Below are 72,089 nucleotides of genomic sequence, written 5' to 3' on the forward strand. Positions count from 1 at the left end.
CCACATGATGACGCCAATTCGGAACCCCAACACACCACCCGAGGTAAGATACAACACAGCCCATATTGCAACCCGGGGCATAGTGGAGCGCACATTCGGTGTGCTCAAGACACGCTTTCGCTCCATTGACCGCTCTGGTGTGCAGCTGTTATATGCTCTCCCAGTAGTGTGCAGGATCATAGTGGCAGCATGTGTCCTGCACAACGTTGCAAAACGCCAGGGCCTGCCGGTGGACATGGTGGTGCCCTCACATCCCCAACCACATGCACGACCACTGCGCATGCGAGGGGAAAGGGCACGTGGTGAGGCAGCCCGTACGCAGATGGTGGCTAATTACTTCACATAAAATCACACCCCTGTGGAGTGCACACAGCCCTGGCACATACGAGCTGACAATCAATGATGATGACATAAGGGACACTCAACTGTCGCAACCATACCATCCTGAGATTGGTCACCTGGAACTGTTACATTGTGTGCATCCCTACCTACCCAAATACCACCAATGCTGTGTCATCAAAAGACATACATCTATGCTGCTAAATTCATTACCTCCTTGCTAAATACAACATGAGAACAGCGCCATGTCACCCAACCCCTCCCCAGCTCTACCACCAAACACACCATGGCATGTCATGCAATGTGAAAGCAAACAAAGCAATGCACAAGACCTGACACAAGTGTCACAAAGTACACTGTCCCTAATGAAAACTGCCCACACACAATATGCTTCCAGAAATGTATAACTAACAGCACACATTACCAAATACTTACCACCAACACACCATGGAAAAATGCAAAAACATGACAGTACTAAGTTCAAGTAGTGGTAGTCTTACAATCTGAATACCCCAGCACATCGACCCCTTACAACTGTAGAGTGTTGCTGCCACGCAAATGTCTCAGTGTACTGCATACAACATGAACTGCATCTGCAAAGTAGACGGCCTTGTGAAGACATGAGGAAGGAACCTGCAGATTAGGAGGAAGACATGGATGCACAAGCACATATCAATACACCATGCAGTGTACAATACAACAACAATATCAACTAGGGATGTCTACACAGTATTGACTACAGACTGCCCAGACAGCTCATGAGAGCCCAACGTCACTGGGTAATTCACTGTCACTTGGTCACACCCTTTGCAAGCCCATGGAAACGGGAAGCAGGAGGGGTGTGTGTCTCACAAACCCAAGCATCTAACCCAAACTCAGGACAAGCCTGCATGTGCCCAGCCAGAATACAGTGGATGCCCACGGGAGCCACACAAGACAACACACTGTAAAAAAAAAAAGAAAAATCAAAAAATGTCCATGTGGGGGCCAGGGGGTGTGGGGGAGGCCACCCAGGAGGTTCGAGGACAGGGTGCACACCAACACCCACCTGTGTGGATGTTGTGGGAAAAAAAAACCTCCTTGGGCTCATGGCCTGCACGGCTATGCCATTGTGGGAGAACTGCTATCGCTCTGCTCATCCTCTGCTGCTGCATCAGGAGGCAGTGGCACTATGGGAGGCAGCCCACATAAAGCCCTGGTATGGTCCTCCATGGCAGCAAGCATGCAGGTCAGGAAGGTCTTATTCTGGAGGATTAAAGTGCGGAGATCCCCATGCAGCACATCACGGGTTGCCTGCATTTCTGCACGCATGTCCTCGCGTGATGCCCGGATCTCCTCACGTGTTGCATGCAGCTCAGCTGAGAGCGAACGTGTGAGCTGCTCCAGCTGCTGTTCTGCCCTAACATTTCAGGAAGCCTCAAGTTCAAGCAGACTCTGCCTGAATTTATGGAGTTCCACCCTCAGGGCTTCCCTGTGGCCCTGTGACTCTATTGATATGGATTTGCGCAGAGTCTCCAGTGCCGCCCGTCGGTCCCTGTTGGACGCCAACATGTCTTCCCTGTTTGATTGGCAAATGGAGTCTGTTGCCTGCTGTTGTTGCTCCATCTGCCTTTTAGGGGGGATAATGGAAGTGGCCACCCTCTACATTGCCTGAGCCATCATTTCTACTGATGCTGCCTGTTGGGTTGCCATACCGTACATGGAGTTTTCCCATACATTATTGCCTGTTGGCGCACGGCCACCGCGTCGACAGGCACCACACCTGTTTAGGGCAAGGCGATCTGAACCTTGCTGTGCTGGCACTGCCTGAGGCTGCAGGACTGCATTCCCCCTCTGACCTGCTGGCCCAGAAACAGGATCAGATGCTGTGGAGTGTGACCCTGCATCTGTAACCGCCAAAGGCGGACCTACAAGCACTGACATCCCCATAGAGGGTTCTACCCCTGGTCCAGGTGGGTTGGACAGAACAGAATCCCTGCCAGAAACACTTACCTGCGACTGCACATAAGTCTCATCATCCGATTCAGCACCTGAATAGAGGTCTGGGGAGGTGCACCCAGAGACACCCCTGGACAGTATGGTCTGCAGTAACATTGGATTTTCACCCACCACCACACCACGTCCCCCACTGGTGCCCAGTCGTGCCTGAGATTCCTCCTGGGTCTGCACCATCTCCTCAACCTCAACAGCACCAAGTGCATCATCACCTGCAAAAACATGAAAGACAACAAATGGAAACAGGTATGAGCACCATATCACACACATAGGCCGTGACAAGCCAGAGATCCATTACATGATTTACACATGTCCCACATGACTATAACCCTGCCATGCATGCACTGTCAAAGAGTTGGAAGTGGAGTCAAAAAGGAAGACACTGGGGAGAGCAAGATGGAAAAGCAACACATTTGCAGCATGATGGGTAGCACTGGCATCACACATCACGCTGTGAGTGGCATGTCCAATACACATACATGACACATGCCACCACACAGATGTCATGTAGCATAGTCACGGTAAATTACAAAACTACAGCAATATGTCAGTGAATGAGTACTGTCACACATCCATGTCACATAGACATGATGCGAATATTGATGCTGAATAGTGTTGCAAAATATGCATGTGCCACACACTGAAACACATCCACTGTCCAATAACACAGTCATTGTGGGCTGATCAATGATTGGTCACTTTAACATTACAGGAAACATCTGTCATCTTCCACATGCAAACAGGCCCTAACAAAAAATGTCTGCAGCCCAATACTCCATCGGCCTGAATGGTGTAATCATTAACATAACCAGGTAAAAATAGTGGCCCAGTGTGGGCTGTAAACAATGACCGAAGCATATCACATATGTTGCAATAGGGCAGAATAATGCGTAGCAAAAATGGGAGAGTGGAAACAATCAGCCTGAATGAACACTTACAAAATCTGAGCAATGTAGTTGCAAGATGACAGTTCAAGGTAAAGTGCACTAATGTGGGCCTAATTGGCAACTGTGGGCAGAAGGGATACAGTCATACCCAAATCCAAGTCACGTGAATGTATGGGAGGAAGCAAATGGGTGACCCATAACACTCAGGAGTACACACCCTCACCTGGCACTCAATCAGAACCCGTCACCCAAACAACATACACATGGATTACACACACACGCATGGGCACTCACCGGACAATGCGTCGTAATCAGGTACATCTCCCACACCTTGGATCTGTTCCTCTGTGACGAAGGTCCCAGCAACAGACTCATGTTCAGTGAGTTTGTTGTCCTCTGGTGGAGACTCACCGCCAGTCACCAGAGTAGCGGCATGATTTGAGGCCAGCATGTTCTTTGCTCTGCGTTTCAGGTCATTCCACCACTTCTAGCAATCATCAGCTGTGCGCCTCACAAATCCAAGGGCACTTATGCGGTCCGCGATGGTCTGCCAGTGTGCCCTACGTTGACCAGGTGTGGTCTTGGACCCTGCAGTCACCAACATTTCGCGGCTATGTGCCGACACATAGCTCACAAGTGCATCAAGTTTGGGGTCATTAAAGCTGTGTAGCCGTGTCTGGGGTCTCAGCCTGTAGTGCCAGAGCACCCTTATTCCTCTTCTTCAAAGGTGGAGCAGAGCCTGAGTGGCTTGCGGCGCTCTGGTCAGTAGGGGCAGAAGCGCAGGTGGACTGGGTACTGGGAGTGTGCGAAGGCACAATGACCATAGGTCTTGGTGCAGGCATTGGCTTAATTGTGATGTTGGCAGGGGCAACGTCAGTTTGATGGACTAGGACCGACACTGTCCTGGCTGGGAGACTCAGAGCTGGGGTGGATGGAGCTGCAGCTGCCCCTGCAGCCTCCCCACCCTGCCTACTTGGGGCAGAAGATGAGATCGCTGCCCCAGATCCACGTGGCCTGGTGATACCAACTTGCACCGACACATGTGGCTTAGACTTGCTGACCTGGAAGTCAGCCTGGGAGTCATCCTTTGCCGGCTCAGGTGCCACAATGGGCTGGTCCAACAAGGGCTGAGCTGGGATGGTGTCAGCCACGTTTCCCTCAACCATGGGGGGGGCATGGGTGTCCCTGATTGGTCCTCCACACATGGGGGTCTAGGGGCACCCTGCAAATCCTGGCCATGTCCCCTACTGCACCCACCATGCCCACCTTTTGAGGTTGACCACCTTTGCCTCCCTTACCGCTAGGTCGCCTCCCAACCATGGCACTGATGTTGTTGTGCGTATGGGAGTTGCAGTAAACAATTGTCCTGGGCAACTGGGGGTGAAAGGGGTAGGATACTAGATGGAATTCGTACCCTAGTGCTCTAGCAAGGCTGTCTGTGACCCCTGGGGGAAGATGACGGGTCATGCAACGTACAGGCACCCCAAAAACAAAAAGTAACATGCACGCAACCCCTCATAGACCATGTGCGTGGAAAAATGAACCCGCACTACGCTGTGGCACCCAGAAACACAATAACAAGTGTACGCGTCTTACATGCAGCCTACAATGACCTCTGAAGGGGTACGCGCCACACGGGGCAAGCACAGTTGGTAAATGCGTGCGCGACTCACTGTCTGCCTGGAAAAAGAATGTGAAAAGAACGCGCATGTGCGCGTAGGCAACGCCCCCGCCAAAAGAACAACTGTACGCTGTCTGAGGAGACAGGACAAAAGAAGAAGTGAACGCTGTTTGAGGAAACAGGCCCAAAAAAAATAAAGAACACTGTCAGAGGTAACAGGGAGTACGAACTTGAAACGCTGTGAAGTAATCGCATGTGAACCGACAAGAAGTACAGAATTCTCCCACTCGCTCTCCAAAAAAGCACCTACAAGGGAATGGGGTCCTACACGTATCTTTTAAAGAGGCCCACACGTACAGCGTCACTTACGCGTGTAGGCGCTAAGGCCCTTTCCTCCAATTACACGAGCTGACACTCGGACGTGCAGTTTATGGACGTGTAGGATGAACATGCGCCCGTGTTGATGGAGAAGCCTGCGCGCATCACGTAACTTACGCGCGAAGGCCCTTTCCTCGGATTACACGCATCCACATGTGGACGTGCAGTTTTTTCACGTGCGCTGAACCACTATGCCCACGTCACGAGGGAAACGCCCGTGCAAGTCACGTCACAGAAGCGCTTACGCGCTAAAGGCCTTTGGTCCAATGAAAGCGCGTACGTGTGCTTACGCGGGAAGGGCCTTTCCTCGAATTACACGCTGACGTGCAAGATTTTCATGTGCCAAATCACTCCGTATCAAGCTAGCCACGCAACAACACACGGAAGACCACGCTCCTGCGCAGAAGGCTGAATTACTGCCCCCCAGATGCCCCGAGCACGCTCCCACCTGCCATCTGATGCTGTCTGACTGCCTGGTGCCCACGTGCCCTCCTATTTGCTGCCTGCACATAAGCCAGGGGTGCAGTTCCTGTGACCACCCCTGCTGGAACCGAAGACTCCCGACTGGGATACCTCGCTCCACAGGCCAGCCCCAGGACCCAGTTGCCCACCCACTCCTGCCTCTGGGGTTGCCATGTCGGGCACAACACAATCTGGCACCACTGGCAACCCCCAGCCAGAGAGGCAGAGGGCCACCAGCTTCAGTGGGAAGTTGGTGTCCTGGTGGAGCAAGTCCTGGGGCAGTATGATGCCCTCTTTGGAAGTCCGCGCAGCGACAATGAAGGACGGACCAGGATCTGGATGGACATCGTGACTGCCATCACCGCGGAGGGGGTGGCAGTCTACGACTTACAACATGTCAAGAAGCGCTGGGAGGACTTCAGGTCCAGGACCCTCAACAAGGCCCGGCGCCTCTTGAAGGCAGCGGATGCCAAGGGGCGCCAGGGCCACCTGTCCGACCACCAGATGAGGGTCCTGGAACACATATGCCCAGCGCTCCACGTCCAGGTCCTTGAGAGGCAGATCCGTCTGGAATCGAGCGGTAAGTGTACATGCATACTGATTGGATGCTGTGCGTGTGGTGGTGTGCCAGTAGTGTGCAGGTTGCACATGTGTTTTCGTAGGGATGTGTATGAACAGGGGCGTGAGGCTGCCACATGTGAGTCCTCTTAGGTGTGAAACACATCGATGGTGTATGTGTTGGTAAGCATGCTGTGCAAATGCAGGTGTGGTTGCACACATGTTTTAATTTCTGTGTATGTACTTTGGCATGGTTGTGGTGTCACACATGGATGTTGGTTCCTGCTGCATGTATCTGCATTGTGTACATGTGCATGTGTGTGTATTTGACAAGTGTTCAACTGTGATGCAACATGGATGCACGTTACACTGATATGTAGAAGGCTGAATGCCAGATGTGACATGTATGGCGATCGCATCACTGCGACAGTTGGAGGAGATGTAGACATGCATGTAAGTGTGGTAGTGTGTGTGCATGTGTAGTGCACTCCCTGTGTTTCATGTGATGTCAGGCTCACCTTCGGCTGCTCAGGCTGTTGTATGTGTATGGATGTTGCTGCCTGGTGCAATATTGCTGTGGAAATGCTCATGTGTGTGAGTTGAAATGACATGTGTGTCGTGGAGTGTGATGCCATGTCTGAAGTTTGACACTGCCACTCATGTGCAACTGTCATGTGTGTATCAGTCCATTGTACAGTGCCCTGATGTCTGTCTTTTATCTCTCCCTGTCTGCAGCGTCAACTGATGAAGAGGGCGGAGATGGTGCTGTGGAGCACAGCGGCAGGGATTGCACCACCAGTCGGAGACGCAAGGCCTGGCTCCACTCCCAGATTGTCATCTCGTCGGGGAGTGAGGAGTCTGGTGCCACGTCCCAGGCCGCAACTGCCGAGGGTAGGTCCAAGAGACAGAGGTCGGAGGTGGACTCCTCGGCAGCAGAAGGGGCAGCTGAGACCCCACAGGGTCCAACGGAGGAAGATGGCACGGAGTCATCCAGGTTGGTGTGGGGTTTGGTGGAGGAGGAGGCCGCGGAAGGGACACACACGGGGTCTGGAGGTGGGGATTCCACTGGCGCTAGTGGTGCAGTGCAGGGGCAGGGAGAGGAGGCAGCACAGGCAGCCGCGGAGGTGCCTGTGTGTAATCCTGTTCCTGATCCTGTCACTGCATCATCTGGCACCAGCAGGGATGCCTACGTCCAGACCCGTTTTCAGGGAGAGGATGAGCGCACAACAACTGGCCTTCCTCTCCCTGCAGACCTGGCTATCCGGGACCGTGTTGAGCCTGTCCTGAGTGGGATAGCATTGCTTCAACGGGGCATGCAAGGTGACCTGCAGTCTTTTTGTGGAAAGACTGCACGTCATCTCGCATGCCTTTTTGACCATGTTGACCTACTGGGACAGGTCACCGGTGCTGGATTCCTCAGTGTGCAGGACCTTCTTGTGACCCCCTCCTCACCTGAACCCCCTACGCGCCAGTCGTCCTCCATGCCATCTTCCCACCCATGTGTCACCTGGGTACCCTGTGGAGCTGCCCCTGAACCAGCAGCCAGGCTGGTGGAGGAAACATCCCTGCCACAGTCGGGAGTCGGACATCCAGCAGGGGTGGCCACCACGACAACTGCACCCCAGCCGGAGGAGGACATGCAGGCAGCAAGAGCCAGGGCGCAGGCACAGCAGCAGCAAAATGGTGGGAGCAATGATGGCTCAGGGCCTTCAACATCGGAGGGGCAGGCATCGGCCATAGGGCAGGAGGACCCCGGATTTCAAGTGTCTTCCATGTGGCAGCGGTTGGGCCACGCCATAGATGCGGAGAGGCATTGGGCGGAAGAGGCACGGCTCACAATAGTCAGGGCGGAGAACTCCATGCGGAGGGCCCTGAGGCGGGCCGAGTGCCTCGAGGCAATTCGCAGGGAGTTGGAGGTGAACATGTCGTCGTCCCTGCGAACCCTCGGGGCCATGGAAGAGGACGGCCTCCAGGACATTGAGAGGGAGTTCGATGATGACCTGGCCCGGGACATCAAAAAGTGAGCCGTCGGACTAGCCCGCTGCCATTGTAAATAGTTAGATAGTGTTAGGTTTCCTTTCTGTTTTTCTTTATTTTGGGCCGCTTGGACAATGCACCACATTTTTGTATATAGTTCATTATTATGTAGGGTTTTTTGTAGGTTTCATTTCATTTGTTGGGCTCATGGACCCTGGATTGTTGATTTGTATATAGTTGAACAGTGGATGTTTCTCGTTTTTATTTTAATTTCACCATAGCGCAATGGATTTCATATATTTTTTTTCCCTTGGATTTGCTTTGTTGGACTGAGACTTTGGACACATTTTCATTTGGATTTCTTTGGATTCTGATTTCATATTTTTAATTTTTTTCCGGACCTGCTGCATTTTATTTCTTATTCCCATTATTGATTTTTTTTTTCATTACATTCATGTTGTGTTCAATACATTTTTGTTTCATACTTCGATGTGTGGTATTCTCTCATTGGTTTCATGCTTGTCATGATATGGGTTTTCACATTCACTTGCACCCATTGTATGTGTGTCTGTGACGGACATGTGTTCATGTACATACTTGTCATTTGGGTTGTATCATGTAATGGCCATTTCTCTGTGGGTGGATGCAATACTTGTTTGGGTCTTTTGGCTGGGGTGGCGTGGGGTGTGGTGTGCGTGGCCATGATGCCCATGATTGAGGATCGTCATGACGTGGGTGCTGGGGGACATGAGTGGGACATGAGTGGGGGCCTGCTGGCAGGTGCCCCTGACTGCTGGGGGGTGGTGGTGCTGGGGGACATGAGTGGGGGTCTGCTGACAGGTGCCCCTGACTGCTGGGGGGTGGGGGTGCTGGGGGACATGAGTGGGGGCCTGCTGGCAGGTGCTGGCAGGTGCCCCTGACTGCTAGGGGTGGAGGTGCAGGGGGACATGAGTGGGGGCCTGCTGGCAGGTGCCCCTGACTGCTGGGGGGTGGGGGTGCTGGGGGACATGTGTAGGGGCCTGCTGTCAGGTGCCTCTGACAGCTGGGGGGTGGGGGTGCTGGGGGACATGAGTTGGTGATCAGTAGTGCAAGGTGACATGTGGCTTGGCTGGGGGGCATGCCCATGGTGGATGGGCTGCCTGCGGGACATGACCAGGGGTGCAGGGTAGTCCCCTGTGGTGTGGGCTGCCTGCAGGGGCCATGGAGGGTGTAGAGGGAACACCTGGGAGGACCCACACCAATTCATGTGTAGGACTCCCCGCGCACCCCCGAAATTCACGTACCCCGCTCTGACAGAAAAATCGCGAAGCCCAGTTATTCACGTTCCCCTCTCCAATCGCGTGTGAAACTTCCTGTCCGCACCCCAGGAATACACGTACCCCACTCGCACAGGGCATTTTGCGTGTGAAACTTCCAGTGCACCCCCGAAATACACGTTCCCCTCTCCAATCGCGTGTGAAACTTCCAGCGCACCCCAGGAATACACGTACCCCACTCGCACAGGGCATTTCACGTGTGAAACTTCCTGCGCACCCCCAAAATACACGTTCCCCTCTCCAATCGCGTGTGAAACTTTCCACACACCCCAGGAATACACGTACCCCACTCGCACAGGGCCTATCGGGTGTGAAACTTCCCGCGCACCCCAGGAATACACGTACCCCACTCGCACAGGGCATTTCACGTGTGAAACTTTCCGCACACCCCTGAAATACACGTTCCCCTCTCCAATCGCGTGTGAAATTTCCCACGCACCCCAGGAATACACATACCCCACTCGCACAGGGCCTATCGCGTGTGAAACTTCCCGCGCACCCCCGAAATACACGTTTCCCTCTCCAATCGCGTGTGAAACTTGCCGCGCACCCCAGGAATACACATACCCCACTCGCATAGGGCCTATCACGTGTGAAACTTCCTGCGCACCCCCTAAATACATGTTCCCCTCTCCAATTGCATGTGAAACTTCCCCCGTGCCCCAGGAATACACGTACCCCACTCGCACAGGGCCTATCGCATGTGAAACCTCCCACGCACCTCCGAAATACACATTCCCCTTTCAAATCACGTGTGAAACTTCCACCGTACCCCAGGAATACACGTACCCCACTCGCACAGGGCCTATCGCGTGTGAAACTTCCTGCGCACCCCTGAAATACACGTTCCCCTCTCAAATCGCGTGTGAAACTTCCCGGGCACCCCAGGAATACACATACCCCACTCGCACAGGGCCTATCGCGTGTGAAACTTCCACTGCACCCCAGGAATACACGTACCCCACTCGCACAGGGCCTATCGCGTGTAAAACTTCCCGCGCACCCCCAAAATACACGTTCCCCTCTCCAATCGCGTGTGAAACTTCCCGCGCACCCCAGGAATACACGTACCCTATTCGCCCAGGGCCTATCGCGTGTGAAACTTCCCGCGCACCCCAGGAATACACATACCCCACTCGCACAGGGTATTTTGCATGTGAAACTTCCCGCGAACCCCTGTTATACACGTACCCCGCTCCAATTGCATGTGACACTCCCCGTGCAGCGGGGTACGTGTATTCGGAGGGGTGCGCGGGGAGTTTTACAGGCGTTTTTGTGGATGGGGGCCTGTGCGCCATGTACGGGATTTGTGCGCTGTGCATGGTGCACGGGGAGGGATTGGGGGCGTAACTGGCGCTGCTGCAGGGTCGCTGCGCCCACTCTGCGCCACGGCTGGCTTTGGAAGCTAAAATCCATGAATACCCTGTGCGTGGAAATGGATTTTAGCACACGCGGTTGGTGCAGAAATAAACACACGCACACTGTGCGCCAGCCACGTGCGCCACTTGTGCGCTGAATTCTATGAATTACCCCCTAAGGCTTTCACCTGGATCAAAATCACTTCATGAAAACACAAGTGCAGGGCAGCAGTTCACTGGTCTAATGTCCAGGGCACAGTGAGATGCACGTTTAGAATTGTTTTTATTCACAGTCCCTTGAAGGCACCTTCATAGAAATTAGACTGAAGTCCCAAATGTCTAAACATTTCCGACACCTTCACTATTGCTCATTGTACTTTGGAAACAAATATGTATTTATTTATTTATTTGTTTATTGAGGATTTGCATGGCACCTATATATCAAAAAGTGTTTCCAGGGTGCCACAAGAAAAGGGGAGGGGGGCAGAGGCGGAAATAAAATAATGGTCCTACTAGGCCTTGTGACATTCAGATCATGCAAGTGCAATAACAGGAAGTGCAGGGTTAGGGGAAGAGGGAGAAGTGCAGGAGGAGGGGAGCAGGGTGCTGGGCAATTGGTAAGGGAGGCCCAGGAGGGCAAGTGTACAGGGCAGAAGGAATGGGGGTCAGCCGGTGCGAGGGAGGGGAGGGGATAGAAAAGACTCAGTAGGCTAGTTTGGGAAGGGGGGTGGAGCAGACTCAGTAGACTAGTCAGTGAAGGGTGCCCGAGGGCAAGTGCTGGTAAAGGGATGAGGGGGAGACTGGTCAGAGGAGGGCCTGGTCCGGGTAAGGCTCATGGGGTTCCAGGCAACCAGACATAGAGGCAGGTAGAACCAGCATGGAAGGGGCAGGGGGGAGGAGGAGGTGAAAAGGAAGGTTTGAGAAGCTTCCGGGATTTAAGGAGATCTGGCTCAGGACAGAGAGGGGCAGGGAGGCTGTACCAGAGGGTGCCTCCTACCAAAGAAAGAAGTCTACCCCCACTTTCTGCTTGCAGAAGTGTCTGACCTGCAGATAGTTAGATCTAGAAGACCAAAGAAGTCTAGCAGGGTGGTATTTAGGAAGAGAGAGTTCGATGCAGTGAGGTCCCAGGCCCCAAAACGCCTTGTGGGTGATTCAGACTTGATCCTTGCAACCACCGGGAGCCAGTGGAGAGATTTTAGGGCTGGAGAGATGCAGACCCTGTGCTTGAGGCCAAGGATCAGCTTCGCTGTTCTATTCTGGATTAGTTGAAGAGGGTGGAGGGAGGAAAGAGGCAGATTAAGGAAGAGGCTGTTATAGTAGTCCAGCCTGGAGAGAACCAGAGCTCTGGAGACATTGAGTTTCTGGGGCAAGGTAATGAAAGGGAGGATGCCTCTGAGGAGGTGAAGTTGAAAGTGAGATTTCTTGACAAGGTCTGTGACATGGGGTGAGAAGGAAAGGAAGAAGCCGAAGATGACATCCAGGTTTTTGTGCCTCCCACAAGGGTGAGGGAGGGGGTGCAAGGCAGCGGGCCAGAGAGGAGGAGGGAAGGAGGAGGCAGGAGTCTCAGTGAGACTTCCTTAAATGTCTGCCAGGAAATTTTGCCTGGTTTTGTATTAAACCTGTAGAGTATCACAATACAGAATAAACCCTTACACCAGCAAATAAGAATCCCTTTTACACACAAAATAATGATATCCAAACTCAAACAGTCAATACTCAGAAAATAGCTTTCATTTATCTCAGACCTCCCACAGAGTAAAGACATGAAGCCGCAAGATTAAAATGTTGGGTTTCTGGGTGACTTATAGATCTATTAGTTAAGAGTAAATTGCATATCTTTGAATTTGGACATTGATCTTAATCTTCTAAGTTTTTTAAATAATTGACTTGCGATGAGTAATATGAAATGGGACCAGATTTTGCCAAAGTTGCTTTCTATGAGAAACAAAAAAACACCCTGATGTCATACTGATACACTGTAGAGGTAATTAATTGGGGACTGTATGTGGGGTTCTCTGCAGCTTATCATGAAACACGATTCGGTACAACATATGGAAGTGTGTACTTATAACTTTTTATTTTTAAAATATAACACAGAGACAAAAATGGAAACGTACAACTCATCACAATTCTAAAATTGAAAAACAATGGACATATGTCAGCACTGTAATTTATGCTTTTCTCACTGACCATAAAATGTATTGGATTCCCATTAGCAACATCCAATATTACATGTATAACCTTTATAGACATGATGTAGTGCGATTCACTAATGGTGCCAATTACCTCTTCCTTGAAAACAATGAATCGACTTCGAAACTCTGTGAAACAGTGAAAACAACATACATATAAAGTTTGTTTAAATAAAAATAATAATACATTTTTTAAAAAGAAAACATTCCAACATTCTAACGGATTATGGGCCATAATTTAATACATTCCTTAGTTACATTTCCAATTGCTCTATGGACTGCAATTTGAGTTTGGTGGTAAACTGGTGCTAACTCTGCTGAAGGGCAGCGTAAACTCGTATTTATTTTTATTATATGCAACTCCATTGGGACTTTAGGCAGATTTGCCATGAGCAGTAATACCATGCAGTTAATATGTCAATGTTTTGAGGTAAAGTGGAGGATTTACCTCCAGTTTATTGCTGGAGATTACTGAATCCTCCAAACTTGCAAATTGGTAGTGTGGTGAAAGTGGTGTTCAAACTGTTACCACCAATAAATGGTGGTAACATAATCACTGCCACTTTTTATAGCACCACTGAACTCATAGTGGGCCATGTATCTTCTTCAACGAGCCCTTGGTTTGTTTAGGGACAGGCAATCTCCTTCACCAATATGTACATTTGAGTCCACCTGCGATGCTAACTAAATTTGACATCTCCTCAGGGTTCTAGATATTTAGATGCCAGACTACTTGTTTGCAAAAAAATTAAACATGGTATGGCCAGTTATCAAATGTTTAACCACAATCACAACAGATAGCTTTTTGTTCAAAACCTTCATCTAGAGTGATATCCAAAGACCCCAACAATCTATACAACCCAATGTCCACCGTAGAACCTTTCTCTCCAGTTCTCTGCATGTCTAATGGACATACTTCTTCTTCAACAGTGTCAGAATCAGATTGCAAAGGAGTAGAGGAAGAAATAGAATGCCTCTCGATAATAAAAAAAGCAAAACAAAGGAGTTGACAGTAGGAAGTTTTTCATCACACTCTTCAACAATATCAGATTCCAATTCCAATGAAGGAGCAAAGAAAGAAAAAAAATGCCTCTCAATAATACAAAAATAAAGGACTCTGGATAATTGCAAACAATCACTCTATACCTAGGTAACCTAATTGTTGTTTATTTTGGTGAGCTTGTCGCTTGACTAAAGATTAACTGTTGTGTTTGCCCAGCAGTATTTTTACATATTTAAATTGCAATCTTATATTTCATATGCCTTAGAAATAACTCTTCAAAAGAGAGTTTAATAACTTTCAAACTTTTTATTTTCTGTTTATCATATGTTACCAAAACTGGTTTCCAAACTTTGTAATTCATATATTTCCAAAACTTTTTCATGTGAAGTTCCTTGACCAATAATATAAAGATAAACAGAAAATAAAAAAGTTTAAAACTAATTTACCTCTCATTGGTTTTTGCAGAGTTATTTCTTAGGCGCATGAAATCTAAAGATTGCAAAAACAAAATAAAGGAGCTGATAGTCATCAGGTCATCAACCTTGCAGGAAGGTTGAGAATAAATCTTAATCTCTGACTTTGCTCTGGGCAACCCTCCAGACCATTGTTCTTCACATAACAAGCCATTCAAAAGGGGAAAGACCAAATCCAAATCAAGCTTGGACCCACCCAAGACATATTCCAAATTTGAAAGTGATTACTGACCACCATCAAAATAACTCTTGTGTATAGTCTATTGTATTTTCTATGCATTCCAACATTGCCATTTACTTTCCAGCCAATACATAAAGTACCCATGTGTCCAATGAAACAATACATTATGAAAAATGCCATCCTTTAGCCAATAATTTGATTCAATTGGTTCAACATTAAACTTGTGTCTGTGGTAAATGACACCCAATTTGCTAAAAATCTCAAAACACATGTTTCCCATTACCCAGAAATGAGGTCCAAATTTCCACAGAAATAAGTAACACAAATACATCATTTTTGGTTGCATCCAAATGTATGATTTGGGCCTAGGGTACGACAATAAAATGTTTAAAAGATGGAAAACATGAAAAAAAGGTTATATTCCAAACCTTTTTATTCTGTTAGCTCTCTTCGTTTCTGTGGGAATGGAAGCACACCCAAAACCTCGACAGTCTATTGGCTAAATCCACATCCATTCGTCCTTCAAGTTTGTTTATTCCCACAACATTTTGGCAGCAATATGTGATTCCACAACAACATTTCCAGACGCATGCAAAATTACAAATAACAACTACGGAAACTGTGACAAAGTGACTTCTGCTCTTCATGACTATAAGGATGAGTAGTAGTTGAACCATTTACTCAACCTACACACGTCTACAAACCAACAGTGGTCCCAACAACAAAGGTAAAATGGCACAGCTAAGAGATATACCACCTTCATCTTTCGTGGCAAATTGGGCTGTGGGAGGTTTATATTCCCAGAAGAGGTGTGAATGTGAGCCACTAACAATCCAAACAGAAATAGTAAAACAGTTTCAAAAATAAAAGAAGGACCAACACATTTTCTATAAAATACATATTTTAATGACACAAATAAATTGAATAAATAACTATTGAAACTCTATAAAAACCCGCCCCTGTAAAAGAAAACAGAGAAATGTAGCAACAAATTGGAGGTGCACTCTGTATATTTTGGTCAGTGGAGAGAAAGCATGAAATCAAACAATGTGCCAAAAAGGATTTGTTGTTGAAAAAAGGTGCAACAAAGGTAGCTTACTAGTATCTAGTGTCTCAAAATTGAACCAGGGCAACAGAGCCTCTCAAATGTACCTTAATCCAATTTCATTGGTTCAACAGCATCAGACTAGGTTCAAGCTGTACTCTGGTTTGGGTCGAATCAGGTTTGGGTTCTGTGAGTCATGTTACATCAAGTGGTGAGCTGGCATCTAGTTGGTTCAAAGTGGGAGCTCAATTGGGGTTAAGTGCAGTATTTGAGTCATGCAGTTCGGATGGCTCACTGCCAGGGTTGGTTTCAGTGTCAAGTTGGTTTGAGATATTGGTAACCACTGATGGGCGATGCATGATGTGGTGCTCCAGCAGTTTGAGTAGAGGTCCGTTTGTGGTGAACTTGATGATCCAGTGAAGGGTTCAAAGGGACAGTGGTGTTCACAGTGGATAGCTGGCTTTTCGAGTAGAACAGGTGACTTTCTCTGCTCTGCCCGATGCGGTGGCAAGACAGTCTGACAGATTCAAAACAGCAGTAGTCTGAATTTCAATCGAGTTCCATAATCAGCACTGAGGATTCCCTCTGTGCAGTGAACACACTTTGATTGTGGTTTGATTCAGATTGCATGCCATCCACAGTAGGAGCTTTAGAACAGGGTGAATCATTTCAGGGTCTGCTCTGACAGACTAGGGAGTTTTGGTGCAGAGTTGCAGGCTTTGATCCTGAGCAAGAGTCACCCCCCAAAGTGCCCTGGCCTTGGGCTTGCCTCAGCTTTGCAAATAGCCTTATTCAGCTCAAAGGATGAGTGCTTTGAAAAGATCAAACTCTCAAGAAAGGGTTCCAAATTAATTCTTCCTTCTGTCCTAGATTTTCTGAATGTGAAACAAACTTTTATAGGTAAAGGGCTTCAGGGAACTAGTGCAAAGCAAGCCTCATTTTAAGAGTCTAATCCACATCCTTGAGACAAGTGCTCTGTGTCTTCTGAGGTAATTTGCAGAGTGCTTTGTTCCAAAAGAAGAAGAGGGGACAAGAAGGAAAGACAATCCCAAAGAAAGTAGGATAGAGGAACCCTTCTTCCAATGGACCTGTGCTCCTTGGATGTGTTACCTCTGCCTGCTTCTCAGCCAGCAACTTCAAAGGCTATCTGTTGTGCAACAACCTTGTGTGAGGCAATATTTTGCCATGACCCTAGCTCCTTGATGCCAGGATCGCCTATGCCTCTGTCTGGGGGATCATATGCTTGGCAAGAGGGTGCTACCTACCCTCATAAAAAGTCAAGACAGATAAGTTTCTTGCCCTATTGTCTTATTAACTGGAATGCTGGCAGGCAGGAGCCTTGAATCCACACATCTTCCAAGAGATGTCTGAGCTCACAGGGTTAAGACTGGTATAGTATGAACCAGATTTGCCTTTAATAGATGATATGCAAACCTTCACCCGCCATTCCGTAGCACAGGTATGACTTATGTATATATATTAATCTGAAACCATGAATAGGGTCTGTCATAATTATGTACTTTAAAAGCAGGGGTGCATATCTCAAATGCACACTCTAAGTTGGAGTAACGTTGCCTTTGCAGCAGCTGTCAGAATGTACACCTGTGATATATGAACCTATTCTGTGTCAATGCAGAGAAGGTGCTGTAGAGTAGCAGACTGACACAATAGGGCACATGTGTCACTTTGCTTTTGGCATGGAGTTTAGTGAAAGGGAGGTCTTGTTAGTATACCACCCATTCTGGGATAGAATTAGCTGCATCATATTATTCAATTCTAAAAATAAAAGGCTAGTGTTTCTCCACCCTTGTCTGATGGCAATCGTTCACAGAAAAACAATAACTTTCTTTTTTTAATTGTTGCATGTTTAATAAACAATTTACCATATAAAACATTTGATAAACATGAATTTCACCAAAAAAAGCAATTGAAGAAATGACACCCTTTTAAAAAATACATTAGTTCATCATGAAATAGACCAATAATACAAACACATCAATTTAGACAACATTACCTTCCCACAATCATTCATAAGTTACTTGAAACATATCTAAAACTTCATTTAGGAGAATTTCACCTTATTATGTCTCTAATTCATCATCAAATACATCAATACAATCCACACACCTCAGCTAGAACAATATGAACTTCTTACAATAATTCATAAGTCTCTTAACACTGATCTAAAATTTTATTTAGTAAAACGTCACCTTGTTTTATCACATTGGATAATTTATCGAAAATGAACAACAGACATTTTACCAAAGCTAAGATCTGCGATATTTGAGTACCTGACATTAGTCTATGCCATAAACTGGTTGCAATGACATCCCAGGTAGAATCTACATATGGAGAAAATAATGTAATTCTATCTTTCAAAAGTTCATTACTAGATGGTATAGTGACTCGAAATGCTGTTAGTGACAGTTTAGTCTAAACTTCAGGTAATAGTCTCGAAAAAAAGAAGATGGACATTTTCTCAGATATGGTCTAGATTGTGGACTGGGAAGATGAAATAAACTAACTCTTCTATACCTTGATACCATTCACTCCATATTCTGTCCCATCTTTTTATAGATTTTTTCAGAGCTCATTCTGAGATTGATTCATCTAAATCCATACTCTTTATACCGTTGACACTGTGTGTTCAACATTTTTAAAGACATTATTCTTCATATTCTTTTTCAAATATAGCAGATTTGCAAATATACTAGTTCCCACATTCTTGAAAATGTTCAGGCAAAGAATTAAACTTTTGGAAACATACTGTAACCACTATGACTGTATAGCCAGCTGTAGTCGGATGATACTACTTGGGACAAATTTGGAAAGGGACAGAACTTCCCTCAGAATCTTCGCTTCTAATCTATCTACATGTTCTGTTCATTACAACATTAAGTTTGATTCCTTACAATAGAATTGGTGAAATCTTAAGCTTAAAGAATTCAATGAAAGGAGTCAAGGAATATGCACATAAGCGTCTCTTAACTAGCTTCATCATGGAGGTGCATGTTCTTAGTTTCCCAACTAATCTATCTCTGTATCATCTGAGCTGTTTTAGATGTAAATAGGAAGCCTAAATAAATGAACATATCTACCTCAGTAACTGAAACGTTTCTAATACCGCATATGTACGATTTCTTCTTCCTTTTGTTAGATATTCTCATTAACTGTGATTTTTGCGGGTTCAACAGCAAACCATTTCTTGCTAAATAGTCTGGCACCTAAAGGTGGCACCCGCCAGTCTGCCCTCCTACCAGTACCCCAACCCCCAAACCCAAGGTGGCACCTGCATGTCCGCCCTCCTCCCAGTACCCCACTGCTCCCTGCCCCAACCCAAGGCAACAGCTCCTAGTCTGTCCTCTACCCAGTACCCCACTGCCTCATTGCCCGACCTAAGGCGGCACCCGCTAGTCCCCCTCCTCCCAGTACCTCACTGCCCCAACCCAAGGTGGCACCCTCCTACCAGTACCCCACTGCCCCAAACCCCAAACCCAAAGTGGCACCCACTAGTCTGCCCTCCTCCCAGTACCCCACTGCTCCATGCCCCAAACCAAGGCAGCACTTGCGAGTCCACCCTCCTTCCAGTACCCCACTGCCTCATCCCCGGACCCAAGGTGACACTCGCTAGTCCACCCTCCTTCCAGTACCCCACTGCCTCATCCCCCATCCCAAGTGGCACCTGCTAGTCTGCCCTCCTATCAATCCAATGTGGAGCACCAACCTACATCAACTCCTCTGACCTGCCTCCACCATCAAGTATACCTGCCATATATCTTCCTGCAACATGAACACCTTGGAGCACTGCCATTGCACCCCGGACCGTAGTCTCTTCCATGGCTCCCTGTTAGATCAGACTCAGCTGCACATCAACAGGACACCATAATGTTGCACCCGCTTCACCTTGCCCACTCCATGTACATGTGACACAGTTATGTAATGTGGCATTTGAATTGTGTCTTCATGCCATTGGTATGGCCTCAAAGCGCTGTAAGTGAACGCCCTAGGATGACCAAAGTCTGAGGCATCAGAGATTGGTTTGACTGATTTAGAATGCATATGTGCATTTTAGCCCATACAAAGGCAGGTAGGGGTGACAGTCCCTGCTAGCGACCCGAGTAGAAGAGGCTTGCGGTTGAGTAATGTGAAGACTGTCAGAGATTATGCAGGTCAAGAAACTGATTATGTGTCCAGCTAGACCAAATATTTTATTTTGGGACTTTACTGCATTCTAGTTGCAGAAGTGATGTGTGATATGAGATCAGGTAGCAAGTGATTGCAGATATGTGCTGGTGGCTGGCCGTACATTGGGAGGGAAATCGATATCTTCCATTGAGTGCACAAGCAATGAGTGTAGCCCACTGATCCACAGTGAGTCCATATCCCTGCTCAACATACACAATGCAAAATACCCATACCAGTGAATGAAGTGTGGCACATCCACATTGACAAGCAAGTGGCAAAGGAACACATAAACATCAGTGGACCAGAAAATAACTCAACGTACAATGAACTCAACCTGCAGTAGTGAATGGGCAGAGGTGAATGGGCTGTCACCAGATACAAAAAACAACTTAACCATGAGGAGCATGTGGCAAGTCACATAAACAGGTGAGTGCCCATTCAAAATGAGAGAAACATTTCTCATCACCCAAAAGCATCCCTGTATTCATACCATTACACACACAAAAAAACAAAAAAAAAATAACTGAAAAAACAGTGACACATCGATGCCAAACACACAGTGATCCTGCACAAGGAATGGCATCAGACAACCCGTCCTTGCCACCTCCAGCCATCTGATGGTCCCTCCACTACATGTGAAATATAGGTGAACATGTCCAAGTCAATGAAAGGAATGCAACCATGTCAAATACTAACATCACTAAACACCCATGAACATATTTACCAATGTGTACAATGTTAATTACAGAATACATTTTTCACACACACACACATCCCACCATGTGCACAACTGAACAACATGCATGTACTGGAAAGCACAGAAGTAGGCAAGGCACAGATGTGCATGACAAAGCTGTCAAACACGTGAATCCCAAAACACATCACTTCCCCACATCTACAAATAGACCAATCATGTTCATCGGGCATGGATGCAACATCCATTACACACATGGAGCATGTGCTCATCCCAAAGCAAACACCACAGCAACGGCATGATACACAGAGTGAAGTCCTAAATCACCTGACAACCATATGCACTTGGAGAACATTGACACGATTAAATGTGCAGAAGTATAAAATGAAACCTACAACCTACAACTATACAGCTATGTAGAACCGGCAGTTGGCTAGTTCATAGGGATGTTGAGCAATGCATCGACCAGAGCCAATTACCCCTCTGCCTCCTCAGCTTACAGGTGGGCCTCTGTTCATGCATGGAGTGCTTGCAGGTCATCCCTCAACTGCAAATCTGCCTCCCCCACTACCCTGAAATTTTACCACAGTCTCTCCTCCACCTTGGCCCTAGCTCTCGCAATTGCTGCATCTCGAGCCTGCTGCCTCTCCAACTCCTTCTGCCTCACATATTGTAACTGGGCCAACACCAGAGCCAGTTGGAGCCATCTGGTATCCTGCTTCATTTGTGCCAAGTAGTGTGCCGATTCCCTTCTCTGAATGGCAATGCCCTGCAGAACTTGTTCCTTACTGCCACCATCTGATGCTGCCTGGCATTGTGTGTGCTGCAAACATACTCCCACAGTCGTCATCAGGGGGGTATTGGGGGAGTACAGCAGCTGTATTGCCCTGAAGTGCCTGCTGTCCCTTCACTGCCTGTTCATGTGTGGGCTCCTTGGCTGACTCAACAACCACCTCATCTGCCATTGTCCAGACTTCCACCTCGACCTGGGATATATTCAAATCCACACAGGGCAGTGAGGGGACTGGTGCACAGGGTGTTGTGGGGAGATGACATGGAAGCCTGACTGGAGGACAACTCGAGCACAGATGAGGAGGAGGTGGCCTTTGAAGTAGCCGGCACAGAGGTTCCACTCGAAATCAGTGCTGCTAATTGTGCCAATAGGAGGCCCATCTGATTGTGATGTTGGACAAGCACCTCACAAGATTTGTGTACAACATCACACATTGAAACCTGCCACCTCAAGGCACCCAACAGCAGGAGAAGCCAAACATCCCAGAAGGCCACATCGGCCGGCATCACAGCCTCAATTTGGGTGGAGGCATCATGTAATGTGGTCACTGCTGCTGCAGATGCCCCTGGGAAACGAGGTTTTGTAAACCCCTGTATGGTGAACTGCACATCCTCCTGTCTCAGGGCGAGGGGTGCAGACTGGAAACGCCCCCTCTGTGCCCCCACCTGACGCTGTGGGCTGAGCAGCAAAGGCCTCCTCCTCCTCCACCTCCATCAACCCATAAGAGCCCAGAGAGGCCTCCATCCTTTTGGGCCCCTGTGTTTGTACAGCACCACCCTATCTGGACAGCCCTGCATCTTGTTTTAAGGGTCCCTCCCTACCTACCTTTACCAATGATGGCTGCTTGCATATGCTTAGCAGACCTATCTCCCGCTTCCTGCGGTAGGAGCCCAATATGTACCATTTGTGCATCATTATAGCATTCATCAACACCTCTAAACCTATGGTCACGAAATTACTACTCATTTATCCAACCACCTTGATTCTTCTTACCAGATGACTTCAATCTTAGTGTTTTGCCTGGGGTTGCCCTAGTCTAATTATACATTTCTTTCTTGTCCCTGCAGCCCTGTGCTGTATATACAATCAAACTTGTCTGTAACTTACCCGATTTGACCTGCAGTCGAGTGTTGTATATACAATTGAACCTTTCTGTAACGTATCTGATTTTATCCCCAGCTGTGTGCTATATACACAAATACACGTGTATGTAACATACCTGCTTTGACCAGCAGCCTTGCGCAGTATATACAACTGAACATGTCTGTAACTGTCATGATGCCTACCCCCAGAGCACCAGGCCAGGCCCAGCACCCCCAGGAGCAGGCATCATGCCCCCGGGTTAAAGCCCAGCGGCCCCTTATAGGGGCTCTTTGGACTCTGTCCTGGCGCCTTTGGCGCCAGGCTCATGTTGGACATCAGTCCTGGCGCCATAGGTGCCAGGCTCATAAAGGAAGGTGTTTTGTGCACTTACCTGATGCAGACCATGCTGTAAGATTCAGGCCTCCCTGAGACCTGAAAGGGACTATTTTTTCATTGGGACTATTTTGCCACTCGGGCGTGGCCAGGGAAGGATACTTAACTGGAACTACTTTGGGGCTATTTAAGCCACACCCAGATAGTGGCTCACGCTTCGCGTTGTTCTGCATCCAAGCAGCTGAACGCTCACCGTGTCTGCTCCTGCATCTGGTCTCCAACCACGCCCGCCTCGATCCTGGAACACCTGTAAGGAAAGAAGAGAAGAGAAAGGTGAAAACCAAGAATTTAATCAAACTTCTTACCTGCATCCGGAACGTTCGCGCCAGCGTTCCTGAGAAAAGACTTTCATTTAAAAGCACCGCGTTGCTCGCTGCCATCGGGAGGCAGTTGTGTTTGATGTAAGCAAGGCTCCACAGTTTCAGGTTATTCTCGGAATCCCTTGGTTAGAGACACATAATCCTCGAATTGATTGGCGAGCGAAGAGAATAACCTTCCCGGATTGTGCACAAACCTGCTGCCCAGAAAATCTGAAGATTAGTCTAGCGTCTGTAACCTCTGTCTCCATGCAACTACCTCCGGAATACCAAGACTTTCAGGACGTCTTCCAAAAGGAACAAGCCAACACGTTACCTCCCCACAGATCGTACGATTGCCAAATCGATCTGGTGCCCGGTGCACAACCCCCTTGTAGCAGGATTTATGCCCTTACTGAACCTGAGAATCTGCATTTGAGACAATATTTAGATCAATACTTAGCCAATGGTTTCATTCGCCCGTCAAAGTCTCCGGCATCCTCGGCTTTGTTCTTCGTGCCCAAAAAAGAAGGCGACCTTAGAACTTGTATCGACTACCGTGCATTGAACCAGATAACTGTTAAAAACCGTTACCCTCTGCCTCTGATCCCTGAACTCCTTGACCAGGTGAAGGACGCTTGCGTATACACCAAGTTAGATCTCCGGGGGGCTTATCATCTGGTGCGAGTAAAAGAAGGCGACGAATGGAAAACGGCCTTCCGTACGAAATATGGATTATTCGAATACCAGGTGATGCCTTTCGGGTTGTGCAACGCGCCTGCTGCCTTCCAATTCTTCATGAACGATGTCCTTCGGGAACTCATCGATGTTTGTGTTGTCGTATATATCGATGACATTCTTGTGTACTCCTCTTCGGAATCTGATCACAGAAAGCATGTCAGGGCGGTCCTTGAGAAATTGCGCCAGCATAAACTGTTTGCAAAGCTGGAAAAGTGCGTTTTCCATACCACCGAGGTTGAGTTTCTTGGATTCATCCTGACACCTAAAGGGGTCCGAATGGACTCACGAAAAGTGGATGCCATCCTCAAATGGCCATCACCTAGTTCGGTGAAAGGTGTCCAAAGCATGCTTGGTTTTGCCAATTTTTATCGCAGATTTATCCCGGTATTTTCACGTGTGGTACAACCCATCACTGCACTCTGGCGGAAAAATAAACGCTTTGAATGGACCGAGGAAGCCGAACAGGCCTTTCAGGAATTGAAAGCTAAATTCACGTCTGCACCTATTTTGAAGCACCCGCGTCCCGATCTCCCATAAATAGTCAAAACCGACGCGTCCAGCTTAGCAATGGGAGCTGTCCTGTCTCAGAGAGACCCTGAAACCAACCAACTGCACCCCGTAGCATTTTGGTCCAGAAAGTTCTCGCCGCCTGAGGTAAATTATGCAATCACAGACAAGGAATTATTAGCCATTAAGTCCGCCTTTAAGGTTTGGCGGCACTATCTTCTTGGCGCCAGGCATACCATCACCGTGATCACTGATCACCGAAACTTACAATATTTAAAAACTGCCAAGGCTCAATCGTCACGTCAGCTCCGATGGGCTTTGTTCTTTGCTGAGTTCGATTTTGTAATCACTTACCGCCCCGGCTGTAAGAATGGCAAAGCGGACGCGCTATCTTTAATAGGAATGGTAGAAATAGACACAAACTCAGAACCTGTGCCGATAATTCCTGACCAAAGAATTTTGGGGATAACCTCTTTACAAACCCTTGAAGACATTCAAGCACGGGTAAAACAACTCCTGGACTCTACAGCCTTGCAGGATTGGATCCAAAGGGGGTCTTACTTTTCGGTCAACGACGGCCTACCTTACTTCCAAGGACGCTTATTTCTGCCAGAAAAGGAATTGCAAGAACTGGTTATTTCCCGTCATCATGATACCCTGATGGAAGGACATCCTGGCATTGCCAAAACTGACGAAAAAATTAAACCACAATTCTGGTGGCCTTCCTGGTGAATGGATATTAAATCTTTCGTGATGTCCTGTGGAGTTTGCGCCCAAAACAAAGGCCAAAAGACAAAACCCGCCGGTCTTCTTCAGCCTTTAGACATTCCACCAGCACCTTGGCACACCTTGTCACTAGATTTTATCACGGACCTGCCCCCTTGTAATGGATACAATACTATTCTGGTTGTGGTGGATTTATTTTCCAAGATGGCCCATTTTATTCCGTTGAAAGGATTACCTTCAGCTTCTGTCCTAGCCAAGGAATTCCTCGAAAATATCATCTGTTTGCATGGATTCCCGTCCATACTAGTCTCCGACCGGGGAAGCCAGTTTATTTCTCATTTTTGGAGAAAGTGTTGTCAACTGGCACAAATCAACGTAAGACTCTCAACCAGCCACCACCCACAGACCGATGGTCAGTTGGAGAGAACAAACCAGACCCTTGAACAATACCTACGATGTATGTTGCACCAATCGGAGGGTAATTGGAAGGATATTTTATGGGTGGCCGAATATGCATACAATAACTCTGTACACTCTGGAACTGGACAAAGCCCCTTTTATAACCTATATGGACATCACCCTCATACTTCAGACCTGGACTCACCTGTGAGCCTTGAAATGCCCGCAGTGGACCATTTGCATTCCACGATAACTCAAGCCTTCAAGGATGCAACTGCACATTTGCAACAAGCGAAAGGGAAATACAAAAAGAATGCGGATCTGCATCGGACTGAGGCGCCTGCATACCAAATAGGGGATCAAGTATGGTTGGCTACAAAACACTTATTGCTCAAGGGACCTCGAACTTTTAATCCAAGGTATTTGGGCCCTTACTCGATCAAAGCTATAATTAACCCAGTGGCAGTCAAGCTCGATCTACCAGCTAACATGCGGATTCACCCCGTTTTTCATGTGTCACTTTTGAAACCAGTGCAACCAGGAACCAGATTAATAAAGCCACCAGAACCGATCCAGATAGATGGGGAGCCTGAATTCGAGGTGAAGAACATTTTGGATTCTAAGATCTCAAAATCAAAACTTTTCTATCTAATTGATTGGAAAGGGTACGGGCCTCAGGAAAGGTCTTGGCAACCCAGCGACCACGTACATCCACCTCGGCTGGTAAAAAGGTTCCATCGGAATTTCCCAAACAAACCGAAACCTCCAGAGGGAACGACCTTGGGAGGGGCCTTGGGGGGGAGTGCTGTCATGATGCCTACCCAGGGAGCACCAGGCCAGGACCAGCACCCCCGGGAGCAGGCATCATGCCCCCGGGTAAAAGCCCAGCGGCCCCTTATAGGGGCTCTTTGGACTCTGTTGGCAGTTGGCTAGTTCATAGGGATGTTGAGCAATGCATCGACCAGAGCCAATTCCCCCTCTGCCTCCTCAGCTTACAGGTGGGCCTCTGTTCATGCATGGAGTGCTTGCAGGTCATCCCTCAACTGCAAATCTGCCTCCCCCACTACCCTGAAATTTTACCACAGTCTCTACTCCACCTTGGCCCTAGCTCTCGCAATTGCTGCATCTCGAGCCTGCTGCCTCTCCAACTCCTTCTGCCTCACATATTATAACTGGGCCAACACCAGAGCCAGTTGGAGCCATCTGGTATCCTGCTTCATTTGTGCCAAGTAGTGTGCCGATTCCCTTCTCTGAGTGGCAATGCCCTGCAGAACTTGTTCCTTACTGCCACCATCTGATGCTGCCTGGCATTGTGTGTGCTGCAAACGTACTCCCACAGTCGTCATCAGGGGGGTATTGGGGGAGTACAGCAGCTGTATTGCCCTGAAGTGCCTGCTGTCCCTTCACTGCCTGTTCATGTGTGGGCTCCTTGGCTGACTCAACAACCACCTCATCTGCCATTGTCCAGACTTCCACCTCGACCTGGGATATATTCAAATCCACACAGGGCATTGATGGGACTGGTGCACAGGGTGTTGTGGGGAGATGACATGGAAGCCTGACTGGAGGACAACTCAAGCACAGAGGAGGAGGAGGTGGCCTTTGAAGTAGCCGGCACAGAGGTTCCACTCGAAATCAGTGCTGCTAATTGTGCCAATAGGAGGCCCATCTGATTGTGATGTTGGACAAGCACCTCACAAGATTTGTGTACAACATCACACATTGAAACCTGCCACCTCAAGGCACCCAACAGCAGGAGAAGCCAAACATCCCAGAAGGCCACATCTGCCGGCATCACAGCCTCAATTTGGGTGGAGGCATCATGAAATGTGGTCACTGCTGCTGCAGATGCCCCTGGGAAACGAGGTTTTGTAAACCCCTGTATGGTGAACTGCACATCCTCCTGTCTCAGGGTGAGGGGTGCAGACTGGAAACGCCCCCTCTGTGCCCCCACCTGACGCTGTGGGCTGAGCAGCAAAGGCCTCCTCCTCCTCCACCTCCATCAATCCATAAGAGCCCAGAGAGGCCTCCATCCTTTTGGGCCCCTGTGTTTGTACAGCACCACCCTATCTGGACAGCCCTGCATCTTGTTTTAAGGGTCCCTCCCTACCTACCTTTACCAATGATGGCTGCTTGCATATGCTTAGCAGACCTATCTCCCGCTTCCTGCGGTAGGAGCCCAATATGTACCATTTGTGCATCATTATAGCATTCATCAACACCTCTAAACCTATGGTCACGAAATTACTACTCATTTATCCAACCACCTTGATTCTTCTTACCAGATGACTTCAATCTTAGTGTTTTGCCTGGGGTTGCCCTAGTCTAATTATACATTTCTTTCTTGTCCCTGCAGCCCTGTGCTGTATATACAATCAAACTTGTCTGTAACTTACCCGATTTGACCTGCAGTCGAGTGTTGTATATACAATTGAACCTTTCTGTAACGTATCTGATTTTATCCCCAGCTGTGTGCTATATACACAAATACACGTGTATGTAACATACCTGTTTTGACCAGCAGCCTTGCGCAGTATATACAACTGAACATGTCTGTAACTGTCATGATGCCTACCCCCAGAGCACCAGGCCAGGCCCAGCACCCCCGGGAGCAGGCATCATGCCCCCGGGTAAAAGCCCAGCGGCCCCTTAAAGGGGCTCTTTGGACTCTGTCCTGGCGCCTTTGGCGCCAGGCTCATGTTGGACATCAGTCCTGGCGCCATAGGTGCCAGGCTCATAAAGGAAGGTGTTTTGTGCACTTACCTGATGCAGACCATGCTGTAAGATTCAGGACTCCCTGAGACTCTGTACACTCTGGAACTGGACAAAGCCCCTTTTATAACCTATATGGACATCACCCTCGTACTTCAGACCTGGACTCACCTGTGAGCCTTGAAATGCCCGCAGTGGACCATTTGCATTCCACGATAACTCAAGCCTTCAAGGATGCAACTGCACATTTGCAACAAGCGAAAGGGAAATACAAAAAGAATGCGGATCTGCATCGGAGTGAGGCGCCTGCATACCAAATAGGGGATCAAGTATGGTTGGCTACCAAACACTTATTGCTCAAGGGACCTCGAACTTTTAATCCAAGGTATTTGGGCCCTTACTCGATCAAAGCTATAATTAACCCAGTGGCAGTCAAGCTCGATCTACCAGCTAACATGCGGATTCACCCCGTTTTTCATGTGTCACTTTTGAAACCAGTGCAACCAGGAACCAGATTAATAAAGCCACCAGAACCGATCCAGATAGATGGGGAGCCTGAATTCGAGGTGAAGAACATTTTGGATTCTAAGATCTCAAAATCAAAACTTTTCTATCTAATTGATTGGAAAGGGTACGGGCCTCAGGAAAGGTCTTGGCAACCCAGCGACCATGTACATGCACCTCGGCTGGTAAAAAGGTTCCATCGGAATTTCCCAAACAAACCGAAACCTCCAGAGGGAACGACCTTGGGAGGGGCCTTGGGGGGGACTGCTGTCATGATGCCTACCCCAGGAGCACCAGGCCAGGCCCAGCACCCCCGGGAGCAGGCATCATGCCCCCGGGTAAAAGCCAGCGGCCCCTTATAGGGGCTCTTTGGACTCTGTCCTGGCGCCTATGGCGCCAGGCTCATAAAGGAAGGTGTATTGTGCACTTACCTGATGCAGACCATGCTGCAAGATCCAGGCCTCCCTGAGACCTGAAAGGGACTATTTTTTCATTGGCACTATTTTGCCACTCGGGTGTGGCCAGGGAAGGATACTTAACTGGAACTACTTTGGGGCTATTTAAGCCACGCCCAGACAGTAGCTCACGCTTCGCGTTGTTCTGCATCCAAGGAGCTGAACGCTCACCGTGTCTGCTCCTGCATCTGGTCTCCAACCACGCCTGCCTCTATCCTGGAACACCTGTAAGAAAAGAAGAGAAGAGAAAGGTGAAAACCAAGAATTTAATCAAACTTCTTACCTGCATCCGGAACCTTCGCGCCAGCGTTCCTGAGAAAAGACTTTCATTTAAAAGCACTGCGTTGCTCGCTGCAGCGCCGCGCTTCACTCACCTGTCCTCGGGAGTTCTTCTGGCTCCACCGCGACTGTCTGCACCGGTCGCCACATCTCTGCGCCAAGGGGAGAGAAGAAGAGACAAAAGGTGAGCTGAAGGAACATATGAGGAAAGCCTAATTTTCCGCCATAACACTTACCGTCTTCTGTTGGTGGACCATTCCTCATTTCGGGTCGGCGCCGCTTCGTTGGCAGGTACCGCACCCCGGCCCCTATGGGGAAAGGACAAAAGACATTACTGGAGGAATATAAAGACATTAAGAGGGATCGCCCCCATCGCTAACTCACCTGAGTATACCATCGGCAATTCAATCCCTCGCCTTCATTCTGCACCTGAAATAAAGGACAGATCACAGGTTAGGAAGGCAACAGAAAAGGAGGATCAACACTTGAACTTTTGTAATCTTCATATTTTCGGCGTTCCGCTCGGAAAAGTCAAGTGGATTTTGCCAGCGCCATTCTGAAAACCAGTGAAGTAACTGGACAAACACGCGCCCCTGCACCAGAAGCAGGATGGAGAGTTCATCCTTTCAAACCATAAGGTGAGCTTCAACCGGGGATTTCGGAGGAAGTTAGAGGAGAACGAAGGGAGGAAGGGGGGAGCAAGCACACTATTCTGCAGACTGTTAATCCCCTTTCTCATCTGCCGAAAGATATTCCTACGGGCCAGACAAGCAAGATTTGAGGGTCCTGTTCAGTCGGTGTTCCGAGTTCTGCGCATCACGCTCGAAGAGGCCACAGCAACCCAGACTAGACTAGCGCCTCCGTGGGAGTAAGGTGAGTGTTACAGTAACATACTTGACTTGACCTGCAGCCTTGTGCTGCATATACAATTGAACTTTTTTGCAACTTACCAGATTTGACCTTCAGCCATGTGATGTATAAACAATTGAACTTGCTTGTAATGTACCTGATTTGACCTGCAGCCTTGTGCTGTATATACAATTGAACCTGTCTGTAACAAACCTGAATTGTTTGTGATATCTGGAGGTAATGTGTCCCTCTTTTTGATAAGTGGGGCCTAAGTCAAGAGTGGTTGTGGCGAAATAAAGAACAGAGAGCTTAGGCTTCCCCACCTGTCTATCACTGGCCTGGTTGTGGGCCTAACATAGGTAAAAGCAAGCGCGAAATACGACAAAGAATTTGTGAGCACAGGTCCTGCCTGAAAAACAAAATAGACGATAAACCCATGGTGGCCCATTTTGTGAAACACCAACGCAAACACACAGATATAAGATGGTGCATAATCCAAACCGTAGAGGCAAAAGCAAGAGGGGTTGACAGAGATTTAGAGTTAAGAAAACTCGAACAGAAATGAATACACCGTCTAGATACGGTAAAAAACGGGTTAAACGTGTCCATAGAGTGTAACCTGTTCTTCTAAAACTCTTCTTCCAAAATATTTGTGCACTAAATTGTGGTTTAAATCACTGTGTATGTGCGCTGACAACCTGTTGAAATATGTGATGTAACCCTACGGGGTTCCCATACACAGTTGCACATGTGTGCAACAAATGTTGTAAAATATGATCGATATAACGTTCACAAAATGATGTATAGTGGAAGCAAAAAGACAAGACGCACTTGGCGTCACAGAATGACCAGAAATGTAATTATGATGGGAGCGGCATGTGTCACGTTTTCTTGTAGATATTAGAAAATATATGTGTAACAAATGTTTAAAAACACGTCAACTGCCATATAGCATACGTTGAAACTCATGCATATCCGTATAGTACCCAGAGCAGGCACATACTCACACACAGCATTCAAAATAGCAGGGCGCTGTACAATCAACACACTAATCACTGGTGCATGCGCGCCTGACGGTCGGGCACGCAGGTACGAGTGACGTGAGTTCAAATAGATCTTGTGCATATGTGTGACTGCAGACACCGCTGACTTGTTCAGCGAGCTGTGGCCACGACAGACGCAGGTAAGGAAAAATGCCTTCACAAAGCGGTTCGCCGCTCAGACTAAGCATGACACAGTCTTAGCCACAAGGAGCACCTGTCCCAGACCGACACGGATCCTCCACGGTGAGAGGCAAACTGAGTGACTCACCCTTCACCTTGGTGCTACGCATTTAGTGTAAACACCGATCACAAGCATGCAACAAGAAATGGCACGCTTTTTCCATTAGTCACCATCATGGCCCCATAGGCTTTAGATGTATATGACAGAGAAGCGCAACTACGCGCTTCTCAAACTGAATATTCAATATTTTGTTTTACAGCCATCGAGCTGATTACGACATCCTAAATAATCAGGATTCTACCATACCTAGCGCACGGAAGGCGCTCCAAGCAAGGAACCCTTACCAGATTCCGTGCTTACCTGTCACACAGAATAGCTACGGCTCAGGTAGGACATCATCCAGCACTCAATTCACAGGATCTATCCCCTGTAGAGACACACCCAGCCTTTTGATTGTATATTGTCTTTTACTTGCCTTTAGATGCCCCATACAGCGGCACATCAAATGACAGTCTCAAGTCCATTATACTCGTCCTGAAGACGGCACCAGTATCCCACTAGCCACTGCGTGCCAGAAACACCATTGTAGTGTGGACTAGACAGATGTGAGGTCAACCGGACAACATTCTAAGTCACTATTGTTTACTAACCCTCACCAGAAATCAGTGATTGTAAAGAATTAATGTATGAGGTTAACTAATATGCCTTCAATACCTAACAACCCCGGTCATCACGGGCAATCAAAACGTTTGTGTTCTTGTTTTTCTCTTCTTTGTTAATAGCGATGTGATGCTATTTCTTACCACGTAAATAAAAAAGTGTATTTGTAATTCAAAAAAACACTGGGTGCCTCTCGTATGTACAGACAATCTGCAGTGATCTGTAAGAAGTGTGCTGGGCCCACAACCAGGCCAGTGATAGACAGGTGGGGAAGCCTAAGCTCTCTGTTCTTTACTTCGCCACATACCTGAATTGACCTGCAGCCTTATCCTGTATATACAATTGAACTTGCCTGTAACATACCTGATTTGACCTGCAGCATTGAGTTGTATTTGCAAGTGTATTTGCCTGTAATATACCTGATTTGACCTGCAACCGTGTGCTGTATATATTTAAACTTGTCTGTAACCTACCTGATTGACTTCATCCAATATAACTAGCATCTAGATGCCCTTGGGCTTTGTGCGCTCCTTTGGATGCTAGAATAAAGGAAAACGGTCTGTTCCCATCCAAGTACCCCCTAATGTGCACCCTAAACCCCTAAATTAAGGCAGCACCAACAAGTCTGCTCTATTCCCAGTACCAACATTCATCTGCACCCCAGACCTCTACATTAAGGGTGCACCAACAAGTCTGCCCTCATCCCAGTAACCACTCTCATCTGAATCCCAACACCTGCATTAAGGCATCACCCACACATCCACCCTCATCCCAGTACACCCACCAATCTGCACCATAACCCCCTACATTAAGGCAGCAACCAAAAGTTCACCCTCATCTCAGTATCCCCACTAATCTGTAACCCAACCCCATACATTAAGGCACCACCCACAATTCTGTCCTTATCCCAGAACCCATACTAATCTGTACTGCAAAATCTGCATAATTCTGTGTGCACTCCTTTCCCACACAGTACTTTCCCCAACAAGGAGCACATCACAATAATGCACTCCAAATACACATCACCCCAACACCCACTGATATACATTCAGTGCACAGTACTGACATCAGGAGTTATATGAAATCTGAAATAACTGACTGAACCATCTTGATTGCTGAGGTCCATGATGAATTCCCTGTCTGCCTAAGAAGACCGCATACATTCACACATAATTTGGCTACAACACTTGCCTGACAACAGCTCATGGAAGGACCCACCCATGACTCTTGTACATAGGGACACAACAATCAGACTCCCAAATAGGTACACATCCTGTTGTTTGCTGAACAGACAAGGCAATATGCTGGCACACACTCATGATCTGTTTGGAAAAGGGTACAGTCACATACCCAGCAGTAATGTATACGCACACCCATTCAATGTCCCTACAAGGTGATAAAGAGGCTTGTTGGCCTTGTTCTGTTTGATGGTGGTGTTACGCTTGGTTACCAGTCAAATGGTCGAAAATATTTGGTCGACAGACAATTTGGTCGACACCATTTGGTCGAATGCCAAATGGTCGAATTTTTTTTTTTTTTTTTTTTACCCATTTTTTGTTTTTTTTTGGGGGGGTCCCCCCCCCAACCCCCGTTTTTTTCTTTTTTATTTTTTTTCCCCACACGAAAACCCACAAAACACATATATATATAAAAAAAAAAAAATTCGACCATTTGGCATTCGACCAAATTCAGTCGACCAATTGTCTGTCGACCAAATCACTGTCGACCATTTGACTGGACACCGTTACGCTTACAATTGTTTTAACAACAACAACTCTTGCCAGCTATGCATCGTGAACACCCATGACACAGTTCACTGTGGAGCACTCACCTACCGCAACTCCTCTGGCGTGTGTCTTCCATGAACAACAGCTGCAGACATTCTCCTCCAACATGATCACTTGGAAGTAGTGCATGTGAATCCTGGACAGTCACCTCTTCCATGGCATCCCCTTGGATCACACACAGCTACGCAACAACAGCCAGCTATATTCTTTCCGCAGCTATACTTTGGTCCCTTCATGTTCAGGTGACATAGTCCACATGTGAGGTGTGTAGCTCAGTGAATTAGAGTGAGACCACATCTCTTCTCATCATCCACAACGCCAATAAGCTATAACTGTTTTGGAAGTGTTAGCACATCCGCATGGACAAGCAAGTGCCAAGGGGCCACTTAAACATCTGGAGTAGCATAAAGGAACACAACGTACAAGAACATGAAATCTTGAGACGTGAAACGGTTGTCAACTGATACCCCAAACATCCCTGCTCTATCAAACATCTGGCCAAACACCTAAACAAATGAGTAAGCAGCCTCAATAAGTGACTCAAAATATCATCATGAAATATACCTCTCATCTCCAAATGTCTTCCCAAATTGCCACCATTATATACACGATTGAAAACATACTCAACCAACACTGATACGCTGACATCAAACATGCAGTGCACCTGAATAAGGGGTCACATCGGACAAAATATCCCCTGCTACCCCCTCCCGTGCGATGGTCCCTTCCCTATTTGTGAAAAACATGGTCACATGGCAATATGGGCAAGTTTATCAAAGTAGTGCCACCATGCCTACTTCAAACAACCCCCAACATGACTCAACACCCATGAACACATGTACAAAGGAAGTGTAATGCCAACCACAGTATACATGGTTGACACACCCACGCACACCATGTACATTAATGAACAACATGCCTGTACTGCAAAGCATCGAAGTAGTCAAGGAAAATAAGTGTATCACAAAGACTAGAAACAGGTGCAACTCCAAACAAGTCATCTCCCCACATCTACCATTCTCCACAAAGGCATCATACTAAACATCATTCTCTCATGAAGCATGCAGACATATCCCACAGAAAAGAGGACAGTATGAATATGACCCACAGAGTGTGTCCTTAACCCACATGACAGCCATAGGACATAGTTGGAGATCACGTTCCAACAAAAGGTGCACATAGACAAAGAAGCACAAACGCACACATTCATCAGCTAGCCAAGACATGCTGCACATGGCACACAGAAATGGCAAACGGTGGTGTTCAATAGAACATTTAAATGTATTGAAGTAAAACTATGTACAAAGATGTAAGCTGAATATTTTTCCTTGAAAAAATAAATTGAACAAAAGGGAACCTACAACTAGTGAACTATATACGATAGTCAGCAGGCTAGTCCATGCTTATTTCAGACAATTCCTCAGACATGGCCAATTCACCATACATATCTGCCTCTAGCAAGCCAGTCTCTGTTGTTTCCTAGAGGTCTTGCAGGGCCTCCCTCATCCTAGACTCAGCCTCCTCCACTGCCCTGCAAGAATACTCCAGGATGGCATCCTTGGTCCTGGCAATTGCAGCCTCCTATGCTCTCCACCTCTCTTCATCCGGTTCTATGTCCCTTTACTGATAGTTTAGTTTTCTGTTTTTGAAGTACTTTATTTCAAAAGAATAAATTCTAAAAAACGAATTGCATTTGTACAAAGAAATGTGAGTGGTCCCCCCATAACTGCCCCTTTCCCTATGCTATTTCTCCTAACCTACCCCCTCGCAACTCCTTTTTAACACTCCCCTGACCCCTATATTTTTCCATGTGTTTTTTTGAAGTAATGTTTTGGGTACAAATAACTTCAAAAATATCATTCCTGCAAAACAACACAATACCCTCCATACTGCTGCTTCACAAATTGCACCTGTGACGACACCAGCTGCTGCTGGCACCGTCATGCCTCTTGCCTCACCTGCACCATGTGGCTGCCTTCTTGCCTCCTCCTGCTTGCAATTCCATTCTTAATTTACCTCCTCAGCAACAGCATCTTTGTCTGACTGACAGTCTGTCTGCGGCACAGGTACTTCCTCTGACTGGATGAAAGTCTGCATTGGGAGAGTACAGCACTTGCACGGCCACCAAGTGCCTGAAGTTCCTCCACAGGCTGTTCCCATGTATGTTCCTGGACAGCCTAAGTGACCACCTCATCTGCCATGGTATGGATTTCCAACTCCACTAGGGACACAGGCACACATAGACAGGCCAATGGAGGGAGAGGGGCACAAAAGGCCATTGTGGTAGCTGTCATGGAGGGCTCCGGTATGAAATTATATGATATGATGAGTCATTTATAATGCACCTGTCCACAAGTGTTTCTAGACGTGACTCAGTTGGGATTGGATTGGGCACAGATGAGGAGGAGGGGGCCATTTCAGTGGCCTGTCCACAGAGGCCACCAGAAAGCAGTGCTATTGCCAATTTTATTTGATTTTGTATTTCTATTGTACGCTTCCAAACAGAGCCAAGCGGAAGCCTGCATTTAGACACAGATGGTCAAATCCCAGAACTGCAACTTAAGACAGTAAAAGTCAGAAAACTTTTGAACACGTGAGTTTTCAATTTTTTGCGCAAAAGGTTCAGGGAAGATGTCTTCCGGAGTTTGGCAGGCAATGCATTCCATAGACAAGGCCACTTAATTGAAAAAAAATGTTTCCCCTGAAAAACAAAGTGAGATGGTGGGATAGTCAGCAAATGTTGCCTGATCAAGCAAAGAGAGTGTGTTGGATGATAGAGGCTGGTTTTAAAGGCCAAATAACTATGCATTTATGAATCAGGAGAAGTGTCCTAAACTCAATACTTTGTTAAACAGGCAACCAATGTAATTTCGTGCAATACAGAGAGACAGATGTAGATTTAGAAAGACTGTCGAACTGCAGCATTCTGGGCAACTTGGAGTCGATGTAGCTGAATCACTGATGCCCCTAAGAGAAGAGTGCCAAAATAGTCAAGTCTAGAATTGGTAACTGTCCCCACAACCCCAGGGAAATCAAATTCAGAGATAAATGGTCAAACAGATTTTAGTAGCCCAAGTTAATAATAGACATATCTGACCACTTGTGTAACATGAGTTTTACAGCTCAGAGATGCCTGCCATATATAACATTTGAGTATACGTTATGCGACTCATTTTGATCCTAAAATATTGTCAAGATCCTTTTTAAAATGTGAGAGGATGGCAGTCTTCAGAGAAACTTTAGTGGAACCCACAAAGTCAATTGAGATAGAAATTACAGCAGAATGATCTGACCAAGCCATGTTTTCTTGGTGAGACACTCTCAATCCTCTAGAAAGAAACTAGGCTGAAACAGTGTCCTAGATTGTGAGAGGCAGATGCTGTAACTAGTAGTAAATTGTGAGCCAGAAGAATCTCATTCAGTTTGATGCACAAGTACCACCAAGGCCCACTTAGGGTAACAGTGCCCAGCCTGTAGATCATGCACAGGCAGCACCCCATGAAGAGGTGCTTCACAGATGAGAAGCTAACAATCCTCAATGATTATGTCCACAAACTCCATGTCGACTGTTAGCAATGATTTCTCTTTACTGCTCCTTTCCTTCCGTCTTTATGGAACTCCCAAGCGTTCTGCTTTTATTTTTTAATCTGACCTGTACTTTTTGCCATGCAGTGAAGCCTTAAGCTTCACTACACTGGCTTTTGCTCATATGTTATGGGGAAACTGATATGTCCTTCAGGCTTTCAGTACTGGGAAACCTTGTTTCCCTTAGTCGTGTTACTGTGTTAATTCTTTTGGTTACCTTTGTACCACTTCTGGTAACTTTTTTGTGCAAAGCAGCTTACAACGCAGTACAATGGGGTGCATTTTGTTTTGCCCTAGAATAACACTCAGAGGATTTTTGGTTACTCTAGGTGTGCAAAATGGATAGGCTGGTGGCAGCTGTGATTTTTCCCACTTTTTGGAGATTTTCATTTTAGCTTTACCACGTTTGGCTACTAACCGTGGCTACTGGTCAAACATGACTGTGCAATGAGATTTTTCACCTGTCCTTTTGCAACCATTCTTCAGAGATCCTGGAGAAACCTGAAGGAGCGAAGTATCCTGTCCAGCTATGAGACCCGTAAAGAAACCTGAGACCTGATTGAAGGAGGCCTGGCAATCAACTTCTACTGCTGACCTTGAGGAGCATTGTTTTGCTGTTGATCTTTAGTAGTCCTCCGAAGAAACCAGGGTCCTTAGAGTGGAGGGACCATCCTTTCTCAATGTCTGCTCAGTGACGTGCCAAAAGAAGCCTTCGGAAGTGCCCTGGAACTGTCCTGTGGCTGACCAGCTTTGTTTTAGAGCTAATGTGCTGCCAGCCTCAACATACTGAGTTTCGGCCTGAATCTTGGGGGATCCACAGCTGGCCCTACGAGGCTAACCTCTGCAATATTTTGGTATCCTAGCATCAAGGGGTTCTGAGCTAGGAGGGAAAGTCTGACCGCTACTGCTGAGTCCTTTTGCGTTGGCCTGCTGCAGTGACCACGGTCTGAAATAGCTTACCTGACCTGAGTCCAGTCCTGAGAGGTGTGCTGCATTGAGTTTTTCTGCATTCTTCAATCGAGAGTGCTTGCAACAGTGAAAGACACCAACCGGAGATCAGCTCGAACATGCAGCCCTGTGAATCGAGGACTGTGACTTTTGTGGGAATAACAACATTGGTCCCTCTTCCTTTTTCCTGCAAGGTCTGGGGAAGAATCAGAGTACAGGGGGTAAGTTACAGAGTTTCTAACTTACCCCTATACTCCCATTATCAGTCAATGGTCTTATAATAAAGCTTAATTCTACCACTTTTGGCTTTGCCATTGCATGCTTATGCAAGATATCTGACTGTTCAGGATACTTTTTCGGTATTAGTATAACTTGAACCCCAACCCTTAGAACACTTTCACTGGATCCCAGAGACACTAACAGCATGTTTTCCTGCTTCCCAACTACTCTGGTACTTTAACCTGAACTATTGGGCAAAAGGCCACAGACAATTTAGGGCTGGACACTTTTAGTTAGGGATAATCCATGTGGATCTTTGTGTGCATAATACTATTCCAACTTTTCCTTTGCAGGAGTTTCTGATTTGTATCATGCCCTGTAACAAAGTTAATGTATATATGTATTTAGTTTCATAGTGTTGTGTGATAAGTCTACCTGCTAGTAGACATTATACTATACTGTGTTTTGGCCATAAATAAATAACTGTATTTTTATACATCCTGGCTAAGTGTAATCTCTGATTCCCATGTATGACCTCATTGTAGACCCTTTACAAGCTCACCACCTCTGAAGAACTTAACCTAGACCTCCTGTCACTCCTACCTAAACTAGTTTGGCTACAGCTTTCCAGAGTTGTTCCTGTCATAATAAAGGTTGGCCTTCTATTCTGTAGCAGGCTAGAGTATAGGAAATCAGTCCTAACATCGACCTGTACACCTTGGCTGACAGTACCCTTCATGTGACCCAAAGGTGTAGGATGTGGCAGGATGTCACAGATCTCATCAATACCTGTGGTGTGGAGAGGTGACCAGTGGCATAGGTCCACTAGAGTATGGGGGACCACATGAGGCAGACCAAGGAGAAGCTCAGCAGCATTTTGGCCGCTGCCCATGCTACTGGAAGTGGATCACCACATGTGGATGAGCTGATTCCATTAGAAGAGGTCACCAGAGGCCTTATCAGCAGTGAGCAGGTAGTTGGCATGGGAGGCATGTACACCTATGTAGCCACATCACGTGAGTGTCATGTGTGTATGATATACATGCTTGCCTCAACACATATATGATATGAGATAACATGTTGTAGGACAGTTAGTTGTGATCATGTTCACTCATCTATGTGCACTACAGTAATGCATACATGTACACTTCAACTGCATGTTGTGCAAGCTGGAAGGTGGATTCTTGAACCATGATTCCGGTTGACATTGCTCTTACAGGACACATTGCAGTATTCTTTGGAATTGTCACTATATGTGCAATTGGCCTGCACAACACAGGTCACCGGACATACGCACAGTGTCATGCTTGTGGATAGTGCATCATGAACACTAATTGTGACTGACATGGAATAACAATATGCAATGGCTGATATCAAAGTCATCCATTCACTGGCCCTGATGGCCAGTGGACATGGATGAACAACAAGGGTGTTTTCCAGTCAGAAGTTACATTGGTTGGCAAGTAGATGTTTGACAAGTGACGTTCATTCCACACATGGATTGTTATTCAATGGTCATGCAAGTGCACACTGGTCATATCCATGTTGCACTATCCCAACACATGGGGCCTCATTACAAGTGTGCCGGTCTGTTAACAACAGTGCCCGTAAGCCTACCGGCACCGTTGATACCGGACCGGCACACTGCGAGTCTACGGGTGGGTGCAGTCAGGCAGGGTCAGACCTGACTTGCGGAATGGCACCCGGCCACAGACTTTCATGGAAACACCGGCACCATTATTAACAGTGCCGGGGCTTTCGTCATACCCATTCCCATTGAGTCCTATGGGACTCAAATGGGTATGGGGATTAACAATTACCTTGCGCCTGACTTCCCAGAGCACCCGGGTCGTAATCCCCCAGTGATTCCGGCAAGCCAGGCGCTGGTAAATATGGCAAGTCCAGCAGCAACCCGCCGGCAGCACCGGTAGGGTTAACGCCAGACTTGTAATGAGGCCCATGGTGAAGGTGCATGTGAGCGTGGCTAAAACACATTTGGCCATTATCAATCTGGCGAAGGGGGGAGGGGATTTTGACAACATCATTTTCTTCATGTAGGTTTTGTCAGCATGAGGAAATATGATACTTCCACATGTTGCAAGTGGGCATTGATGTAGTGATGGAGGGGTAATTTAGCACTGAACTCCATCCATCTACTTTTTGACCTTCCACTCTCATGCATGTATGTGTGTATGCGTGGTTACATGAACCTCCTATCCATGGCTTGATGTGGGACTTAATGTGCACCAACATGATTAAACAGAGCATTGTATGTTAGTCACCTGCGCCTTCCACATTTCTGAATGCCCTGTTTCAATGTCTGATGTATGTGTGGTTGGCCCTATTGTGTCTGTATGAATTTGAAATCAAATATGCATGTTCAGCTGGGTAGATAGCCCTCTGAATATTGTTGCCTGACTTTGTACAGGTGAAGACACAGCTGATAAGGATGAGGAGGAGGAGGCGAATGGGCACAACCATCCACCAGTGCAGCCCCGGTTTCTGTGCCTGGTGAGAATACCCTTGCATTGAGGCCAAATTTAGCAGGCCTGTCGACTCGCCTTCCGATGATGCTGCCGAATCTGATATGGAAGGCATACTGAGGTACATGATGGAGAGTCCACCCCTGAGTAGTCCAGATGCCATGGAGGTCCTTGATCTCCTTGAGACTGCTGAGTACGAAGAGGAGAGACAGGTGACCTGGGCCTGTCAGTGGAGAGGCCTGATTCAATGGTGAATCCTGTGCATGCAATTTTGCCTCCTACCATCATGGCGTCATGTGGCTTGTTTTTAGTGTGGCATTGCATTTACATTTGCATTTACAATCCTGTCTGTCAGCCTTGCATGCCACCTCCTGACATTTATCGTGCCAATTTGCCACTCCATGATCAGAGGTGGACTGATCTATAGGGGACTCTGGAAATTTCCTGAAAGCCTTGGCAACCTGGCCCTCTTTTATTTGGTATTTCTACATTTTCTCATAGGGTAAGAGTTTGCTTTGAGGGAAAAGTGTGATATGGGGATACTTTGAGTATTAATAACAGGATCTCTTTAGGTTCCCAGTCCACCCCAGCCCATGATGCATCAGCATGCAATACACCTGACTCTCACATTCCATGTACAAGGATGATCTAGATGACATAAGCATGTGGATGATTTGTGTAGTATCCAGTGCATTACTGGTGAGGTGTGGGTGCAGGAGGCCTAAATGTCTTTCATAAATGTCACATGTAATGTTACTTCTGTTTTCCCATTGCTGTGATCAAGGGATGTTGATGGTGAGGGGCGTATACCCTTACATGATTTATTCATGTGTGTGTGTTCTGTAAGTGTCTACATTGCTTTATGTGAGCTTTGATTGAACAAGGGGCATGTTGAGTGTATCAGAGACATGCAGAAAGAGGGGATGGGTGGGTAGTGTTGATTTTCCCCATTGCAAGTGCCCATACCTGGCAGTTGTGAGTGAAGGTGAGCAGGGCCAGAAGCAATGGTGCAAGGGGACCCATCATGAAGAAGGCAGTCAGGTGAGCCATTTTTGTTTCACTTGATGCGTGCAACGCAGGGGATCACATGATATGGGAGATTGTGCCAGGGACTGGCATTGCAATTTGTGGTATTTTGGGCCTGTGACATGGAAACTTTCATGTCCACTTGAAATTACTCTGGCTGTGGTTTGTGCACTTTATATGATGGGTAGTGTGGGGTAGCCATTCCAAGAGACGCATTCTCAGGGCGTTGTTATGGGCAAGGTGGATTAGCCCAATTGCATTAGGGAAGGCCATCAGGTAAGTGTGGGGTTTGCAATTCATGTGAAGAAGGTTTTTAGTATTTGATTGCATATGTCCTGTCCCTGTGCCCTTTGCCCTGCTAAGGGAATAGATGGTGCATGTGTGTGAGGGCAGAGGCCCTCCTGCAGTGCTGCTGCTATGCCACAACGTATGGCAATGTTATGTAGGATGCAACATGGCAGATTATTTTGCATCCTACAGGGAGTGCATATAGCAATATACCGATGGTCAGTTGGAGAGAACAAACCAGACCCTTGAACAATACCTACGATGTATGTTGCACCAATCGGAGGGTAATTGGAAGGATATTTTATGGGTGGCCGAATATGCATACAATAACTCTGTACACTCTGGAACTGGACAAAGCCCCTTTTATAACCTATATGGACATCACCCTCATACTTCAGACCTGGACTCACCTGTGAGCCTTGAAATGCCCGCAGTGGACCATTTGCATTCCACGATAACTCAAGCCTTCAAGGATGCAACTGCACATTTGCAACAAGCGAAAGGGAAATACAAAAAGAATGCGGATCTGCATCGGACTGAGGCGCCTGCATACCAAATAGGGGATCAAGTATGGTTGGCTACAAAACACTTATTGCTCAAGGGACCTCGAACTTTTAATCCAAGGTATTTGGGCCCTTACTCGATCAAAGCTATAATTAACCCAGTGGCAGTCAAGCTCGATCTACCAGCTAACATGCGGATTTACCCCGTTTTTCATGTGTCACTTTTGAAACCAGTGCAACCAGGAACCAGATTAATAAAGCCACCAGAACCGATCCAGATAGATGGGGAGCCTGAATTCGAGGTGAAGAACATTTTGGATTCTAAGATCTCAAAATCAAAACTTTTCTATCTAATTGATTGGAAAGGGTACGGGCCTCAGGAAAGGTCTTGGCAACCCAGCGACCACGTACATCCACCTCGGCTGGTAAAAAGGTTCCATCGGAATTTCCCAAACAAACCGAAACCTCCAGAGGGAACGACCTTGGGAGGGGCCTTGGGGGGGGAGTGCTGTCATGATGCCTACCCCAGGAGCACCAGGCCAGGACCAGCACCCCCGGGAGCAGGCATCATGCCCCCGGGTAAAAGCCCAGCGGCCCCTTATAGGGGCTCTTTGGACTCTGTTGGCAGTTGGCTAGTTCATAGGGATGTTGAGCAATGCATCGACCAGAGCCAATTCCCCCTCTGCCTCCTCAGCTTACAGGTGGGCCTCTGTTCATGCATGGAGTGCTTGCAGGTCATCCCTCAACTGCAAATCTGCCTCCCCCACTACCCTGAAATTTTACCACAGTCTCTCCTCCACCTTGGCCCTAGCTCTCGCAATTGCTGCATCTCGAGCCTGCTGCCTCTCCAACTCCTTCTGCCTCACATATTGTAACTGGGCCAACACCAGAGCCAGTTGGAGCCATCTGGTATCCTGCTTCATTTGTGCCAAGTAGTGTGCCGATTCCCTTCTCTGAGTGGCAATGCCCTGCAGAACTTGTTCCTTACTGCCACCATCTGATGCTGCCTGGCATTGTGTGTGCTGCAAACGTACTCCCACAGTCGTCATCAGGGGGGTATTGGGGGAGTACAGCAGCTGTATTGCCCTGAAGTGCCTGCTGTCCCTTCACTGCCTGTTCATGTGTGGGCTCCTTGGCTGACTCAACAACCACCTCATCTGCCATTGTCCAGACTTCCACCTCGACCTGGGATATATTCAAATCCACACAGGGCATTGATGGGACTGGTGCACAGGGTGTTGTGGGGAGATGACATGGAAGCCTGACTGGAGGACAACTCAAGCACAGAGGAGGAGGAGGTGGCCTTTGAAGTAGCCGGCACAGAGGTTCCACTCGAAATCAGTGCTGCTAATTGTGCCAATAGGAGGCCCATCTGATTGTGATGTTGGACAAGCACCTCACAAGATTTGTGTACAACATCACACATTGAAACCTGCCACCTCAAGGCACCCAACAGCAGGAGAAGCCAAACATCCCAGAAGGCCACATCGGCCGGCATCACAGCCTCAATTTGGGTGGAGGCATCATGAAATGTGGTCACTGCTGCTGCAGATGCCCCTGGGAAACGAGGTTTTGTAAACCCCTGTATGGTGAACTGCACATCCTCCTGTCTCAGGGCGAGGGGTGCAGACTGGAAACGCCCCCTCTGTGCCCCCACCTGACGCTGTGGGCTGAGCAGCAAAGGCCTCCTCCTCCTCCACCTCCATCAACCCATAAGAGCCCAGAGAGGCCTCCATCCTTTTGGGCCCCTGTGTTTGTACAGCACCACCCTATCTGGACAGCCCTGCATCTTGTTTTAAGGGTCCCTCCCTACCTACCTTTACCAATGATGGCTGCTTGCATATGCTTAGCAGACCTATCTCCCGCTTCCTGCGGTAGGAGCCCAATATGTACCATTTGTGCATCATTGTAGCATTCATCAACACCTCTAAACCTATGGTCACGAAATTACTACTCATTTATCCAACCACCTTGATTCTTCTTACCAGATGACTTCAATCTTAGTGTTTTGCCTGGGGTTGCCCTAGTCTAATTATACATTTCTTTCTTGTCCCTGCAGCCCTGTGCTGTATATACAATCAAACTTGTCTGTAACTTACCCGATTTGACCTGCAGTCGAGTGTTGTATATACAATTGAACCTTTCTGTAACGTATCTGATTTTATCCCCAGCTGTGTGCTATATACACAAATACACGTGTATGTAACATACCTGCTTTGACCAGCAGCCCTGCGCAGTATATACAACTGAACATGTCTGTAACTGTCATGATGCCTACCCCCAGAGCACCAGGCCAGGCCCAGCACCCCCGGGAGCAGGCATCATGCCCCCGGGTAAAAGCCCAGCGGCCCCTTATAGGGGCTCTTTGGACTCTGTCCTGGCGCCTTTGGCGCCAGGCTCATGTTGGACATCAGTCCTGGCGCCATAGGTGCCAGGCTCATAAAGGAAGGTGTTTTGTGCACTTACCTGATGCAGACCATGCTGTAAGATTCAGGCCTCCCTGAGACCTGAAAGGGACTATTTTTTCATTGGGACTATTTTGCCACTCGGGCGTGGCCAGGGAAGGATACTTAACTGGAACTACTTTGGGGCTATTTAAGCCACGCCCAGACAGTAGCTCACGCTTCGCGTTGTTCTGCATCCAAGGAGCTGAACGCTCACCGTGTCTGCTCCTGCATCTGGTCTCCAACCACGCCTGCCTCGATCCTGGAACACCTGTAAGAAAAGAAGAGAAGAGAAAGGTGAAAACCAAGAATTTAATCAAACTTCTTACCTGCATCCGGAACCTTCGCGCCAGCGTTCCTGAGAAAAGACTTTCATTTAAAAGCACTGCGTTGCTCGCTGCAGCGCCGCGCTTCACTCACCTGTCCTCGGGAGTTCTTCTGGCTCCACCGCGACTGTCTGCACCGGTCGCCACATCTCTGCGCCAAGGGGAGAGAAGAAGAGACAAAAGGTGAGCTGAAGGAACATATGAGGAAAGCCTAATTTTCCGCCATAACACTTACCGGTCTTCTGTTGGTGGACCATTCCTCATTTCGGGTTGGCGCCGCTTCGTTGGCAGGTACCGCACCCCGGCCCCTATGGGGAAAGGAAAAAAGACATTACTGGAGGAATATAAAGACATTAAGAGGGATCGCCCCCATCGCTAACTCATCTGAGTTTACCATCGGCAATTCAATCCCTCAACGCATCGCCTTCATTCTGCACCTGAAATAAAGGACAGATCGCAGGTTAGGAAGGCAACAGAAAAGGAGGTTCAACACTTGAACTTTTGTAATCTTCATACTTACGGCGTTCCGCTCGGAAAAGTCAAGTGGATTTTGCCAGCGCCATTCTGAAAACCAGTGAAGTAACTGGACAAACACACGCCCCTGCACCAGAAGCAGGATGGAGAGTTCATCCTTTCAAACCATAAGGTGAGCTTCAACCGGGGATTTCGGAGGAAGTTAGAGAAAGAAGAAAGAAGGGGGGTAGGGGGCAGCAAGCACACTATTCTGCAGACTTTTAATCCCCTTTCTCATCTGCAGAAGGATATTCCTACGGGCCAGACAAGCAAGATTTGAGGGTCCTGTTCAGTCGGTGTTCCGAGTTCTGCGCATCACGCTCGAAGAGGCCACAGCAACCCAGACTAGACCAGCGCCTCCGTGGGAGTCAGGTGAGCGTTACAGAACGCGAAGCCTTCCTACAAATTCCCACCCAGGTGCTATGGAAACTTCTGAGACTGATCAGTTGGCCCAACTACTGGGGGAATTACGGGCCGAAGTACACGCCGCTCGTCAAGAGATTAATGCTCTCAGGAGGGAAGTGATTGTATCAAAGGAAAGAACTGATGACCTGGCTAGACAGTTTTTGCAAGGTCAAGCTGGACACACTCCTCTATCCGGTTCCGGGGGGAACCCCGCTCCATTGGTTCCCAGTAACCCTGTGCAGTTTAATCTACCTGGAAACATGCCGCTGGCCCCACCCGAACGCTTTGCTGGGGACCCCAAACGATTTGCCGTATTCATGAATCAGTGTCGTTTGCACTTCCTATGCAGACCTGGGGCCTTCCCTAATGACCAGACCAAGGTAGCCTTTGTATTGTCATATCTCAGCGGCGGTGCTGCCGATTGGTCAGTTCCACTGGTTACTTAAGATGACCCGATTCTCCGTGATTTTCAAGGATTTCAAGCAAGCATGGAAAGGTTATTTGCTCGACACTCTCAGGGCCAGGCTCTGGATGACAAACTCCTATCCCTGCGACAGGGCAATCAGGACCTCATATCCTACATTGCAACCTTCAATAGACTAATTGTGGAAACTGGGTGGCCAGAGGATAAAAGAATCACGTTATTTTATCGAGGTCTACGCGGAGAACTTAAAGATGTCCTGGCCCAAGTTGTAAATCCGCCCCAAGAAAGCAAAGAATATATAGACTTAGTGGTCCAATTGGATCACAGACTTCAAAACAGAAAAGCAGATCGGTCCAAGTTTGAGACCCGGGTGTTGGTCAAGTCCCACGCTAACCCCAAGGGTGCTGATGTCTCTGAGCCTATGCAAATCGGAGGGGTTAAAGGACCTTTAACTCAAAAAGAACGTGAAAGAAGACGGCAGATGCAATTATGTCTTTATTGTGGGTCCTCTGGACACTTTCTACGAGATTGCCCGGCAAAACCGCCCAAGAAGGTGGCAGAAGCCACTGATAAAAAACATGAAGACTCTGTTTCGGGAAACGACCACGCCCGACAAGCGTAGGGTTCCGCTTGCCGAGCTTGAAAACTAACTCTCAGACCTCGCATTTCATTGTGCCAATGGTCCTCGTAGATCCGGAACAGCCTAAGCGGTTGCATGCAATAAAGGCATACATCGATAGTGGGGCTACAGGAAATTATGTGGATCGTGAATTGGTCTCTAGGATTAACCTCCCTCTGCGTCCTAAAACCAGTAAAGATCTTATCACCACAGTCGACGGAACCGAAATTGCCTCTGGACCGGTAACACATTCCACTGCTGAGGTGACACTTATAGGTCCGGACGGCCATCGGGAGGCAGTTGTGTTTGATGTAATCAAGGCTCCACAGTTTCAGGTTATTCTCGGAATCCCTTGGTTAGAGACACATAATCCTCGAATTGATTGGCGAGCGAAGAGAATAACCTTCCCGGATTGTGCACAAACCTGCTGCCCAGAAAATCTGAAGATTAGTCTAGCGTCTGTAACCTCTGTGTCCATGCAACTACCTCCGGAATACCAAGACTTTCAGGACGTCTTCCAAAAGGAACAAGCCAACACGTTACCTCCCCAAAGATCGTACGATTGCCAAATCGATCTGGTGCCCGGTGCACAACCCCCTTGTAGCAGGATTTATGCCCTTACTGAACCTGAAAATCTGCATTTGAGACAATATTTAGATCAATACCTAGCCAATGGTTTCATTCGGCCGTCAAAGTCTCCGGCATCCTCGGCTTTGTTCTTCGTGCCCAAAAAAGAACGCGACCTTAGAACTTGTATCGACTACCGTGCATTGAACCAGATAACTGTTAAAAACCGTTACCCTCTGCCTCTGATCCCTGAACTCCTTGACCAGGTGAAGGACGCTTGCGTATACACCAAGTTAGATCTCCGGGGGGCTTATCATCTGGTGCGAGTAAAATAAGGCGACGAATGGAAAACGGCCTTCCGTACGAAATATGGATTATTCGAATACCAGGTGATGCCTTTCGGGTTGTGCAACGCGCCTGCTGCCTTCCAATTCTTCATGAACGATGTCCTTCGGGAACTCATCCATGTTTGTGTTGTCGTATATATCGATGACATTCTTGTGTACTCCTCTTCGGAATCTGATCACAGAAAGCATGTCAGGGCCGTCCTTGAGAAATTGCGCCAGCACAAACTGTTTGCAAAGCTGGAAAAGTGCGTTTTCCATACCACCGAGGTTGAGTTTCTTGGATTCATCCTGACACCTAAAGGGGTCCGAATGGACTCACGAAAAGTGGATGCCATCCTCAAATGGCCATCACCTAGTTCGGTGAAAGGTGTCCAAAGCATGCTTGGTTTTGCCAATTTTTATCGCAGATTTATCCCGGTATTTTTACGTGTGGTACAACCCATCACTGCACTCTTGCGGAAAAATAAACGCTTTGAATGGACCGAGGAAGCCGAACAGGCCTTTCAGGAATTGAAAGCTAAATTCACGTCCGCACCTATTTTGAAGCACCCGCGTCCCGATCTCCCATAAATAGTCAAAACCGACGCGTCCAGCTTAGCAATGGGAGCTGTCCTGTCTCAGAGAGTCCCTGAAACCAACCAACTGCACCTCGTAGCATTTTGGTCCAGAAAGTTCTCGCCGCCTGAGGTAAATTATGCAATCACAGACAAGGAATTATTAGCCATTAAGTCCGCCTTTAAGGTTTGGCGGCACTATCTTCTTGGCGCCAGGCATACCATCACCGTGATCACTGATCACCGAAACTTACAATATTTAAAAACTGCCAAGGCTCAATCGTCACGTCAGCTCCGATGGGCTTTGTTCTTTGCTGAGTTCGATTTTGTAATCACTTACCGCCCCGGCTGTAAGAATGGCAAAGCGGACGCGCTATCTCGAATAGGAATGGTAGAAATAGACACAAACTCAGAACCTGTGCCGATAATTCCTGACCAAAGAATTTTGGGGATAACCTCTTTACAAACCCTTGAAGACATTCAAGCACAGGTAAAACAACTCCTGGACTCTACAGCCTTGCAGGATTGGATCCAAAGGGGGTCTTACTTTTCGGTCAACGATGGCCTACCTTACTTCCAAGGACGCTTATTTCTGCCAGAAAAGGAATTGCAAGAACTGGTTATTTCCCGTCATCATGATACCCTGATGGAAGGACATCCTGGCATTGCCAAAACTGAGGAAAAAATTAAACCACAATTCTGGTGGCCTTCCTGGCGAACGGATATTAAATCTTTTGTGATGTCCTTTGGAGTTTGCGCCCAAAACAAAGGCCAAAAGACAAAACCCTCCGGTCTTCTTCAGCCTTTAGACATTCCACCAGCACCTTGGCACACCTTGTCACTAGATTTTATCACGGACCTGCCCCCTTGTAATGGATACAATACTATTCTGGTTGTGGTTGATTTATTTTCCAAGATGGCCCATTTTATTCCGTTGAAAGGATTACCTTCAGCTTCTGTCCTAGCCAAGGAATTCCTCGAAAATATCATCCGTTTGCATGGATTCCCGTCCATACTAGTCTCCCACCGGGGAAGCCAGTTTATTTCTCATTTTTGGAGAAAGTGTTGTCAACTGGCACAAATCAACGTAAGACTCTCAACCAGCCACCACCCACAGACCGATGGTTAGTCGGAGAGAACGAACCAGACCCTTGAACAATACCTACGATGTATGTTGCACCAATCGGAGGGTAATTGGAAGGATATTTTATGGGTGGCCGAATATGCATACAATAACTCTGTACACTCTGGAACTGGACAAAGCCCCTTTTATAACCTATATGGACATCACCCTCGTACTTCAGACCTGGACTCACCTGTGAGCCTTGAAATGCCCGCAGTGGACCATTTGCATTCCACGATAACTCAAGCCTTCAAGGATGCAACTGCACATTTGCAACAAGCGAAAGGGAAATACAAAAAGAATGCGGATCTGCATCGGAGTGAGGCGCCTGCATACCAAATAGGGGATCAAGTATGGTTGGCTACCAAACACTTATTGCTCAAGGGACCTCGAACTTTTAATCCAAGGTATTTGGGCCCTTACTCGATCAAAGCTATAATTAACCCAGTGGCAGTCAAGCTCGATCTACCAGCTAACATGCGGATTCACCCCGTTTTTCATGTGTCACTTTTGAAACCAGTGCAACCAGGAACCAGATTAATAAAGCCACCAGAACCGATCCAGATAGATGGGGAGCCTGAATTCGAGGTGAAGAACATTTTGGATTCTAAGATCTCAAAATCAAAACTTTTCTATCTAATTGATTGGAAAGGGTACGGGCCTCAGGAAAGGTCTTGGCAACCCAGCGACCATGTACATGCACCTCGGCTGGTAAAAAGGTTCCATCGGAATTTCCCAAACAAACCGAAACCTCCAGAGGGAACGACCTTGGGAGGGGCCTTGGGGGGGGACTGCTGTCATGATGCCTACCCCAGGAGCACCAGGCCAGGCCCAGCACCCCCGGGAGCAGGCATCATGCCCCCGGGTAAAAGCCAGCGGCCCCTTATAGGGGCTCTTTGGACTCTGTCCTGGCGCCTATGGCGCCAGGCTCATAAAGGAAGGTGTTTTGTGCACTTACCTGATGCAGACCATGCTGCAAGATCCAGGCCTCCCTGAGACCTGAAAGGGACTATTTTTTCATTGGGACTATTTTGCCACTCGGGCGTGGCCAGGGAAGGATACTTACCTGGAACTACTTTGGGGGCTATTTAAGCCACGCCCAGACAGTAGCTCATGCTTCGCGTTGTTCTGCATCCAAGCAGCTGAACGCTCACCGTGTCTGCTCCTGCATCTGGTCTCCAGCCACGCCCGCCTCGTTCCTGGAACACCTGTAAGGATAGAAGAGAAGAGAAAGGTGAAAACCAAGAATTTAATCAAACTTCTTACCTGCATCCGGAACCTTCGCGCCAGCATTCCTGAGAAAAGACTTTCATTTAAAAGCACCGCGTTGCTCGCTGCAGCGCCGCGCTTCACTCACCTGTCCTCGGGAGTTCTTCTGGCTTCACCGCGACTGTCTGCACCTGTCGCCACATCTCTGCGCCTAGGGGAGAGAAGAAGAGACAAAAGGTGAGCTGAAGGAACATATGAGGAAAGCCTAATTTTCTGCCATAACACTTACCGTCTTCTGGTGGTGGACCATTCCTCATTTCGGGTCGGCGCCGCTTCGTTGGCAGGTACCGCACCCCGGCCCCTATGGGGAAAGGACAAAAGACATTACTGGAGGAATATAAAGACATTAAGAGGGATCGCCCCCATCGCTAACTCACCTGAGTATACCATCGGCAATTCAATCCCTCGCCTTCATTCTGCACCTGAAATAAAGGACAGATCACAGGTTAGGAAGGCAACAGCAAAGGAGGATCAACACTTGAACTTTTGTAATCTTCATATTTACGGCGTTCCGCTCGGAAAAGTCAAGTGGATTTTGCCAGCGCCATTCTGAAAACCAGTGAAGTAACTGGACAAACACGCGCCCCTGCACCAGAAGCAGGATGGAGAGTTCATCCTTTCAAACCATAAGGTGAGCTTCAACCGGGGATTTCGGAGGAAGTTAGAGGAGAACGAAGGGAGGAAGGGGGGAGCAAGCACACTATTCTGCAGACTGTTAATCCCCTTTCTCATCTGCCGAAAGATATTCCTACGGGCCAGACAAGCAAGATTTGAGGGTCCTGTTCAGTCGGTGTTCCGAGTTCTGCGCATCACGCTCGAAGAGGCCACAGCAACCCAGACTAGACTAGCGCCTCCGTGGGAGTAAGGTGAGTGTTACAGTAACATACTTGACTTGACCTGCAGCCTTGTGCTGCATATACAATTGAACTTTTTTGTAACTTACCAGATTTGACCTTCAGCCATGTGATGTATAAACAATTGAACTTGCTTGTAATGTACCTGATTTGACCTGCAGCCTTGTGCTGTATATACAATTGAACCTGTCTGTAACAAACCTGAATTGTTTGTGATATCTGGAGGTAATGTGTCCCTCTTTTTGATAAGTGGGGCCTAAGTCAAGAGTGGTTGTGGCGAAATAAAGAACAGAGAGCTTAGGCTTCCCCACCTGTCTATCACTGGCCTGGTTGTGGGCCTAACATAGGTAAAAGCAAGCGCGAAATACGACAAAGAATTTGTGAGCACAGGTCCTGCCTGAAAAACAAAATAGACGATAAACCCATGGTGGCCCATTTTGTGAAACACCAACGCAAACACACAGATATAAGATGGTGCATAATCCAAACCGTAGAGGCAAAAGCAAGAGGGGTTGACAGAGATTTAGAGTTAAGAAAACTCGAACAGAAATGAATACACCGTCTAGATACGGTAAAAAACGGGTTAAACGTGTCCATAGAGTGTAACCTGTTCTTCTAAAACTCTTCTTCCAAAATATTTGTGCACTAAATTGTGGTTTAAATCACTGTGTATGTGCGCTGACAACCTGTTGAAATATGTGATGTAACCCTACGGGGTTCCCATACACAGTTGCACATGTGTGCAACAAATGTTGTAAAATATGATCGATATAACGTTCACAAAATGATGTATAGTGGAAGCAAAAAGACAAGACGCACTTGGCGTCACAGAATGACCAGAAATGTAATTATGATGGGAGCGGCATGTGTCACGTTTTCTTGTAGATATTAGAAAATATATGTGTAACAAATGTTTAAAAACACGTCAACTGCCATATAGCATACGTTGAAACTCATGCATATCCGTATAGTACCCAGAGCAGGCACATACTCACACACAGCATTCAAAATAGCAGGGCGCTGTACAATCAACACACTAATCACTGGTGCATGCGCGCCTGACGGTCGGGCACGCAGGTACGAGTGACGTGAGTTCAAATAGATCTTGTGCATATGTGTGACTGCAGACACCGCTGACTTGTTCAGCGAGCTGTGGCCACGACAGACGCAGGTAAGGAAAAATGCCTTCACAAAGCGGTTCGCCGCTCAGACTAAGCATGACCCAGTCTTAGCCACAAGGAGCACCTGTCCCAGACCGACACGGATCCTCCACGGTGAGAGGCAAACTGAGTGACTCACCCTTCACCTTGGTGCTACGCATTTAGTGTAAACACTGATCACAAGCATGCAACAAGAAATGGCACGCTTTTTCCATTAGTCACCATCATGGCCCCATAGGCTTTAGATGTATATGACAGAGAAGCGCAACTACGCGCTTCTCAAACTGAATATTCAATATTTTGTTTTACAGCCATCGAGCTGATTACGACATCCTAAATAATCAGGATTCTACCATACCTAGCGCACGGAAGGCGCTCCAAGCAAGGAACCCTTACCAGATTCCGTGCTTACCTGTCACACAGAATAGCTACGGCTCAGGTAGGACATCATCCAGCACTCAATTCACAGGATCTATCCCCTGTAGAGACACACCCAGCCTTTTGATTGTATATTGTCTTTTACTTGCCTTTAGATGCCCCATACAGTGGCACATCAAATGACAGTCTCAAGTCCATTATACTCGTCCTGAAGACGGCACCAGTATCCCACTAGCCACTGCGTGCCAGAAACACCATTGTAGTGTGGACTAGACAGATGTGAGGTCAACCGGACAACATTCTAAGTCACTATTGTTTACTAACCCTCACCAGAAATCAGTGATTGTAAAGAATTAATGTATGAGGTTAACTAATATGCCTTCAATACCTAACAACCCCGGTCATCACGGGCAAGCAAAACGTTTGTGTTCTTGTTTTTCTCTTCTTTGTTAATAGCGATGTGATGCTATTTCTTACCACGTAAATAAAAAAGTGTATTTGTAATTCAAAAAAACACTGGGTGCCTCTCGTATGTACAGACAATCTGCAGTGATCTGTAAGAAGTGTGCTGGGCCCACAACCAGGCCAGTGATAGACAGGTGGGGAAGCCTAAGCTCTCTGTTCTTTACTTCGCCACATACCTGAATTGACCTGCAGCCTTATCCTGTATATACAATTGAACTTGCCTGTAACATACCTGATTTGACCTGCAGCATTGAGTTGTATTTGCAAGTGTATTTGCCTGTAATATACCTGATTTGACCTGCAACCGTGTGCTGTATATATTTAAACTTGTCTGTAACCTACCTGATTGACTTCATCCAATATAACTAGCATCTAGATGCCCTTGGGCTTTGTGCGCTCCTTTGGGTGCTAGAATAAAGGAAAACGGTCTGTTCCCATCCAAGTACCGCCTAATGTGCACCCTAAACCCCTAAATTAAGGCAGCACCAACAAGTCTGCTCTATTCCCAGTACCAACATTCATCTGCACCCCAGACCTCTACATTAAGGGTGCACCAACAAGTCTGCCCTCATCCCAGTAACCACTCTCATCTGAATCCCAACACCTGCATTAAGGCATCACCCACACATCCACCCTCATCCCAGTACACCCACCAATCTGCACCATAACCCCCTACATTAAGGCAGCAACCAAAAGTTCACCCTCATCTCAGTATCCCCACTAATCTGTAACCCAACCCCATACATTAAGGCACCACCCACAATTCTGTCCTTATCCCAGAACCCATACTAATCTGTACTGCAAAATCTGCATAATTCTGTGTGCACTCCTTTCCCACACAGTACTTTCCCCAACAAGGAGCACATCACAATAATGCACTCCAAATACACATCACCCCAACACCCACTGATATACATTCAGTGCACAGTACTGACATCAGGAGTTATATGAAATCTGAAATAACTGACTGAACCATCTTGATTGCTGAGGTCCATGATGAATTCCCTGTCTGCCTAAGAAGACCGCATACATTCACACATAATTTGGCTACAACACTTGCCTGACAACAGCTCACGGAAGGACCCACCCATGACTCTTGTACATAGGGACACAACAATCAGACTCCCAAATAGGTACACATCCTGTTGTTTGCTGAACAGACAAGGCAATATGCTGGCACACACTCATGATCTGTTTGGAAAAGGGTACAGTCACATACCCAGCAGTAATGTATACGCACACCCATTCAATGTCCCTACAAGGTGATAAAGAGGCTTGTGGGCCTTGTTCTGTTTGATGGTGGTGTTACGCTTACAATTGTTTTAACAACAACAACTCTTGCCAGCTATGCATCGTGAACACCCATGACACAGTTCACTGTGGAGCACTCACCTACCGCAACTCCTCTGGCGTGTGTCTTCCATGAACAACAGCTGCAGACATTCTCCTCCAACATGATCACTTGGAAGTAGTGCATGTGAATCCTGGACAGTCACCTCTTCCATGGCATCCCCTTGGATCACACACAGCTACGCAACAACAGCCAGCTATATTCTTTTCGCAGCTATACTTTGGTCCCTTCATGTTCAGGTGACATAGTCCACATGTGAGGTGTGTAGCTCAGTGAATTAGAGTGAGACCACATCCCTTCTCATCATCCACAACGCCAATAAGCTATAACTGTTTTGGAAGTGTTAGCACATCCGCATGGACAAGCAAGTGCCAAGGGGCCACTTAAACATCTGGAGTAGCATAAAGGAACACAACGTACAAGAACATGAAATCTTGAGACGTGAAACGGTTGTCAACTGATACCCCAAACATCCCTGCTCTATCAAACATCTGGCCAAACACCTAAACAAATGAGTAAGCAGCCTCAATAAGTGACTCAAAATATCATCATGAAATATACCTCTCATCTCCAAATGTCTTCCTAAATTGCCACCATTATATACACGATTGAAAACATACTCAACCAACACTGATACGCTGACATCAAACATGCAGTGCACCTGAATAAGGGGTCACATCGGACAAAATATCCCCTGCTACCCCCTCCCGTGCGATGGTCCCTTCCCTATTTGTGAAAAACATGGTCACATGGCAATATGGGCAAGTTTATCAAAGTAGTGCCACCATGCCTACTTCAAACAACCCCCAACATGACTCAACACCCATGAACACATGTACAAAGGAAGTGTAATGCCAACCACAGTATACATGGTTGATACACCCACGCACACCATGTACATTAATGAACAACATGCCTGTACTGCAAAGCATCGAAGTAGTCAAGGAAAATAAGTGTATCACAAAGACTAGAAACAGGTGCAACTCCAAACAAGTCATCTCCCCACATCTACCATTCTCCACAAAGGCATCATACTAAACATCATTCTCTCATGAAGCATGCAGACATATCCCACAGAAAAGAGGACAGTATGAATATGACCCACAGAGTGTGTCCTTAACCCACATGACAGCCATAGGACATAGTTGGAGATCACGTTCCAACAAAAGGTGCACATAGACAAAGAAGCACAAACGCACACATTCATCAGCTAGCCAAGACATGCTGCACATGGCACACAGAAATGGCAAACGGTGGTGTTCAATAGAACATTTAAATGTATTGAAGTAAAACTATGTACAAAGATGTAAGCTGAATATTTTTCCTTGAAAAAATAAATTGAACAAAAGGGAACCTACAACTAGTGAACTATATACGATAGTCAGCAGGCTAGTCCATGCTTATTTCAGACAATTCCTCAGACATGGCCAATTCACCATACATATATGCCTCTAGCAAGCCAGTCTCTGTTGTTTCCTAGAGGTCTTGCAGGGCCTCCCTCATCCTAGACTCAGCCTCCTCCACTGCCCTGCAAGAATACTCCAGGATGGCAACCTTGGTCCTGGCAATTGCAGCCTCCTATGCTCTCCACCTCTCTTCATCCGGTTCTATGTCCCTTTACTGATAGTTTAGTTTTCTGTTTTTGAAGTACTTTATTTCAAAAGAATAAATTCTAAAAAACGAATTGCATTTGTACAAAGAAATGTGAGTGGTCCCCCCATAACTGCCCCTTTCCCTATGCTATTTCTCCTAACCTACCCCCTCGCAACTCCTTTTTAACACTCCCCTGACCCCTATATTTTTCCATGTGTTTTTTTGAAGTAATGTTTTGGGTACAAATAACTTCAAAAATATCATTCCTGCAAAACAACACAATACCCTCCATACTGCTGCTTCACAAATTGCACCTGTGACGACACCAGCTGCTGCTGGCACCGTCATGCCTCTTGCCTCACCTGCACCATGTGGCTGCCTTCTTGCCTCCTCCTGCTTGCAATTCCATTCTTAATTTACCTCCTCAGCAACAGCATCTTTGTCTGACTGACAGTCTGTCTGCGGCACAGGTACTTCCTCTGACTGGATGAAAGTCTGCATTGGGAGAGTACAGCACTTGCACGGCCACCAAGTGCCTGAAGTTCCTCCACAGGCTGTTCCCATGTATGTTCCTGGACAGCCTAAGTGACCACCTCATCTGCCATGGTATGGATTTCCAACTCCACTAGGGACACAGGCACACATAGACAGGCCAATGGAGGGAGAGGGGCACAAGAGGCCATTGTGGTAGCTGTCATGGAGAGCTCCGGTATGAAATTATATGATATGATGAGTCATTTATAATGCACCTGTCCACAAGTGTTTCTAGACGTGACTCAGTTGGGATTGGATTGGGCACAGATGAGGAGGAGGGGGCCATTTCAGTGGCCTGTCCACAGAGGCCACCAGAAAGCAGTGCTATTGCCAATTTTATTTGATTTTGTATTTCTATTGTACGCTTCCAAACAGAGCCAAGCGGAAGCCTGCATTTAGACACAGATGGTCAAATCCCAGAACTGCAACTTAAGACAGTAAAAGTCAGAAAACTATTGAAACACGTGAGTTTTCAATTTTTTGCGCAAAAGGTTCAGGGAAGATGTCTTCCGGAGTTTGGCAGGCAATGCATTCCATAGACAAGGCCACTTAATTGAAAAAAAATGTTTCCCCTGAAAAACAAAGTGAGAGGGTGGGATAGTCAGCAAATGTTGCCTGATCAAGCAAAGAGAGTGTGTTGGATGATAGAGGCTGGTTTTAAAGGCCAAATAACTATGCATTTATGAATCAGGAGAAGTGTCCTAAACTCAATACTTTGTTAAACAGGCAACCAATGTAATTTCGTGCAATACAGAGAGACAGATGTAGATTTAGAAAGACTGTCGAACTGCAGCATTCTGGGCAACTTGGAGTCGATGTAGCTGAATCACTGATGCCCCTAAGAGAAGAGTGCCAAAATAGTCAAGTCTAGAATTGGTAATTGTCCCCACAACCCCAGGGAAATCAAATTCAGAGATAAATGGTCAAACAGATTTTAGTAGCCCAAGTTAATAATAGACATATCTGACCACTTGTGTAACATGAGTTTTACAGCTCAGAGATGCCTGCCATATATAACATTTGAGTATACGTTATGCGACTCATTTTGATCCTAAAATATTGTCAAGATCCTTTTTAAAATGTGAGAGGATGGCAGTCTTCAGAGAAACTTTAGAGGAACCCACAAAGTCAATTGAGATAGAAATTACAGCAGAATGATCTGACCAAGCCATGTTTTCTTGGTGAGACACTCTCAATCCTCTAGAAAGAAACTAGGCCGAAACAGTGTCCTAGATTGTGAGAGGCAGATGCTGTAACTAGTAGTAAATTGTGAGCCAGAAGAATCTCATTCAGTTTGATGCACAAGTACCACCAAGGCCCACTTAGGGTAACAGTGCCCAGCCTGTAGATCATGCACAGGCAGCACCCCATGAAGAGGTGCTTCACAGATGAGAAGCTAACAATCCTCAATGATTATGTCCACAAACTCCATGTCGACTGTTAGCAATGATTTCTCTTTACTGCTCCTTTCCTTCCGTCTTTATGGAACTCCCAAGCGTTCTGCTTTTATTTTTTAATCTGACCTGTACTTTTTGCCATGCAGTGAAGCCTTAAGCTTCACTACACTGGCTTTTGCTCATATGTTATGGGGAAACTGATATGTCCTTCAGGCTTTCAGTACTGGGAAACCTTGTTTCCCTTAGTCGTGTTACTGTGTTAATTCTTTTGGTTACCTTTGTACCACTTCTGGTAACTTTTTTGTGCAAAGCAGCTTACAACGCAGTACAATGGGGTGCATTTTGTTTTGCCCTAGAATAACACTCAGAGGATTTTTGGTTACTCTAGGTGTGCAAAATGGATAGGCTGGTGGCAGCTGTGATTTTTCCCACTTTTTGGAGATTTTCATTTTAGCTTTACCACGTTTGGCTACTAACCGTGGCTACTGGTCAAACATGACTGTGCAATGAGATTTTTCACCTGTCCTTTTGCAACCATTCTTCAGAGATCCTGGAGAAACCTGAAGGAGCGAAGTATCCTGTCCAGCTATGAGACCCGTAAAGAAACCTGAGACCTGATTGAAGGAGGCCTGGCAATCAACTTCTACTGCTGACCTTGAGGAGCCTTGTTTTGCTGTTGATCTTTAGTAGTCCTCCGAAGAAACCAGGGTCCTTAGAGTGGAGGGACCATCCTTTCTCAATGTCTGCTCAGTGACGTGCCAAAAGAAGCCTTCGGAAGTGCCCTGGAACTGTCCTGTGGCTGACCAGCTTTGTTTTAGAGCTAATGTGCTGCCAGCCTCAACATACTGAGTTTCGGCCTGAATCTTGGGGGATCCACAGCTGGCCCTACGAGGCTAACCTCTGCAATATTTTGGTATCCTAGCATCAAGGGGTTCTGAGCTAGGAGGGAAAGTCTGACCGCTACTGCTGAGTCCTTTTGCGTTGGCCTGCTGCAGTGACCACGGTCTGAAATAGCTTACCTGACCTGAGTCCAGTCCTGAGAGGTGTGCTGCATTGAGTTTTTCTGCATTCTTCAATCGAGAGTGCTTGCAACAGTGAAAGACACCAACCGGAGATCAGCTCGAACATGCAGCCCTGTGAATCGAGGACTGTGACTTTTGTGGGAATAACAACATTGGTCCCTCTTCCTTTTTCCTGCCAGGTCTGGGGAAGAATCAAAGTACAGGGGGTAAGTTACAGAGTTTCTAACTTACCCCTATACTCCCATTATCAGTCAATGGTCTTATAATAAAGCTTAATTCTACCACTTTTGGCTTTGCCATTGCATGCTTATGCAAGATATCTGACTGTTCAGGATACTTTTTCGGTATTAGTATAACTTGAACCCCAACCCTTAGAACACTTTCACTGGATCCCAGAGACACTAACAGCATGTTTTCCTGCTTCCCAACTACTCTGGTACTTTAACCTGAACTATTGGGCAAAAGGCCACAGACAATTTAGGGCTGGACACTTTTAGTTAGGGATAATCCATGTGGATCTTTGTGCGCATAATACTATTCCAACTTTTCCTTTGCAGGAGTTTCTGATTTGTATCATGCCCTGTAACAAAGTTAATGTATATATGTATTTAGTTTCATAGTGTTGTGTGATAAGTCTACCTGCTAGTAGACATTATACTATACTGTGTTTTGGCCATAAATAAATAACTGTATTTTTATACATCCTGGCTAAGTGTAATCTCTGATTCCCATGTATGACCTCATTGTAGACCCTTTACAAGCTCACCACCTCTGAAGAACTTAACCTAGACCTCCTGTCACTCCTACCTAAACTAGTTTGGCTACAGCTTTCCAGAGTTGTTCCTGTCATAATAAAGGTTGGCCTTCTATTCTGTAGCAGGCTAGAGTATAGGAAATCAGTCCTAACATCGACCTGTACACCTTGGCTGACAGTACCCTTCATGTGACCCAAAGGTGTAGGATGTGGCAGGATGTCACAGATCTCATCAATACCTGTGGTGTGGAGAGGTGACCAGTGGCATAGGTCCACTAGAGTATGGGGGACCACATGAGGCAGACCAAGGAGAAGCTCAGCAGCATTTTGGCCGCTGCCCATGCTACTGGAAGTGGATCACCACATGTGGATGAGCTGATTCCATTAGAAGAGGTCACCAGAGGCCTTATCAGCAGTGAGCAGGTAGTTGGCATGGGAGGCATGTACACCTATGTAGCCACATCACGTGAGTGTCATGTGTGTATGATATACATGCTTGCCTCAACACATATATGATATGAGATAACATGTTGTAGGACAGTTAGTTGTGATCATGTTCACTCATCTATGTGCACTACAGTAATGCATACATGTACACTTCAACTGCATGTTGTGCAAGCTGGAAGGTGGATTCTTGAACCATGATTCCGGTTGACATTGCTCTTACAGGACACATTGCAGTATTCTTTGGAATTGTCACTATATGTGCAATTGGCCTGCACAACACAGGTCACCGGACATACGCACAGTGTCATGCTTGTGGATAGTGCATCATGAACACTAATTGTGACTGACATGGAATAACAATATGCAATGGCTGATATCAAAGTCATCCATTCACTGGCCCTGATGGCCAGTGGACATGGATGAACAACAAGGGTGTTTTCCAGTCAGAAGTTACATTGGTTGGCAAGTAGATGTTTGACAAGTGACGTTCATTCCACACATGGATTGTTATTCAATGGTCATGCAAGTGCACACTGGTCATATCCATGTTGCACTATCCCAACACATGGGGCCTCATTACAAGTGTGCCGGTCTGTTAACAACAGTGCCCGTAAGCCTACCGGCACCGTTGATACCGGACCGGCACACTGCGAGTCTACGGGTGGGTGCAGTCAGGCAGGGTCAGACCTGACTTGCGGAATGGCACCCGGCCACAGACTTTCATGGAAACACCGGCACCATTATTAACAGTGCCGGGGCTTTCGTCATACCCATTCCCATTGAGTCCTATGGGACTCAAATGGGTATGGGGATTAACAATTACCTTGCGCCTGACTTCCCAGAGCACCCGGGTCGTAATCCCCCAGTGATTCCGGCAAGCCAGGCGCTGGTAAATATGGCAAGTCCAGCAGCAACCCGCCGGCAGCACCGGTAGGGTTAACGCCAGACTTGTAATGAGGCCCATGGTGAAGGTGCATGTGAGCGTGGCTAAAACACATTTGGCCATTATCAATCTGGCGAAGGGGGGAGGGGATTTTGACAACATCATTTTCTTCATGTAGGTTTTGTCAGCATGAGGAAATATGATACTTCCACATGTTGCAAGTGGGCATTGATGTAGTGATGGAGGGGTAATTTAGCACTGAACTCCATCCATCTACTTTTTGACCTTCCACTCTCATGCATGTATGTGTGTATGCGTGGTTACATGAACCTCCTATCCATGGCTTGATGTGGGACTTAATGTGCACCAACATGATTAAACAGAGCATTGTATGTTAGTCACCTGCGCCTTCCACATTTCTGAATGCCCTGTTTCAATGTCTGATGTATGTGTGGTTGGCCCTATTGTGTCTGTATGAATTTGAAATCAAATATGCATGTTCAGCTGGGTAGATAGCCCTCTGAATATTGTTGCCTGACTTTGTACAGGTGAAGACACAGCTGATAAGGATGAGGAGGAGGAGGCGAATGGGCACAACCATCCACCAGTGCAGCCCCGGTTTCTGTGCCTGGTGAGAATACCCTTGCATTGAGGCCAACTTTAGCAGGCCTGTCGACTCGCCTTTCGATGATGCTGCCGAATCTGATATGGAAGGCATACTGAGGTACATGATGGAGAGTCCACCCCTGAGTAGTCCAGATGCCATGGAGGTTCTTGATCTCCTTGAGACTGCTGAGTACGAAGAGGAGAGACAGGTGACCTGGGCCTGTCAGTGGAGAGGCCTGATTCAATGGTGAATCCTGTGCATGCAATTTTACCTCCTACCATCATGGCGTCATGTGGCTTGTTTTTAGTGTGGCATTGCATTTACATTTGCATTTACAATCCTGTCTGTCAGCCTTGCATGCCACCTCCTGACATTTATCGTGCCAATTTGCCACTCCATGATCAGAGGTGGACTGATCTATAGGGGACTCTGGAAATTTCCTGAAAGCCTTGGCAACCTGGCCCTCTTTTATTTGGTATTTCTACATTTTCTCATAGGGTAAGAGTTTGCTTTGAGGGAAAAGTGTGATATGGGGATACTTTGAGTATTAATAACAGGATCTCTTTAGGTTCCCAGTCCACCCCAGCCCATGATGCATCAGCATGCAATACACCTGACTCTCACATTCCATGTACAAGGATGATCTAGATGACATAAGCATGTGGATGATTTGTGTAGTATCCAGTGCATTACTGGTGAGGTGTGGGTGCAGGAGGCCTAAATGTCTTTCATAAATGTCACATGTAATGTTACTTCTGTTTTCCCATTGCTGTGATCAAGGGATGTTGATGGTGAGGGGCGTATACCCTTACATGATTTATTCATGTGTGTGTGTTCTGTAAGTGTCTACATTGCTTTATGTGAGCTTTGATTGAACAAGGGGCATGTTGAGTGTATCAGAGACATGCAGAAAGAGGGGATGGGTGGGTAGTGTTGATTTTCCCCATTGCAAGTGCCCATACCTGGCAGTTGTGAGTGAAGGTGAGCAGGGCCAGAAGCAATGGTGCAAGGGGACCCATCATGAAGAAGGCAGTCAGGTGAGCCATTTTTGTTTCACTTGATGCGTGCAACGCAGGGGATCACATGATATGGGAGATTGTGCCAGGGACTGGCATTGCAATTTGTGGTATTTTGGGCCTGTGGCATGGAAACTTTCATGTCCACTTGAAATTACTCTGGCTGTGGTTTGTGCACTTTATATGATGGGTAGTGTGGGGTAGCCATTCCAAGAGATGCATTCTCAGGGCGTTGTTATGGGCAAGGTGGATTAGCCCAATTGCATTAGGGAAGGCCATCAGGTAAGTGTGGGGTTTGCAATTCATGTGAAGAAGGTTTTTAGTATTTGATTGCATGTGTCCTGTCCCTGTGCCCTTTGCCCTGCTAAGGGAATAGATGGTGCATGTGTGTGAGGGCAGAGGCCCTCCTGCAGTGCTGCTGCTATGCCACAACGTATGGCAATGTTATGTAGGATGCAACATGGCAGATTATTTTGCATCCTACAGGGAGTGCATATAGCAATATACCGATGGTCAGTTGGAGAGAACAAACCAGACCCTTGAACAATACCTACGATGTATGTTGCACCAATCGGAGGGTAATTGGAAGGATATTTTATGGGTGGCCGAATATGCATACAATAACTCTGTACACTCTGGAACTGGACAAAGCCCCTTTTATAACCTATATGGACATCACCCTCATACTTCAGACCTGGACTCACCTGTGAGCCTTGAAATGCCCGCAGTGGACCATTTGCATTCCACGATAACTCAAGCCTTCAAGGATGCAACTGCACATTTGCAACAAGCGAAAGGGAAATACAAAAAGAATGCGGATCTGCATCGGACTGAGGCGCCTGCATACCAAATAGGGGATCAAGTATGGTTGGCTACAAAACACTTATTGCTCAAGGGACCTCGAACTTTTAATCCAAGGTATTTGGGCCCTTACTCGATCAAAGCTATAATTAACCCAGTGGCAGTCAAGCTCGATCTACCAGCTAACATGCGGATTCACCCCGTTTTTCATGTGTCACTTTTGAAACCAGTGCAACCAGGAACCAGATTAATAAAGCCACCAGAACCGATCCAGATAGATGGGGAGCCTGAATTCGAGGTGAAGAACATTTTGGATTCTAAGATCTCAAAATCAAAACTTTTCTATCTAATTGATTGGAAAGGGTACGGGCCTCAGGAAAGGTCTTGGCAACCCAGCGACCACGTACATCCACCTCGGCTGGTAAAAAGGTTCCATCGGAATTTCCCAAACAAACCGAAACCTCCAGAGGGAACGACCTTGGGAGGGGCCTTGGGGGGGGAGTGCTGTCATGATGCCTACCGCAGGAGCACCAGGCCAGGACCAGCACCCCCGGGAGCAGGCATCATGCCCCCGGGTAAAAGCCCAGCGGCCCCTTATAGGGGCTCTTTGGACTCTGTTGGCAGTTGGCTAGTTCATAGGGATGTTGAGCAATGCATCGACCAGAGCCAATTCCCCCTCTGCCTCCTCAGCTTACAGGTGGGCCTCTGTTCATGCATGGAGTGCTTGCAGGTCATCCCTCAACTGCAAATCTGCCTCCCCCACTACCCTGAAATTTTACCACAGTCTCTCCTCCACCTTGGCCCTAGCTCTCGCAATTGCTGCATCTCGAGCCTGCTGCCTCTCCAACTCCTTCTGCCTCACATATTGTAACTGGGCCAACACCAGAGCCAGTTGGAGCCATCTGGTATCCTGCTTCATTTGTGCCAAGTAGTGTGCCGATTCCCTTCTCTGAGTGGCAATTCCCTGCAGAACTTGTTCCTTACTACCACCATCTGATGCTGCCTGGCATTGTGTGTGCTGCAAACGTACTCCCACAGTCGTCATCAGGGGGGTATTGGGGGAGTACAGCAGCTGTATTGCCCTGAAGTGCCTGCTGTCCCTTCACTGCCTGTTCATGTGTGGGCTCCTTGGCTGACTCAACAACCACCTCATCTGCCATTGTCCAGACTTCCACCTCGACCTGGGATATATTCAAATCCACACAGGGCAGTGAGGGGACTGGTGCACAGGGTGTTGTGGGGAGATGACATGGAAGCCTGACTGGAGGACAACTCGAGCACAGATGAGGAGGAGGTGGCCTTTGAAGTAGCCGGCACAGAGGTTCCACTCGAAATCAGTGCTGCTAATTGTGCCAATAGGAGGCCCATCTGATTGTGATGTTGGACAGGCACCTCACAAGATTTGTGTACCACATCACACATTGAAACCTGCCACCTCAAGGCACCCAACAGCAGGAGAAGCCAAACATCCCAGAAGGCCACATCTGCCGGCATCACAGCCTCAATTTGGGTGGAGGCATCATGAAATGTGGTCACTGCTGCTGCAGATGCCCCTGGGAACGAGGTTTTGTAAACCCCTATATGGTGAACTGCACATCCTCCTGTCTCAGGGTGAGAGGTGCAGACTGAAAACGCCCCCTCTGTGCCCCCACCTGACGCTGTGGGCTGAGCTGCAAAGGCCTCCTCCTCCTCCACCTCCATCAACCCATAAGAGCCCAGAGAGGCCTCCATCCTTTTGGGCCCCTGTGTTTGTACAGCACCACCCTGTCTGGACAGCCCTGCATCTTGTTTTAAGGGTCCCTCCCTACCTACCTTTACCAATGATGGCTGCTTGCATATGCTTAGCAGACCTATCTCCCGCTTCCTGCGGTAGGAGCCCAATATGTACCATTTGTGCATCATTATAGCATTCATCAACACCTCTAAACCTATGGTCACGAAATTACTACTCATTTATCCAACCACCTTGATTCTTCTTACCAGATGACTTCAATCTTAGTGTTTTGCCTGGGGTTGCCCTAGTCTAATTATACATTTCTTTCTTGTCCCTGCAGCCGTGTGCTGTATATACAATCAAACTTGTCTGTAACTTACCCGATTTGACCTGCAGTTGAGTGTTGTATATACAATTGAACCTTTCTGTAACGTATCTGATTTTATCCCCAGCAGTGTGCTATATACACAAATACACGTGTATGTAACATACCTGCTTTGACCAGCAGCCTTGCGCAGTATATACAACTGTAACTGTCATGATGCCTACCCCCGGAGCACCAGGCCAGGCCCAGCACCCCCGGGAGCAGGCATCATGCCCCCGGGTAAAAGCCCAGCGGCCCCTTATAGGGGCTCTTTGGACTCTGTCCTGGCGCCTTTGGCGCCAGGCTCATGTTGGACATCAGTCCTGGCGCCATAGGTGCCAGGCTCATAAAGGAAGGTGTTTTGTGCACTTACCTGATGCAGACCATGCTGTAAGATTCAGGCCTCCCTGAGACCTGAAAGGGACTATTTTTTCATTGGGACTATTTTGCCACTCGGGCGTGGCCAGGGAAGGATACTTACCTGGAACTACTTTGGGGCTATTTAAGCCACGCCCAGACAGTAGCTCACGCTTCCCGTTGTTCTGCATCCAAGCAGCTGAACGCTCACCGTGTCTGCTCCTGCATCTGGTCTCCAACCACGCCCGCCTCGATCCTGGAACACCTGTAAGGAAAGAAGAGAAGAGAAAGGTGAAAACCAAGAATTTAATCAAACTTCTTACCTGCATCCGGAACCTTCGCGCCAGCGTTCCTGAGAAAAGACTTTATTTAAAAGCACTGTGTTGCTCGCTGCAGCGCCGCGCTTCACTCACCTGTCCTCGGGAGTTTTTCTGGCTCCACCGCGACTGTCTGCACCGGTCGCCACATCTCTGCGCCTAGGGTAGAGAAGAAGAGACAAAAGGTGAGCTGAAGGAACATATGAGGGAAGCCTAATTTTCCGCCATAACACTTACCGGTCTTCTGTTGGTGGACCATTCCTCATTTCGGGTCGGCGCCGCTTCGTTGGCAGGTACCGCACCCCGGCACCTATGGGGAAAGGACAAAAGACATTACTGGAGGAATATAAAGACATTAAGAGGGATCGCCCGCATCGCTAACTCATCTGAGTTTACCATCGGCAATTCAATCCCTCAACGCATCGCCTTCATTCTGCACCTGAAATAAAGGACAGATCACAGGTTAGGAAGGCAACAGAAAAGGAGGCTCAACACTTGAACTTTTGTAATCTTCATACTTACGGCGTTCCGCTCGGAAAAGTCAAGTGGATTTTGCCAGCGCCATTCTGAAAACCAGTGAAGTAACTGAACACACACGCGCCCCTGCACCAGAAACAGGATGGAGAGTTCATCCTTTCAAACCATAAGGTGAGCTTCAACCGGGGATTTCGGAGGAAGTTAGAGAAAGAAGAACGAAGGGGGCAAGGGGGCAGCAAGCACACTATTCTGCAGACTTTTAATCCCTTTTCTCATCTGCAGAAGGATATTCCTACGGGTCAGACAAGCAAGATTTGAGGGTCCTGTTCAGTCGGTGTTCCGAGTTCTGCGCATCACGCTCGAAGAGGCCACAGCAACCCAGACTAGACCAGGGCCTCCGTGGGAGTCAGGTAAGCGTTACAGAACGCGTAGCCTTCCTACAAATTCCCACCCAGGCGCTATGGAAACTTCTGAGACTGATCAGTTGGCCCAACTACTGGGGGAATTACGGGCCGAAGTACACGCCGCTCGTCAAGAGATTAATGCTCTCAGGAGGGAAGTGATTGTATCAAAGGAAAGAACTGATGACCTGGCTAGACAGTTTTTGCAAGGTCAAGCTGGACACATTCCTCTATCCGGTTCCGGGGGGAACCCCGCTCGTGTGGTTCCCAGTAACCCTGTTCAGATTAATCTACCTGGAAACATGCCGCTGGCCCCACCCGAACGCTTTGCTGGGGACCCCAAATGATTCGCCGTATTCATGAATCAGTGTTGTTTGCACTTCCTATGCAGACCTGGGGCCTTCCCTAATGACCAGACCAAGGTAGCCTTTGTATTGTCATATCTCAGCGGCTGTGCTGCCGCTTGGTCAGTTCCACTGGTTACTCAAGATGACCCGATTCTCCGTGATTTTCAAGGATTTCAAGCAAGCATGGAAAGGTTATTTGCTCGACACTCTCAGGGGCAGGCTCTGGATGACAAACTCCTATCCCTGCGACAGGGCAATCAGGACCTCCTATCCTACATTGCAACCTTCAATAGACTAATTGTGGAAACTGGGTGGCCAGAGGATAAAAGAATCATGTTATTTTATCGAGGTCTACGCGGAGAACTTAAAGATGTCCTGGCCCAAGTTGTAAATCCGCCCCAAGAAAGCACAGAATATATAGACTTAGTGGTCCAATTGGATCACAGACTTCAAAACAGAAAAGCAGATTGGTCCAAGTTTGAGACCCGGGTGTTGGTCAAGACCCACGCTAACCCCAAGGGTGCTGATGTCTCTGAGCCTATTCAAATCGGAGGGGTTAAAGGACCTTTAACTCAAAAAGAACGTGAAAGAAGACGGCAGATGCAATTATGTCTTTATTGTGGGTCCTCTGGGCACTTTCTACGAGATTGCCCGGCAAAACCGCCCAAGAAGGTGGCAGGAGCCGCTGATAAAAACCATGAAGACTCTGTTTTGGGAAACGACCACGCCCGACAAGAGTAGGGGTCCGCTTGCCGAGCTTGAAAACTAACTCTCAGACCTCGCATTTCATTGTGCCAATGGTCCTCGTAGATCCGGAACAGCCTAAGCGGTTGCATGCAATAAAGGCATACATTGATAGTGGGGCTACAGGAAATTATGTGGATCGTGAATTGGTCTCTAGGATTAACCTCCCTCTGCGTCCTAAAACCAGTAAAGATCTTATCACCACAGTCGACGGAACCGAAATTTCCTCTGGACCGGTAACACATTCCACTGCTGAGGTGACACTTATAGGTCCGTACGGCCATCGGGAGGCAGTTGTGTTTGATGTAATCAGGGCTCCACAGTTTCAGGTTATTCTCGGAATCCCTTGGTTAGAGACACATAATCCTCAAATTGATTGGCGAGCGAAGAGAATAACCTTCCCGGATTGTGCACAAATCTGCTGCCCAGAAAATCTGAAGATTAGTCTAGCGTCTGTAACCTCTGTCTCCATGCAACTACCTCCGGAATACCAAGACTTTCAGGACGTCTTCCAAAAGGAACAAGCCAACACGTTACCTCCCCACAGATCGTACGATTGCCAAATCGATCTGGTGCCCGGTGCACAACCCCCTTCTAGCAGGATTTATGCACTTACTGAACCTGAGAATCTGCATTTGAGACAATATTTAGATCAATACCTAGCCAATGATTTCATTCGCCCTTCAAAGTCTCCGGCATCCTCGGCTTTGTCCTTCGTGCCCAAAAAAGAAGGCGACCTTAGAACTTGTATCGACTACCGTGCATTGAACCAGATAACTGTTAAAAACCGTTACCCTCTGCCTCTGATCCCTGAACTCCTTGACCAGGTGAAGGACGCTTGCGTATACACCAAGTTAGATCTCCAGGGGGCTTATCATCTGGTGCGAGTAAAAGAAGGCGACGAATGGAAAACGGCCTTCCGTACAAAATATGGATTATTCGAATACCAGGTGATGTCTTTCGGGTTGTGCAACGCGCCTGCTGCCTTCCAATTCTTCATGAACGATGTCCTTCGAGAACTCATCGATGTTTGTGTTGTCGTATATATCGATGACATTCTTGTGTACTCCTCTTCGGAATCTGATCACAGAAAGCATGTCAGGGCCGTCCTTGAGAAATTGCGCCAGCACAAACTGTTTGCAAAGCTGGAAAAGTGCGTTTTCCATACCACCGAGGTTGAGTTTCTTGGATTCATCCTGACACCTAAAGGGATCCGAATGGACTCACGAAAAGTGGATGCCATCCTCAAATGGCCATCACCTAGTTCGGTGAAAGGTCTCCAAAGCATGCTTGGTTTTGCCAATTTTTATCGCAGATTTATCCCGGAATTTTCACGTGTGGTACAACCCATCACTGCACTCTTGCGGAAAAATAAACGCTTTGAATGGACCGAGGAAGCCGAACAGGCCTTTCAGGAATTGAAAGCTAAATTCACGTCCGCACCTATTTTGAAGCACCCGCGTCCCGATCTGCCATAAATAGTCGAAACCGACGCGTCCAGCTTAGCAATGGGAGCTGTCCTGTCTGAGAGAGACCCTGAAACCAACCAACTGCACCCCGTAGCATTTTGGTCCAGAAAGTTCTCGCCGCCTGAGGTAAATTATGCAATCACAGACAAGGAATTATTAGCCATTAAGTCCGCCTTTAAGGTTTGGCGGCACTATCTTCTTGGCGCCAGCCATACCATCACCGTGATCACTGATCACCGAAACTTACAATATTTAAAAACTGCCAAGGCTCAATCATCACGTCAGCTCCGATGGGCTTTGTTCTTTGCTGAGTTCGATTTTGTAATCACTTACCGCCCCGGCTGTAAGAATGGCAAAGCGGACGCGCTATCTCGAATAGGAATGGGAGAAATAGACACAAACTCAGAACCTGTGCCGATAATTCCTGACCAAAGAATTTTGGGGATAACCTCTTTACAAACCATTGAAGACATTCAAACACGGGTAAAACAACTCCTGGACTCTACAGCCTTGCAGGATTGGATCCAAAGGGGGTCTTACTTTTCGGTCAACGATGGCCTACCTTACTTCCAAGGACACTTATTTCTGCCAGAAAAGGAATTGCAAGAACTGGTTATTTCCCGTCATCATGATACCCTGATGGAAGGGCATCCTGGCATTACCAAAACTGAGGAAAAAATTAAACCACAATTCTGGTGGCCTTCCTGGCGAACGGATATTAAATCTATCGTGATGTCCTGTGAAGTTTGCGCCCAAAACAAAGGCCAAAAGACAAAACCTGCCGGTCTTCTTCAGCCTTTAGACATTCCACCAGCACCTTGGCACACCTTGTCACTAGATTTTATCACGGACCTGCCCCCTTGTAATGGATACAATACTATTCTGGTTGTTGTGGATTTATTTTCCAAGATGGCCCATTTTA

Source organism: Ambystoma mexicanum, chromosome 11 (assembly GCF_040938575.1).
Source record: "Ambystoma mexicanum isolate Mex_15411 chromosome 11, UKY_AmexF1_1, whole genome shotgun sequence".
NCBI classification, from domain to species: domain Eukaryota; kingdom Metazoa; phylum Chordata; class Amphibia; order Caudata; family Ambystomatidae; genus Ambystoma; species Ambystoma mexicanum.